The following is a 72,089-nucleotide window of genomic DNA, read 5'->3' on the forward strand; positions in this document are numbered from 1 at the left end:
ATTGATTATGGTCTAAACTAATTTTTATAGCACACATTCGATTTGTTTCGATTAGATTCTTTAATATCAAAGTATGTTTCTTTTTTCGTTTTTTTTTTTGTATACAAAATGAGTCAGATTTGTCTAATTTCAAATAGTATTTTTACTTGCTTACTTTGCAAAGTATTGTTTTGTTTTCTGTTTGAAAATCAAGCATTTCTATGCTTTCATTAAAATGGAAATTTTGTGCCCGGCAGGCAGGCAGTCAAGCTGTTGGCATATGCCAAAATGGACACAAACCGAGCGTAACATAGAAATTTCTTTGCTTTCATTTTCATGTTTGAATTTTCGTTTCTTCATTCTTTTTGCCATTTAGTAAATTATCAAATGTATGGCCATAAGAGAAAATATCATTCAATCACTGGGGGAAATGAAGATTTCTTTGGTTCTGTTTTATTCACTCACATTTTTATTAGGTCTTCCAGTAAGATTTATGCTTAGTTTTGTTTGATATACAATATGTGTGCGTGTTTTCTGTTCACTCAAGGTCACATACGCTATAGATTTTAGTTGATCACACTTTAAGCTGCTTTGTGTTTATTGTTCTTTAAAAATGATATATGTGAATGGCCTAGTTATAAAAAGAAGTAATTTTCCTTATAAATATATGACAGGAAAATCAAACTCTGAACCGATTAAAAATAATAGCCGCCATTCGAGTTTCAATTTGGTATCCGAAGAAAAATTCAACAAAAATTGGCATACTTCATTCAAGAAAATTGTGTATTTGGCAACATCTGAGAAATATTTTTGTCTAATACGTTAACCCTCTGTCGACTCTCTGAAGGGGTCTTTTCGGTCCTCTTTTCCAGAAATTATTAAAAACATATTTCAAACGGGATTGGTCAGAATATTCTATAAAAATGTTCGCCATAAAGTTTTACTATAAATCGCAGAATAGATCGCAACGTCAAAAATCTTATAAATATCAAAACCCCATTTTTTTAAGGATAAAACCGAACTATTTTCCGATTATGTACCATTTTCCCCCACAAGATGTCGTTTTAGGAGTGTGGTATAAAGGACAAAAACATTCTCCAACAAATATGTATGTGAAATTTGATGAATAACAATTAATTCATTGGCAACATTCTTCTTCGGCGAATATATGTGGGGAAGTTTCCAATTTATTTGGAAAAAGTGCGAAATTAGATCAAAATACAAAATTTTGTGTATATACTCATATTAAATATAATTATTTACAAATAAAATCCACGCCTTCTATAAGGCATTGAAAAAATATTCTCGAATATATCCGCGCCTTCTATAAGGCCTTGAAAAAATGAAAAAAATATTGTCTAAAAAATCCACGCCTGAAAAAATATTGTCTAAAAAATCCACGCCTGAAAAAATATTGTCTAAAAAATCCACGCCTGAAAAAATATTGTCTAAAAAATCCACGCCTGAAAAAATATTGTCTAAAAAATCCACGCCTGAAAAAATATTGTCTAAAAAATCCACGCCTGAAAAAACATTGTCTAAAAAATCCATGCCTGAAAAAATATTGTCTAAAAAATCCACGCCTGAAAAAATATTCTTTAAAAAAACCACGCCTTCTATAAGGCCTTGAAAAATATTCTTTAAAAAAACCACGCCTTCTATAAGGCCTTGAAAAATATTCTTTAAAAAAACCACGCCTTCTATAAGGCCGTGAAAAAATATTCTTTAAAAAAACCACGCCTTCTATAAGGCCTTGAAAAAATATTCTTTAAAAAAACCACGCCTTCTATAAGGCCTTGAAAAAATATTCTTTAAAAAACCACGCCTTATATAAGGTCTTGAAAAAATATTCTTTAAAAAAACCACGCCTTCTATAAGGCCTTGAAAAATATTCTTTAAAAAAACCACGCCTTCTATAAGGCCTTGAAAAAATATTTTTTAAAAAAACCACGCCTTCTATAAGAAAAAATATTCTTTAAAAAACCACGCCTTCTATAAGGCCTTGAAAAAATATTCTTTAAAAAAAACCACGCCTTCTATAAGGCCTTGAAAAAATATTCTTTAAAAAAACCACGCCTTCTATAAGGCCTTGAAAAAATATTCTTTAAAAAAACCACGCCTTCTATAAGGCCTTGAAAAAATATTCTTTAAAAAAACCACGCCTTCTATAAGGCCTTGAAAAAATATTCTTTAAAAAAACCACGCCTTCTATAAGGCCTTGAAAAAATATTCTTTAAAAAAACCACGCCTTCTATAAGGCCTTGAAAAAATATTCTTTAAAAAAACCACGCCTTCTATAACGCCTTGAAAAAATATTCTTTAAAAAAATCACGCCTTAAATAGGCCTTGAAAAAGTATTCTTTAAAAAAATCATGCATTAGATAGGCCTTGAAAAAATATTCTTTAAAAAAACCACGCCTTCTATAAGGCCTTGAAAAATATTCTTTAAAAAAACCACGCCTTCTATAAGGCCTTGAAAAAATATTTTTTAAAAAAACCACGCCTTCTATAAGGCCTTGAAAAAATATTCTTTAAAAAAACCACGCCTTCTATAAGGCCTTGAAAAAATATTCTTTAAAAAAAACCACGCCTTCTATAAGGCCTTGAAAAAATATTCTTTAAAAAAACCACGCCTTCTATAAGGCCTTGAAAAAATATTCTTTAAAAAAACCACGCCTTCTATAAGGCCTTGAAAAAATATTCTTTAAAAAAACCACGCCTTCTATAAGGCCTTGAAAAAATATTCTTTAAAAAAACCACGCCTTCTATAAGGCCTTGAAAAAATATTCTTTAAAAAAACCACGCCTTCTATAAGGCCTTGAAAAAATATTCTTTAAAAAAACCACGCCTTCTATAAGGCCTTGAAAAAATATTCTTTAAAAAAACCACGCCTTCTATAAGGCCTTGAAAAAAAATTCTTTAAAAAATCCACGCCGTGTCTAAGGCCTTGAAAAAATATTCTTTAAAAAATCCACGCCTTCTATAAGGTCTTGAAAAAATATTCTTTAAAAAACCACGCCTTATATAAGGTCTTGAAAAAATATTCTTTAAAAAAACCACGCCTTCTATAAGGCCTTGAAAAAATATTCTTTAAAAAAACCACGCCTTCTATAAGGCCTTGAAAAAATATTCTTTAAAAAACCACGCCTTATATAAGGTCTTGAAAAAATATTCTTTAAAAAAACCACGCCTTCTATAAGGCCTTGAAAAAAAATTCTTTAAAAAAACCACGCCTTCTATAAGGCCTTGAAAAAATATTCTTTAAAAAAACCACGCCTTCTATAAGGCCTTGAAAAAATATTCTTTAAAAAAACCACGCCTTCTATAAGGCCTTGAAAAAATATTCTTTAAAAAAACCACGCCTTCTATAAGGCCTTGAAAAAATATTCTTTAAAAAAACCACGCCTTCTATAAGGCCTTGAAAAAATATTCTTTAAAAAAACCACGCCTTCTATAAGGCCTTGAAAAAATATTCTTTAAAAAAACCACGCCTTCTATAAGGCCTTGAAAAAATATTCTTTAAAAAAACCACGCCTTCTATAAGGCCTTGAAAAAATATTCTTTAAAAAATCCACGCCTTGTGTAGGCCTTGTAAAAATAATTTTTAAAAAATCCACACCTTCTATAAGGCCTTGAAAAAATAATCTTTAAAAAATCCACGCTTTCTATAAGGCCTTGAAACAATATACTCTAAAAAATCCACGCCTTCTATAAGGCCTTGAAAAAATATTCTTTAAAAAATCAACGCCTTCTATAAGACCTCGAAAAACTATTCTTTAAAAAATCCACGCCTTCTATAAGGCCTTGAAAAAATATTCTTAAAAAATGACTAATACTACCAACCCCTCTGAAATCCCCAAATGTCCGATTGAAAAATGCATTTTTTTTCTTCTTGTATATCCTACAAAGCCTCCATCTTTAGCACATATCTGACAATTTTAATTGTTCCTAAAAAATCAAGCGTGGGACTTTTTTTGAATAGTCCTTCGTAGAATTTTCATATTTCTCTCAAAATGTTTATTGACATTTTCTAAACAAAAAACACTTCATGCACACAAAACACAAACACACACACAATGTCAAGAATGTAAAATATCTCACCTGTTATTTGGCCACAAAAATTAGGCTTTTCATGCGAAAAAACATAAACCGACCAAAAGTGAATCACAGAGGTGGCCATAAATTGTCTACGGTTTGTTTTGATAACGTCTTTTGCAAAACAAAACAATTTTGGATGAAAAGAGCGAGCGATAAAATTTTACACAAATTGATGAACACAATTTTTCATGGTGAAGAAAAATGCACTTTTGGTGGAAAATAAACATTGGTGTTTGTAGGCAGACAGGCAGGAAAAACAACAATTCTCAAGAAATGTTTTCACGTCTAAAATTTGGGGGATTTTTCGCGCGAATGGTTAATTTGGAAATTTTAATTGAGGGTGAAATTAATTGCAATCGATATGATAATTTTTTTCACCTGTAAAATAACAGAAACAAAGAGAATATTCAAATTCTCTTTCGAATCTGCAAGAGACCAGCCGAATTTTTAAGTTTCGCACAGTTTTCGAACAGTTCTCTCGTGCCGATTTTCTTCCATGAAAATTTGTTTATATTTGCGAAGGTTACGGATGTGAAGATTCTTCTATTGCTGGAAATTATTTTATAGAGCATCATTGTGTGTTCAGTATGAGAAGATCTTGTATACCTAACAGGTCGAATCTGTTCTGCTCTGCTCTTTGGCCTGTTCTTACCTTGTTCGTTGTCCAGTGTGTTTTCGATGCTTTCAGGCATTTAAATATTTACCTTGTTTCCAACAACGACTGCAGTCCACCGAGAAATCTTTGCACAGTAAAGACGTGCGTATCAAATCCGGCGGTAGTGACCATTCCTCCATACGGGCGGTTGTTCTTCTCCATCTTCATGTTCATCGTTACTGTGTGCGTTCGACATTTAGTAGCCTTGTTCCACATTCGGTTCTGATGTGAGATGTGACCGTTAATTAGACATTGGTGAAATTTATATGAATATTCATCCACCCATCCATCCGGTCATTCCATACGGGCGAATACATTTATTTATTACGCGCTCTAATGCCTGTTTTCGATTGTCGGCGGTCGTCTAATAGTGATTTGGACTACTACATTATTATTTTCAAATTCAAGTGTTGTTGTTCGGCATTTTATATATATAATTTACTCAAAATTGCACGTACATTGCATTCTGGCATTACATGTTAGAGAATTTTCAAAAGAAAAAAAATCTTGAAAAAGGAAATTACATTGTATAAGAAATTATGTCAGAAAAACGTTAGCTGTTTTCAAACGGATGCAAGCAACATCGATGCCAACACTATAGAATATGCAAATCTCGAATAAAAAAAATTGCAATTATTACATTCATTACTGAGGTTTTAATTAACCAGGTTGTTTAGAAAAAAATAGTGTATTTTTAAAATACCAAAAAATTGAGCCGAAAAATAGACAACATTGTGATTTTTTGTGTGTGAATACCCTAGAAAAATAATCTGTGATATCAAAGTGTAATACATTGTGAGTCATTGTGTTGTATACGGCGAAAAGTGTTAAATATCGATTTGCATAATTTTTTATTTTATAAAATTATTCAAAAAATATTATTGATGAATTAATTGTAAAAAAACCATAATCTGATGTGTCACTTAAAATTCATTTGAAACATTTTGTTTGTTTCACGAGAAGCATCTGCTAACTGTCATCATTTTTATTGGAAATGAAATTGTGATCTGCTTGTTAATTTGGAAATATTAAAAAAATACAATTTTGTTATTAAAGAAAGCAAGAAAGTGGCAACAAAAAATTAACTATAAAACTAAAGGCTTATCTTTATCTCGGATCAGTAGTATATTTTCACAAAATTGTGTTGCAAGTGTTTGAAAGTAAAGGATATTGTCGGAAAATAAATGTGAGTAAAAGTGAAAAGCAGGCTACGTCAAAAGTAAAAAATTTAATTTTAACATTTGAAATAAATTAAGAAAACAGCCTGAAATGATATGGCGAAAAATGTCACTTCAAGGCTATAAAATAAGTATGGGAATACATCCGAAAGTTCAAAATATTTTTTTTTTCTGGGAAGAAAAATATCTTTTTTTTGAGGAGTAGAAAGAAACATACCATCAAATATATTTTGTATACAAATATATATTTTATAAAAAAAAAAACAAATTGGAATTCAAACGGGGTTTACATATGCATATTTTTACCACTAGGTCTAGAAATGTTTGTTATATACCTACTTAACGAAAGCGACCCAATTTTACCAAAAAATATCAGTTTTTTTTTTGGCTCACTCCGTAAATCTAGTGTTAAAAAACTCTGCTGCTGATATTCACGAACCTCTTTTAAATTTCTTCCCCCTTGTCACTTCTCATATCTCTCCCTTCTAGGAACACGACAGGCCTGCTTATAAAAGTTGCATGTGTAAACCGCGAGTTAAGAGGTAATTGGAATACAAATCATATTTCTCAAAAACTTCTCCACACTGTGGTACAGGGTATTATGTCTTTGTGCATATGTTTGTAACAGACAAAAGGAAACGAGATAGACACATGGTTACTTTTGAGAATATGCATAGAATCACTTTTTAAGTCGATTTATGCATGTCCGTCCGTCTGTCTGTCCATGTTAAATTGTAAACAAAGTACAGGTCGAATTTATTATCCGAATTGGATGGAATTTGGCATACGTAACTTATTTGGCCCAAGGACGAACCCTATTGAAATTGGGAAAAATCCGTTCAGATTTAGATATAGCTCTCATATATTTTTTCGTCGGATTTAAGGAAAATGGTGTGCCAAAGTCCCTAAATATCTTTCGATTTGCACGAAATTTGGTAGAGCGTACTGAATAAAGTCTAGAATGATGTGTGTTAAGTTTCCTGAAAATCGGTCCAGATTTTGATATAGCTCCCATATATATTTTCGTCCGATTTAATGTAAATGGTGCATCAAAGTCCCCATATATCTTTCGAACTGAACTTAGTATAACCTAGAATTTAGATATAAATGCTGCACCGAATTCCCCAGGTGGGTACGATTGGCACAAAATTTTGCACAACTTATTGAAGTTATTATGATATAACATGTGGCAAGTTTTGTTAAAATTGGTTCAGATTTAGATATAGTTTCGTCAGATTTTAAGTAATATGTGCACCAAAGACCCAAAGTTATATAGTTTATATAACCTAGCATGTGAAAAGTTTTATTGAAATCGGTTTAATACCATAGACAGACGACAGCCTTAATTTGCATTAAAAATTTCTTAGTGGAACCCCACCCATTCTCGATTTTAATTTTTTAAGATTTTCAATGGGCTGGTAAATCAATACCAATGCTTCTTAAGGTTTGTAACTTTGCACATATATATTTGAAGATTTAAAAGAGAAGAAAAATAATTTACAAAAAATGTTGTTATTGTTTTGTTGTTGTTTTTTGTAATTAAAGAGAAGTCCTTATTTTTGATGGCGGGCATGATAACTCCTCACTGGAACATCGGAATCCGAAAATTCCAACGGTGTTAGAAAGAGTACATGTCTGGCTCTCGTATGAACTAGAATTTATTTTCGAAAGCATTGCCATATTGAAATTGCCTAATTCGGTATAAATTCAGTTGTATTTTGTGCATTAAAACACATAAAAATGAGGATAATGTACAAGTTAATTTGAATTAAGGCGGTTAATGCAAATTAATGCTGTCGTCTGTCTAGGCTATAAATTTGGATAGAGCTACCATACATATGTTATTCCAATTTTAACTAAATGGTGCACCAAGAACTCAAAATGTGGCCCATATTCCCTGACAAGTTTCGATGAAATCGGATTAGATTTCGATATAGTATAGGTTGCAGAAATATATGTTTATGGGTCCAATTTCATTTTACTGATCCTTCAAAAATGCCACGTCTGTTAAGATTCATCTGTTGAATATACCCAAAATGGTGAAGGGTATCATATAGTCTGCCCCGTCCGATTTTACTACTTTCCTTACTGGTTTAATATCCCTCAGTAGGGATGATTTTTAAAAAGAAATAATATTTTTAAATTACAGTCAATGAGTGGATTTTCAAAAAAAAAAAGATTAAAAGAAATTCCAGATCTCATAAGGCATGGTTACTAAAACTTAGTCTCAAATAAAAAAAATATTTGTAAATACAATATTTATTTAAAAAAAAATATCCCTAATTTGCGTGCATTCTGAAGAAGAATTTTCATATAATCGTACTCCTAAATTTTGGCCTTTTAAAATTCTGGTTAAATTGACCATCAAATATACATACAATTTAGAATTTCTGATGTCCATTTTTGCAAAATCCCTTTGGAAAAAGATACTGGTATAGGTCCAATGATCCCGATCGATTGTCATTGCTTCGTAAGGTTTAAACATACTTGCCAAGATCATTTCAAATAACTGTCCGTATCGACCCAATCGAACATAATGAGATTTTTTATTTCCACTTAATATGATGAAATTAAATTTAAATAAAAATCGAATCATTCGGATCAAACAATATTAGTATTGAAGATTGTTCTTCACAATATTTACAATATTATATATATTATGAGACATATTTCCGCATTAAAGCTTCGTTGACGCTAAAAGCATTCCTCAGTATGAACTTAACCAATAAAGACGACGACAAATTCCTACCAACAAAATTCTGACTTTGTCATAATAGTATTAATGAATGACAACGGATGTGTTACGTTTTGCCACCAACGTAGTAATTAAAACAAAAACACAAATAAACGACGTAACGAATTGACAAGTGAATCGCTTTTGTGGTCCAAAGTTAATTGACCACACAGAGAACGTGTCAACCATATAAGGGTTGTAATAGGTTTATGTGCTCGTCGGACGGACCCAAATAGTTGAAATATTTTCTGTTTTTATTAACCGCATTTTTGTGTGAGTGTGTTTTAATTAACAATTATGTTAACATTATGTCTGGCATGTAATTAAATTAAATGTTAACAGCAACCGGCTCATTTTTGTGCCAGGGCGTGTGTTTTACGCTTCAGTGATTTCTTATTTGGGTACTAAGTGGAATAGAAGCCTTAAATGGCTTTGTTGGCATACTAGCATTTTTGTTAATGCTTCGTTTTCATGGCAATTAAGTTTCGGGGGAGTTGTTGAATAAATAATTTTATTTTTTTATGTGAGACTATATTAACATAATTATGTGGGTTTATAATTGTATCCAATATAAGCAATACATGTTGAAAGATATAACAAATGTCTCAAAATAAAAGACCACATCTGCCCATGTATTCTGTAACTTTTTAACAACATTCGATATTGTCTATTTTACAACAATTTCATTTGTTTGCTTTATTGTTTTTACAATAGCAATAGAAATTTAAACAATATAGAATGTTGTTAAAAGTTACAGAATAGGCCTACTGGGTTCTATATATATATATATATATATATAAATTTCAAGTCATCCGGAGAAATACAATGTATGGGTTAGGAACTTGAACGTTATTCAAAACAAGGGCCGATAATTACAATTTCCTGTCAAGAAGTTTTTTTATTCAACAAAAATACAGAACGCCAAATTGCAGCCGAATCGGCGGGAAAATCTTTCTAAATCTTTCAAAATACCGTGGGAGGGACTTTTGCCATATGAGAGTATGCAACGAAATCGTTCGAAAATAAGGAGGTTATATGATGGCTATGCCAAAACTTTGGTCACTTTGGTGATAAAATTTGGTGGGGCCTTAATATGGGGACTATTTCAAAGCATGGACCTCTATTACAATGTTTCGAGATTTCAATAGTCAGGTTATCCCTTCTAGATATTGCCAGCGGAATGACAATTTTGATATACTCCTGCTCCCCCTTAAGTTGGGGGATATTAAAATACGCTAAATTGAACAGTGAGTGGACCTATATGTGTATTATCCAATACAATTTCATTTATTTCAGTTTCAGTGGGTCAAATCTTTATCAAGGATCGCAAAATAAAAACTATGCCATTTTTGTTTTTGCCAAATTCAAAACCATTTTCTGCAGATTCACAATATTGGTCACAACTTTAATGAATTCCACGAAAAACACACTAAAAAACTTCTTTCAAAGAAAACAATTCCAAATTGTTTGACGTAGATCAGATGGCCCGAACACACAGTTGAGTTTTTCAACATCTGATCAACGCTTTGGTAAATTCCCCTTAATAGGTCAACAGACACACAGCGACACATACCCACATACATATCGTGTAGTCCAAAACACAAAAGGCCATAATGCCAAAAATGTGATTTAAAACTGAATACATTATTAAGGCGGCATTTTTTATATCTTCTTCTTCTTTTTATTTCGTATAAATTATTCTTAAATCACAATAAAGAAATCCGTATACAAAAAAAATATTTCACCAAAAAATGCCATGAATAAATTTTGAAACACAACCACTTGGCAACAACAACAATCCGAAAAAATTCAAATTTAAATATTTTTTATTGTTAATATTACTATTATTTTTATGATTATGACTTGGATTAATTTGTGTGAAATTTATTGAAAATTGTGGCATGTGGACAAGTGGTCATTTACCAAAGAGTAACTATTTAGAAAAAAAAGAACTAAAGATACCGCAGATTCTAGAGTTCCATTTATCTCATCCGCACGAGTTTATTCATTAGCTTTCAAATTTAATACAACCATTCAAACTTATTTGGTCCCCCATACAAACCATTTAAACCTGTTCCACATCAAAGTTTTTTTTTTCACTGGTATCTTTTTGTTCGTTTTTTTCCTTACCTTACAAATTTATGTTAAAAATGTCAATATTTTATTTTTAATGCACAGATTTGGCTAATATTGTTAGAGCCATTGTTATCTAGTGGCAGTTGTTGTATTTGTTGTTGTTGCTGCTGCTATTTATTTAAGTCTTAAGCGAAATACAAACATTTGTTTTCATTGTTGATGTTGTTGTTGTTGCTGTTAAATATTTGTCTTAATACCAGAGTCGACAAACTGTCTGATGTGTTTCGTAGGCGAGCAAACGAGCAGCAATACATCGCAGTCAAAGATTTTTTGTGAATGGCGTTTTTTTTGGAATCTCGTGCAGCTGCCGTTACCTGAACAAAAAAAAACAGAAAAATAAAAAATCACTGAAATATACAACATTTTAACATCTTAACACACACAAAATCACTTACACATTTACAATGATACACTGTTCGACACTGTTCGCTATGAATTAAAAAAATAATTAATGTTGTAATATTCCCTAAGAAATGTAATTCTTTAACCACATATCTGACGGCAATTGAGACAATGAAATTCTAAATTTATGCATCAAATTTTAATTAACAAATTGTAATCAGCCTAACATTTATATGAGAGCTTTGCCAAAGTATGGATCTATATCAAAAAGTGTTCTGGATAAATAAATATTATATTCACACTCCAATAACCTGCAATGCCAAATTACTGTCACATCTCTTCGAAATGCGGCTAAAACATTCAATATACCAAAAAATGGGACATTTATATGCAAGCTATATCACACATGGACCTACATGGAAATTTTTCTAGAAAAATCTTTTTCGCCCTGCAATAACCCTCAAATACCTCAAATGATTGGAAAAGTCACCTAAAACCTTCCAAATATCGAAAATGGAGCGGAGATATGAGAGCCATGCCACAAAACATGGATATATATCAAACATTTTCTATACAAACATATTCACCTTCCAAGAACCCTTAATACCAAATGACACCCCTTTTCGTTCCAAAATTCCGCTGAAACTTTCAAAACAGCGAAAATGGGAGCTATTCTAAAACATTGACCTATATCGAAAATAAATGTTTTTCCTGCCAAAAACCCTGAATGCCGATTGAAAGTGGGACTAAACCTCAAAAATACAAGAAAGGTTGGGGCATTAAAAATACCAAAAAGGGATGTTTACAAAAAAGTAGGCCAGTAATAATAATTTTTTGGTAAGGGCATTTTTGACATTTTCCAATTCAATTTCGATTTTCGAATGAGTTTGTAGCCTGCAAACCCAAAATTGCACCATGTTCAAGCTTTCAGTACAAAGTTTCTACGCTTATCAACTATTCGAGAGATAACATGGGCCTGAAACTTTTACCGCCCTGTCTAAATTAAACGAATTTCAATGATGTTCCAACCTTATTTTCGTAAATTTCTCCGACTTTCCATAAACCGCACCAAACAGTAACACTATCGGGATTTCCTAGCCCCAGATGTGACAATTTTAAGTGTTGAAGTTGTCACTGAGGTAATAGTGACATGTTAATGCATTGAGGGACCCAATCGGCAAAAGCACAACGTTATTGGGGATCGGCTTCAGTATTTTATTCACTGCCCAATTCTAAAGAACGACGATAATTTTAGCTGATATGAAGCGACAAAACCTCCACAAACAATTACTGTATGACAGTCCGATTTTTTTCTCCCATTCCTTCTCTTCTACAAAACATCGCCAACTTACTCTATTAGTTTCGTTTATTATATCATTATTGCATTTACACCTAAGTAGGTGATTCATTACTGACTCCGATCCGAAGCCATGAGTCTGCCATCTATCGTGGCATACCAATAACGCCTCTTTGAATTGATGTGCAGTGGTTGGGGTCCTTGCTTATATCGTAAGGTCATTTTCCTCTGGCTGTCGCTATCTCCTGACACTTATTTCGTGGTACCCCCATGTGTTTATATTATTGCCGAGGTTGGCTATTAGAATGGTTGTCTTAAAAACGACGATATTCTCAATTGTTCTGGAGCGACAACAGCTAGAATTTATGTATGGTAGCCCGATTTTTTCTCTTAGGAGCATAGGGCTTCCACAAATCATCGCCAACTTACTCTATTTGGCATTGTGTTAATCTTGATAAAAATTCCTTTCATTAATTTCAGTAAGTATAAAGTCAGAAGCTAGCCTGTACTATGTCATGGGGATGCCATCTTTGTGCTGTGGTTAGGGTCTTTGCTTATTTGGTGTTGCCAATTTTTTTGAATGACATTCCTCTTTGGTGTTATCCGCTTGTGTTAAAGACGAGGTTGGTCATTCGAATGGCAGTCCGATTAGAAGTCCCGACATTTTTTAATTTTTCGAACTGTGTCTATTTACCATTTCTATATAAATATTTCTCATCGAAATATTGTTTTTAGACTCCAGTTCTAGTTCGAAGATGGGGAAAATCGGTAACTCATACCGGCGCCTCTCCCACAGAATGGTCCACATATTGCTGCAAATTAATTTAAATCCGATTTGAACAAAACTTTACAGAAACGAATATTTTAAACAAATTTATATATAAAATTGGTCCCATCGATCCACTCCTCCTGGTGCCTCGCTCCTACAATATTTAAAATTTTGAATATTTGTAAATTCAATATTAAGATAGTGGAGTGTCCGATTTGATCCAAAATATTTACATCGTAATATTTGTATCAAACCTAGATGAAGTCAGAAGAAAGGACCCATCAACCCATTCTTTCTGGTAACAATCCCACTAATGTAAATTTCACATGAAACGAGTGGATTATTCGATATGATTCAAACGAATTATTCAAAACCTACAAAAAATCCGAAGATATTTGTAAAATTGCACCGGGGCAAAACCAAAACCGAAAATCGCTTATATATTCAAGAGTTGTTGGGATTTTCACTTGAAATTTAGTAGGGACTTTTTTGAATTAGTTAGTTTCGAATTAAATAAAAATTAAATTTTTTGAAAAAGGGGTTATCTTAAATCTGAATTATTCTGCGAATATGTTACCCATTTTATAAAACAAATTGTTAACTAGTGTTCAAAATATTCGGTGGAGATTTTGTTTAATTGATAGCACACTGTATACCTGTCAAAGCTACAACCGAAAACAAAAAACAACTAGAGAAACATTCAAAAAATGTACTCAACACAATTTGCTGTTAAGATTTCTATCTGCAGCTGTAAATTCTTTACGACTTGTTGTTGTTTTTGCTGCTTTTGTGAAATCATAAAGTTGTAAAGTCAAAACATTGAACATTCCTTAGATATGTCTGGTAAATTGGGTACTCAAATAATTGCCTAACACTCAATAACATAATACGCTACAGTGGTCAGTAATAGAATAACATATGCTACTAATTTTTGAAAAAGAAAAAATATTTTAACTGCAAACCAAAAAATTCAGGGAAATTTTTTATATGAATTTTCCATATCAAGTCCGTAAAAAAATACTTTTAAAATTGTTCATAGGAAAACAAGTTTTTCTGTGTGTTTTCTTTCTTTCATCTAAAACCGGACTTTCTGACATTTTGTCTAATAGAGGTGTTCTTAATATTTGATATCTGCTTTCCTCATCCAATAACCATGTAGCTCCTTTGAAGAAATCCTAAAGCACCTAAACTCCTTTTAATGAAGATTATTCCCTCTCAAGTTCGTTCATTTTTTTATTTTGCAGTTATATAGGAGTAGGGCATATCGCAGTCTCTCCTGTAGGTTATGACCTTTTTTTCAACAAAAACAAATATTTCAGATTGTCATTTTTCAATATTTGAACAGAAATCCATTTTTTCCTCTCTACCATTTACCTACAAGCAAACATGTCAGGCCGGTAACTCATTCATTCATTAATTTAAGTTGCTCAAACGTGTGGCTGACTGTTGCTTTCTGTCCATCCAACCATCCATTTATTTTCTTTAAAACGCCCATCTGTCTATCGCTTTCTGTTGTTGTCTGTCCGTCCGTCCTTCCGTCTGTTTATTTATTTGTTTGTTTTCATTGTTAAGGTGTTAATTATTTTGTAATACTTAAATCTCTTTACGAGTCAAGTTTGTTTGTAATAGATTTGTGATTTTTATTTATTTTTTTATTTTTCTCATCCAAATAAAAATAGTAGCCTCCGGTGCACAGAGTAATCAGGGGTGGGGTAGATGGCAAATAAAAACATCACCAAAGCCCCAAGCAATTTTTCTATATTTTCGGTTGTATATTTTTGCAGTTCTCGTTTTCTGTAAATATAAGTTCATGATGCCATCGTTTTTATTTACAAACAAAATGTTTTGCATTTACATGCAATATTTCGTTAGAATATAAAGCAATTCTTGAGAATTTTAAACAAATATAAACATATTTATTTTAATTTTCCGATTATTTTTTGTGTGTTTTATATATATAAAACACACCACCACTGACTGAGATATTAATTACATTATTGCATCTGGATATTTATGGAAACGTGTTTGACGTTTTGTTTCATTTGATTTGCATTCACAAATTTGGTTTGGCAGTTTTTTTATTTGTGTGGGAGTTGTTCATCATTCGGTTACCATATTTATAAGTTGGCAATACCAAGGGGTATTTATATTTTTGCTCTCGATTTTTTTATTTTAATCCGAAATAAGCTCGTGATCAAGTGATCTACTTTATTTGGCATGTAATGACAGAATTTTTATGGATTCTGGGTTTAACGGTCAATACAATAGTGACGTTTGGCGTTGTTCTTATTATGTTCTGGGAAGTATGGATTTCCTGAAATTTGAAAATAAAGATTTTAACAAAGATTAACTGATAATTGTTAGGAATTACCATGATTCATATTGGTTCAATTCCATTGGCTTCAATTATTTATATTTAAGGTGTAGGTGCTACACCTCACAGTGTTACATGATATCTCATTTGTCCATTTGAATGTAAGATACGAATGAAAAAATTTCAACTTTCTGAGTCGATACTCGTCTGTATATATGCCCAGACCAAGTACAGGTCACATTTATTACACTGATGGAAAACTCCTATGTAAGACCTTGGTGACTCTATGAAAACCCCAGAAGGAAGAATTCGCCATAGGTCAATGTTTGAAGATATGGCGTGATCATTTTTATACCCTCCACCATTGTATGGAGGGCACATTAATTTTGTTTTTCCGTTCGAAATAATCATTTCCGACCATATAAAGTATATATCGCTCATTTGCTGCAAGACAGGCATAACTCCAAAAAAGTAATTTTCGTCTTAATGATGCACGATTAATTTCCTCTGTTCTATGTAATATCTTAAATTGTAGCCTCTAAACGAATTGAGATAGATCGCCAAAATTATCGGTCCACGTTTTGGCATAGCTCCCATATAAGGGTACCTCCCAATTATCGGTATTTTGGGGTTCTTGAGCTTTGTTTTTTTTCTTTCAACCAGCATAAATTTGGTACATTGTGTATCAAATTTCTCCAATAAAAATTATAAATATAGTTCCACATTTTCTGGTAGACCCCAAATAACGGTACCCCCAATTTTAAGTTTTTTTTTTTGGGGGGTGGTTTTGAACGCATTTGTCGCCCCAAATGGCTGTTATTTACTATTTTGAAAATCTCTCCACAAAAATTATAAATAGAGGTCAATTTTTCGTATAGCCCACATATAAGAATACCCCCAATTTTCGGTATTTTTGAGTTCTTGAGCGTGTTTTTCAGCCGAATTCGCATACATTTGTACATTGTGTTCTTATTGGAAAACAAATTTCTACACTAAAAATTATAAATATAGTTCCAATTTTTCTGGTAGACCGGTACCCCCAATTTTATGTTATTAAGGGGTGTTTTGAACGCATTTTCTGCCGAAATGGCTTTGCTTTAGTATTTTAAGTTCTTAGTAGGTACCAAATCTCTTCACAAAAATGTATAATTATAGGCCCATTATTTCGGATAGCCCCCATATAAGGATACCCTCCAATTTTCTGTATTTTGGGGTTCTTGAGCGCAGTTTTCAACCAAATTGGCTGTAATTTGGTATTTCGCAGTCATATTTGGTAACATATCTCCTTCCCAAAAATTATTAATTTTTATAATTAAAAAAATTATTAATTAAATAATTATTAAATAATTTTTATATTGAAAAAATTTATTTTTCTTAATTTGAATTAATATTTTTGCATTTACAAAACATTTTTTTGCTTCAAAACAATTGTTTGTCTGTGTGTTGAAAATTTCTTACATTTGTTTGTGATTACATCTTTAGGAAATAGATACATGACATAAAGGAGGAATAGCAACTATGATATTATCAAAACAGCTCCCAATTCAAAAAATGGTTGAAATTTGCCTTCATTTCTTATATTTATTTTCAAAAATATAAATAAATTTGACAAGAAACAATTAATTTTCGACAGCATTGCCATATTGAAATTGCCTAATTCAGTATAAATACAGTTTGATTTTGTGCATTAACAACACATAAAAATGAGGATAATGTACAAGTTAATTTGAATTAAGGCTGTTAATGCAAATTAAGGCTGTCGTCTGTCTAGGCTATAAGACGACTAGCCATCTATTGTTATCATTCTACCTTTGGAGGATATCGAGATAATAAACTAGAACGTCAGGTTTGAGAATGAACTATTTCGGCAGCATTTAGGCCTAGGCCCCATATTTTCGGGTTTTCGTGACAAGAAACGGGTAAAATGGAGAAAAGACCATTGAAACGTTAAAATATCGATCTCTAGTCGTTTAGGATACCACCAAAATTCTTATGAGCAACATTTTTATAGAATATTGCGAAGATGAAAAATTCCAACTTGTGATAATTTGAGTTCGCTTCGATAAATTAAGGACGAAAAAGACACAAAGAATCGATTTTGAAGGTCGGAATGTTATGCAAAAATTAGATATTCAGCTATATGTTCATGTATAATGGGGTAACCAGCAAAAAAATATGACCACGTTATATCTCTTTTTTTACCTATGTCGATTTTTTCCTTCCGGTGTTTTCATATACTTTCGTCCCCAATAGGAATTTTCTACCCCCCATAATCATGTCTCATAGTGTTATCCAATTGAGGTGAAATATGTGTAAAAATTGTAATTTATTATTTAATTATCCATTGCTAAGAATATTTTTGGCCAATAAAACCCTCAACATATTATCTATGTTCTAAAGTTCATTTTAAAATGTTTATTTTTTTTAAACAAAAAAAAATAAAAAAATAAAGAAAAATGCCTTTGATTACCAAAGCTGTTTATCTTAAAAGAAACAAAAGAAAAACAAATTCTTATCACACTTTCCAAATAATTATTTATGCAAAAAGAAAAATTCCGAAAAATTCTTTGAGGTTAATAAAATCATTTAACATAGTTTTAAGTATTTAAAATAAATTAAAATGTTTATCTAGGTGTCACTGAATAAATGTTTTCATTAAAACACACACACACAAAAACAAACACGCATTCCAAAACTATCACAAGTGGAATGGAAAATGTTGTTATGCCTCCCAGGCACCAGACATTTTTGTTTTCTGTTCTGATTCGAAGTGTGAAATTGCTGGCAAAAAATATTCCCAGGCAATTACAATTAAATTAAAATGTTGTTGTAGGTAGGCATGTGTTCGGCAGCTAGTCAAGTTGCGACCAACCCCACACTAAACTAGCTTTAATATTTAATAACAAAAATGTTTTCGTTGTTCTCGTTTTTGTTTTAATGTGTCTTTGACAACCAATTAAATGAACTCACGTCGAGTAATGAAACACAAAAACAACAACACTAATTATAAAACAAAGTATAACAAGAAAACATGGATGTTTTTATTATAACAAATCAAATAATAATTGCGGGTCTTAAGTTAAATAATTAAAAACTCATTTACAAGTTTACAGTGTGTAAACTATGTGTCAAAAGAACAAAAACAATAACAAATAAAATAGACGCCGAAAATAAGGGCTAACAATGGTAAATAATACACAAACTAATTAGCAGTGAAATAAAAACACACAACAACTATAAGAACAACAACAACAAAGGCATTGCCGAACATTTATAATTATGAACTGTAAAAGCAATTTGCAGGTTAATTTTCGAATATTGTTGAATATTAGCAGGTTGTTCAATTAACACCCTCCTGATTTCAAACAGAGCAAATGCATTCCAGAGTAGTTGTTGAGCTTTGCCATAATAGTGTGTGCTCTTGATAGCTATCGTTGTTTTTGTTTTTATAACTTTTAACAAGTAAACATGTCGTTATGATCAGGCGGGTCGTAGTTTTTATACCTCCTTCACCATGATGTGGATATTCAAAATACCTAAAATCTGTAACTAAAATTATGCCATGGTACATTTTTGGAAGGAAGACTTGACAACCAATAAGAACTCAAAATATTATATTCGAGCCAATTCGGTGGAAAAATGTATCCAAACTTGACAAAATGTCATTATTGGGGAGAACCGTTATATGGAAAATATCCTAAAAATTGGACGCAATATTGATAAATGTTTGGTATTGTATGATTTTCGCCTCAATAAGGATTCAAAAAAACCATAAACCCCCCAAAATATCGAAATTCAGGAAGTGGCCTTATTTGGAGGCTACCCTTAAAAGTAAACCAATATTTATGTATTTATTTTTGGTAGGAGGATTTGCTACCCCATGAGAATTCAAAATACTAAATTACAATCACGTTTGTTCAAAAAATGGCCAAAATCCTCAAAGTACCTTTCTAAGAGGCCTACCCCGAAACTTGAGTCAATATTGATATCTTTTGCTACGGAGATTTGCTACCAATGAAAACCCAAAATGCTCTGTTAGAAAATTTGTCCAAACTTCCCAATATGTCGAAATTGGAGAGTTATAGGTAGCAACCCAAAACAGTGGACTAATATTGAAATATTTTTGGTAGAAAAATTTGCTAACCAATTAGAATCCAAAATACTAAATTATTGCTATATTGATTGAATAAAAATTTTCAAATACGTAAAAAAATCGAGGGAAATAGAACCGGTTTTTTAAAAGGTTTCAAATTTATTAATATTTATTTTATTTTTATTTCCCCGAAATTGGCTTTTTGACGTATTTGGCATGTATATGTTTTTAGAAAATAATTCTGACGAATCAGTTGTACATTATAAGGCATTCCTTATACTGGATTTATTGGGTAAGGTTTTAGAACCGTGTTACGGGTAGAATTGAGAATAGATCATTAAAACGTTAAAATATCGATTTCTTGTCTTTGAGGACCTCACCTAAAATCTTGTGAGCAACATTTTTGTAAAATATTGCGAGGATGGCAAATCGCATGCTGTGCTAATTGAAGTCCAGTTCAATAAATTAAGCACGAAAAGGACAAACAAGGAAACGACTTAAAAGGTCGAAATGTTCTACAAAAAAATTCCTCATATGATTTTACTGCAAAAATGTGGCCCAAAAATGCATACGGTAGCTCCGAATGAAGATATGAAGCTATCTCTTCAAATATAATAGGGTCACCAGCAAAATGGCGAATTTTTCCTTCTGGGATTTTCATATACACACCAAGGCCCTTCATCTCCAATAGGATTTTTCAATAGTTAGAACGATCATCGGAATTCTTAATGGGATATATGGCAATCCTTCATATGGGAAATATGGACCTATATATTAAAAACTTTGTGCGAAGTAGTTGTTTACCCTTCAAGAAATTTCAAATTATATCCTCTTTGCTGGGGCAATGTGCAGAGGGTTACAAAACTAACTACAATGAAGCTGGCATCCATGTCAAAATATAGAAATGTTCTGCAAAAATATTACTTACTTTCCATTCACACAGAATGTTAAATTATAGTCCCTTCAGATGAAAAATCTGACTAAAACCTTAAAAATACCGAAAATAGGACTGTAGCTATGCGGTATCCAATAAATATTTAATTTTAATTTAATATACATGGAATCTTTTGGTGGAGGGAACAACAATTAAGTCTTTCATGAGACTTTTGTGAACACCGGTACAAAATACTAAACCTCTATTTTAAATACAAACAAGCGGACATTATTTACTCAACACCACACATTTCCACTAAAAACACGGTCTGTGGTTGGGCCCGGCAAATTAAAGCTTCGCCAAAAAGGAGACAAATTCATAGTTACAAAAAATAAATATTTATTTAAAAAAATTATTAAGCAATTCCGAATTTGTCGGTAAGTTATGTGAGGTCAATAAATATATAATCGATCATTAAATCGATTTTAATCAAACTATTCTAAAATCATTTTTGTGTCAATCCAAATGTGGACTTTTATGGTTATTATAAAAATATTATCAAAAACTTCCTCTTTCGCGTAGATAAGGAAGACGGCAAAAAATTTACTTCCTCCAACATGTGTTTTTATTCACACGACATATGTAAAATCAAACCTTATATGGAATCACCCATATATACAAATTATTGACACCTTGTTACAACTTTTAAATGTTCCAACATAAAAAAACCAAATGTGTCTAAGCATAATCCGTGCTTACTTCTATTGTCCGACATCACAGTTGAGCATAGTTAGGCATTAAACAAAAGAACAAGTTCGAAAAAAAACTTGAGCTGTCATTCTATTGTAGAATACTGGGTGAGTGAATGAGTTGAGTGCGTGAGCCATAGAATGATTTTACATGCGTTAACACGCACTTCGTTTAGTTTCGTGGTGTTAAAGAGACACATCACTTGGCTCATGTCCATGTTCCGCATTAAGTTTCATGTTATCAGGGTGATGTTTCTCACACGTTCCACTTGGGCATCAAACAAAAAAAGACAACTTCTAAAAGAGTTTGAGGTGTCGGCAGTCGGTCGGCGGCCCTTGACTACATTTCAATTTTTTTAGTTTTCTTCAGTTTTATGTGTTATAAATTATAATTACTTAAAAGTGATGTGAATATCAAATGAAGAGGATATGCTGAGGGGTAGCAGTGTATTGGTTAAAGGTGTGTGTTAGTATGTTAGAATAATATTTTTACAATTATCTAAAGTAATATTTTTAGTTTATTAGTTGACTTGGCATAGCAGGGTGTTTAGTGTGTCAAACAAAAAACTGGAAACCACAAGTTCTTTCCAGGCAAAAAAAAAAACATTTTTTTCGATAGTCAATAATTTCAAAAACAATTTGTTAATGTAAAAAATGCATCTAACAACACAAAATGTAACACAGAATTGAGTATCAAAAATATCAACCAAGAGAGAAAATTTTAGAATTTAAATTAAAGCGATATAATACTCTTAAAGAACCTACATAAAGGCAACAAGTACCAATACGCCCACATGACTAAGTTCGGTCATAAAGGACGATATGCTTAATTAAGACCATATCCAGCCGCCTATTTTTAATATTTCGTTTTCATTATATTTATTATTAAATTTTTTGTTTATTTAATTTTTTTATTTATTTTCTAATCTCAATTTTATTTGGTTTTTTTCTTTCATTATAGTTGGTCATCAAGAAAACCTGTGAATGGTGGTTCTACCGCAATAAATGCAGCAACATGTCGACCCATTGGAAACAAAATGCATTTCTCATACTCACCACCTGCCTATTTATACTCCTTGGTTTGATAATCTTTTTTTCACTGCCGGTCAAGGAGACAATCACCACCAGACCACCACCTCTACACACAAACACAATTAGTAACTGGTCAACAACAGCAACAACAATCACTAGTATAGCAATAACAAATCCCTCCCGAAGTGAGGAAATAACAACAACGACGACGAGGACAACACCGACCCATACGACGACGACAACGACGAAAACAATCACAACGATAGATACAGTAGGTGATGGAGGTGGCGGTGGTGGTGGTAGTAGTGATATCATTGTAAATGTTGACGATAAACTTTACGATATAACCGATATTACCTCGTATAATAATCAGACATTTGAAGGTGATGAAGAATCCTGGGGTATCGGTGATGGTAAGTATAGCTAAACAATTAAAAAATTGTAGTTTTTGTTGTTTAATTCTGTGTCTAAAATCCTGTCAATAAAATAAAATTTAAGCCCGAAGTGTGATGTTAGAAAGCTCGTGAAATTTATGAAAAACGTATACAACTATGTGCAGCATACATCATACTGGTGTACAGGCTATGATGCCTTGGGGCATTTTAATGTCTTACAACCTGTTTTTGTAAAATTCTAAACGAACGAATTCGAGTGACTCACGACCAAACTCCTTGTTTTTGAAAAATATGTCATTTATTTTTGTTTAGAATCAAAAAAATATTTTTTATATAAATAAAGGTTTGGTAGTAATTCGTTCGAATGGATTTTATTCGAATTTTACAAAAACAGGCTGTTATGCACAAGATAGACTTGTGAAATATTTTTTATAAACAAACTACCCGTTACAATTACGAAGAAATTGGTGATGATCGTATTTCGATATAGCACCCATATTTTGTATGCGATTGACATCAAAGGAACCGTTAAGATCTTATCAAGAAATGGACCGTTTACTTATTCCTCAATAGACCTTTTGTCCCATTTAAACAAATTCCCCTCGGATCAAAATCTAAAAGCCTCTGAAATGTATGGCCAACAGCTCCTGTTTAGACTTTCTTCGGTAAGAGGAAAAATTATTGGGACGAGCCAAAAGTTAGCTGGGGTCAAGTCAGGCATAATGGATGTAATTTTATAGTTCGGATAGAAAATATCCATTGGGTAGAAAATATCCAAACCGAAAACAGACCATATGATACCCTACACGATTGATCCATAACTGTGGCTTGTAGAATCATGAAAAAGCCATGCTTGTTCCTTTGTCAGATCCCTTGCTTCGTGTAAAATTTCGTTGTATTCGGGTCATAATTGTAGCCTCTAGAGCGACTAGAAAATGTATTTGACCCATATTATCCACTAAATTTTAACCGACCATTCCCAAAAATAATAGGGGTCTTCTTTGGCCAGAAATGGTCCTTCATGCAAAAGTTCATGACGATTGATCCATAACTGTGGCTTGTAGAATGTTTACATATTATAACGGGCAGACAAACGGACGGATGGATTAATATGTCTTGATCGATTGAGCTCAGTCGAGATATGATCGGTGTACTAAAAATTGGGTCTATAACCAACATTTGGCGTCGTTACAAACTCATGGGGCCACACAAAGCTATAATACCCTCACAACATAGTTGTATAGGGTATAATTATAGATATTGGCCTAAGTTTCCAGCTAAATCACATTCGGCATTTTTGGATTTTTGTCAATCGAAATTACTGTAATTTTATATTTTGGAATCTTCCTACAAAAATATTGGCCCACTTTTTAGGGTAGCCCCCGGTACCAGTTTTTTTTACAACCAAAATGAATTAATTTTCCCACCTGAGTGTCTGTTGTTTGGTATTTTCTCCTGGTAGCAATTTACCTATAAATAGATCTTCTATAGACCAAAATCCTCCTAAAATCCTACTATGAACAGAAGAAGAAACGTTTATATACAGAAGAAGTAAACTTAGATGCTTCCGATAAACATAATACACCCTGGAGTTCCTTCTAGAGATCTTTTGTACACAGAAGATAACTTAGAGATCATATATAATCAAAATATCTCCATGAGATCATCTTTATACAGAACAGCTTTTAGAGGTAGAATATAGAATATTTTCTTGAGGCTTCTATGGTCAGACGATATCCAAAGATCTGTTAGAGGCCTTCTATAGGCAGAATGAACTGATATTAGCTTAAGACATAAGACCGCCTGGATACCTTCTGTAGTCGCCTGTCTATCTTAATTTGTAGCCGTTTCACGTATTTTTGGAAATTACATTATTCTAACTCAATTCCTTGTATATCCTTGACATATGTAATCGTGTTTGTTTATTAGCTTTCTAATGGAATACATATAGGGTATTAAAACCGGTTTCATAATTTAGAAGCTATTTAAGGTATTTTAAATAAAGAAGGCAATTTAAAGTCTTCCATAAACAGAAGACATCTTAAACAAGAACTTTTTAGTAGACTAAAACCCACTTCAGTTATGGATTTTCTTTGATCAAAGACAGTTTGAAGTATATACTGCAAACTAGTAGAAAATTTCCATAACTCTGTTTTTATCAGATCTTTAATGGATCTTCTAAAGATGTCTTCAACAGGTATCCAAGTGACTGAACATACTCTATACCTCACCTATATCGAAGACCTTCTATAAATAAAAACAATTGTTTGTTGAGAATGTTTTTGTTTTTTAAATATACGAAGACCGACTATAACGCTTTTGGCATTATATGAGTCTTCAATTGAACAATACCTTCTATAAGTTTTCTATGAATTTTTTTATCTCTTGAGAGCATAGGATCTCTATTAAGCTAACCATCTTACTCAAATAGTCCTTGTATTAGTTTTGTTAATCATTTCCCCATATGATGGGGCTGCCATTTATTGTTGCCTAGAATCATCGCCTCCTTGAATTTTGTGCAGTGGTCTTTGTCCTTACTTATTTAGTATTGCCCTTTTCTTCTGGGCGGCGCTTTCTCCCGCCATTCTTATTATGTGTTATCTTTTTGTGTAGATGGCGAGATTGGTTATTAGAATGCCAGTCGACTTAAGATGCCTTCTATGAAAAGAATGGCACCTGAGAGGGAAGATATTTAGAAGTCTACTTAAGGAAGAGGACCTCTTAAGACCTTCAATAGACAGAAAATCTCTCTAGACAAAAGAATTTAACGATTTTGTTCTTTTTTTCAATGTCAAACCTTTTGTGAACAAATCTATTTTTTAACTAACAAATTAATTTATTTATTTTTAATTGTTTATTTATTTTTTGTTCTCTTTTCAGATTTATCAAATGATATAGAAAATGATATCGAAGATATTAACCATAGTATCCCTGATGAATATACCAGTGAATTTGTGACACCAATTAAATTTCACAATTTTACATTAAATGCCGAAGATTTGTTATACGAATCGAAACGCAATTTAGATAATAGCAATAATAATGGTAAATATATATAATTTTTTAAATTAAAATAATATTTTGAATTATAATATTTTCGATGAAAAAACTAACAACATTTTACGAAAAAAACTAAACTTCCAAATAGTTCAAATGAATTGATAATTTTGCCAACGTTTAATTACAGCTCTTCCCTCAATAACTTTAGTTTTTAATTGAATTGTTTTATTTTTATGTCTATGTCATTGCAGATTATTATTCCGCATTTAGTGGTACGGGTACATTTCGTAGTAAATCTAGTCAAATCTGGGATCCACATCCGGAATATATATTCAGTGCATTTGGACAACGTTTGCATTTGGTATTACATCAAGATACCTCATTTATCCCAGCCGAAACATTTAGGGTATGTGAAAAATAACAAAAAAACTACAACAACATAAATAATAAATAAAAATAATCCAAAACTGCGAAAATAAGATTTTTAATAAAGATTTGACAATTGGCTTGATTGTTGGATCTAAAGCAAATATATAAATGAAAAAAACCGCCTCTGTTACAGGCATAGTTCCTTTTAACTAATTCGTTCCGGAACGGCCCAACTCTGACGCATATGAGTACTGGTTATTATTGGATAAAATAAAATATATACTGATATATAGAAATGTTTGTCAATTTTTGTTGGCATAGAAGTAAAATACAAAAATAAACTTGAATACATTTCAATCATATATTTAAGAAGATAAATACACCATTTAATTCCCATTCAGTACTTAACGACCAAGCTATTAATTAAAATGTTTAAACAATTTAAAGATAGAAACCCATGACTAATTGCACAAAAGAAACTTATTTGCATTTAAGACAGCCAAGACAATCCCAACATTTTTTGAATAAAAAATGAAACCTAACACTTGCCTCAATGATAAATGAATAAGAAAAAACATAATGGGTATTCCATTAATGAATTTTGATTATTTCAATGAAACAACATTTTTTTATTAATTATAAAATTTTAAATTTATATATTTTTTCTATTTTCACATTTATTTTTCAACCCCTAGGTCATTAACATTTTAAATAATCGCAGCGAAGAAATTGATCTAGAAGAGGGACACTATTTGGGCTGCTACTACAAAGGTCATGTAGAAGGTGACGATCAGTCAGCGGTGTCTGTGTCACTCTGTCACGGCATGGTAAGTAGAAGCGAAGGGGAAACCTCCAGGAGTCTCTCGGTTTAAATTGTTTTAATTAAATTCAATTAAATTTGTTGTATGATAAACATGGTTCCAAGGAAGATATTCATAATTCTAGCCTCTAAATCAACGTAGTTGACCCATATCATTTTCTAAATATTAACCGACCATTCCCAAAAACAATAGGCGTCTGCATTGGCCAGAAAGGGTCCTTCATGCAAACGTTCGTGGCGACTGGTCTATAACTGTGGCCTGTAGAGTGTTTACATATTATAATGGACAGACGGATGGATATGACGATAGGTGTACTGCTTAGGACCAATATTACGCGGACCAACATTTCCCATAGGGCCACAGAAAGCTATTAAACCCATACATCATAGTTGTGTAGGGTATAATTACAAATATTAGCCTAAGTTTCGAGCTAAATCACATTCGCCATTTTAGAATTTTTGTCAACCGAAATGACTGTAAATTTATATTTTGGATTCTTCCTACAAAAATATTGGCCCACTTTTTAGGATAACCCCGGTACAATTATTTTGGGGGAATTGGGTACATTTTGCACAATAATGACTGTAATTTTGTGGGTTGAAGTCTCATTAGGTAAAGAGTTATAAATATTGGCATATACTTCGGGATAGCCCCTCTATAACAGTTCCCCTATTATTCGGTATTTTTGATACATTTTCTTACCGATATGTCAAATAATCCTACCAAAAATTATATATATCGTCTGTATTAGCTGTTATTTAGAATTCTGGGACGTTTGTGGATAAACAATTTTTTCACAGCACACTTTTCCAGGGAAAATATTCAATACAGCAAGTGGCTCCAAAGGGGTAGACAGGGGGAAATCTTCGATTAATTTTCAGAGTTATTTTCTTTTATATAAATAAATAATCTGATGTTGGTCTTCTATAGTAGAATAATATTGAAAATTTTTGTAATAAGATTTGCAACCCCAATTCAGTTGGTCCTAAATCATGAAAGTCCAAAAATTTAGGGATACGTTTATATGGGGGCTATACCTATAGTTCGACTAATAAATTTTAATATTTTGACAATATATAGTAGGGAGATTTCCCAATAATTATTTTGAATAAAACATTCAATATGGGTCTACGCCACACAGACCGGCGGATATGGAAATAGTCTTAGAATTGTCTTCCAATCAAGAATATATATGGTATAAAAATATTTTTCTTATTTTTCGAGCGGCCGATCCTAAAAAGTGATGTCTTTGTAGCCATATTCCTCTATAATTAAAGAGATTAATGTCAGAACTTGATGATATAAAAAAAGTATTAAAAATTATTAACATTTATATTCATATAGAGATATATTTTATTTTATTGTTTATTAATAACTAAGACCAGCTTTTAATTAACGCCTATAAGCAGAAAACACCGTTGCAAATTAAAAATTGTATTTCTCATAAATATTTGTTTATATTATTAATCGACGATCAAAATAACATTTTGTTTCTCTTCTTCTTCTCCATCTACTTCTTTTTTTCGTTCTTGTTCTTTTTTAATATTCTTAGACGGGTTATATTAAAACAAGTTTCGGTACTCTGCTCATACAACCGGAGAACAATCAAACATTTAACGATTCACATAGCCCCAATGCCTCCGCAGCTACATCTGAAATCGTACACAAAGTCTGGCGACATTCACGTCGCAATGCCAGACATACTGTCTCCGCTCTTGACATCGATTTAGGTGAAATCGACAAACAACAGAGCAGCGGCGGCAATATGCCCAAGTTGAAGCGCAAGAAACGCAATTACGAAGGCAATCAATATACCATTGAACTGTTGGTAGCCGTTGATCGGACGATGCGCGAGTTCCACAAAGAAGATCTGACGCCATACATTCTAACGCTGATCTCGATAGTGTCAAATGTTTTTGCCGATGCCAGTATCGGTAATCCCATCAAAATTTCGGTAGCCAATATTTTGGTACTAACCGATTTTAAGAAACGACGAAAATCCGGTTCATCGAATCAGACAGTTTTGGAGGCGTTCTGTTCACATGTAGCCACAAATGGTTATCACTATGATACAGCGATGCTAATAACAAGGTAAGTGAGAATCAAACATATATACTTACATAAAGACAGACAGACTGCCATAGAACGATGAAAATTATGACTAGATATGATTTGGTTTATTACAACAACCTTGAAGGGGCGAAGCAAAATATGAATTCTGTGTGCGGATTTCAGACATGTCTGCGGACATGTTGTTTATCTTTCGGTGTCAGGGTGACCGCTGGTAATTCGTATTTGATTTTTATGTTTCTGTTTTTTTTTTTCGTTGACCTTGCAGAGATAAGATTTGTCGCAAAGATCGAGAAACCAAATGTGATACATTGGGTTTGGCTGAACTTGGTACCGTTTGTCGTCGTAAATCCTGTTCCATTGTACAGGATAATGGTTTACCGGCCGCCTTTACCATTGCCCATGAATTGGGACATATGTAAGTGTTACGATTTTTTACTAATTAATTTTTATAAACATGTGTTTTTCTATTTTTTGTTTATTTATTTTTAGTTTAAATATGCCACATGACGATGATTATCGTTGCAAGCAATTCAACAAACCCGGCGTGAAAAGACGTCGCCACATCATGTCCAGTGTTATGGAACGTGATATTCATCCATGGTCATGGTCGGATTGCTCACGCCATTATGTCTCGGAATTTTTTGAGTAAGTTCAAGACTAATTTTAAGGGATGTACGAAATCGGAAACCTAAAATTTTATTCTATGAGACATTCTGTATATAAAGTGTTTAATGCACCATTTATATATAAGCTTTACCTAATTCTGAGTCGATCTCTATAAATTTTTCAAATGGGTCTATGTTTTGGCATTTGCCTCATACAAAGGCTCCGCCTTATTTCAGGAATTTAAATCGCTCTATGGTTATATCCGAACATCAGTAACTTTAAATTGGCATTCCGGGATATTTTTAATAGGAATTTTAATGGTCCATATTCCAGCCGAAGTGTTTGTAAACTTCTTAACAAAATTTGGGCCCATGCATTGACAAAGTCCTCATATAAAGGTTTAGGTATTTTCAAGGTCTTTGGGGAATTTTCTATACATACAGATTTTGACATAGCCTCCATGAAATAGTCCTGGCCAATTTATGGACTGTTTTTCCAGATGTTTATTGTTAATAAACTTCTTAACAAAAAGTTAAAATATGGGACCAAATTTCGACAAAGCTCCCAATATTGGTCCCCATCAATTGTTGATATTTTAATGATCCTTGGAGATTTTTTCTATATTTTGACAAAGTCTCCATGAAATATTCTGACCCATTTTAGGTATTTTGATAGGCCATATTCCAACTGTAAAAAAACGTCTTCCAAACATTTTCAAGTATGGGTCCATGTTATGACAAAGCCTACATGTAAGAGTCCCACACAATTTAAGAATTTTTATTTTCCCACCGAAATGGCTGTGGTTTGGTATTTAGGGTTCTTGGTAGGCACGTGGTCTCCATATAAAGGCCAAGGATATAGAACTAAATTTTTGAGCAGACTTATCACAAATTTTTGTAATTATGCCGCTTCCATTGAAATTTGCCAAATTTTGCTTTCATTTTAGATCGGAAAATCTCCCAATATCTATATTTGTTCACGTTAAGGTGTTGCCCCATACGGCACTCCAATTCCGCAATTTGTGATTTTATGAAAAAATTTCATTAATAGTTGCTGCAATTTGTCCAAACTTCCTTGGGAATCATTGTCAGTATAGGTGCACTATTTTAGAATATCCTCTTTATAATAATCCTAATCGGTTTTCAATATATCGGAAGTTCAACCAGTCTTTCCAACACCCTCCGCTGAAATCAAATAAATATCAGTATCCAATGGTAATACTGATACTTTGTTCTTGTCATTCTTTTCATATTATTTCTTCAATTGTAATCTCATGTTTTATCTCCTTCCCTCCCTCCCAACCACAGAAAAGAAGATACCACCTGCCTTGAAGACACACCCACAAAATATGTACCCAATTACAATACCCTACAACCGGGACAAATTTATTCCCTCGATCAGCAGTGTCAGCTAATACATGGCAACGAGTCAGTGTTTTGCCCCCACGAAGCCGATTGCAAACGTTTGTGGTGTAAATCCCACTATAGTCACACAAATTGCCGTTCTAGTCTACTACCCTGGGCCGATGGTACACCATGCAATGAAAATCGTTATTGGTGTATGAAAGGTGAATGTGTACCACGTGAAGGTTATCAACCGCAAGCAATTCATGGTGGTTGGGGTCCATGGAGTTCATGGTCACCGTGCAGTTTAACCTGTGGTGGTGGTGTACAAGAAAGTCAGCGCGAATGTAATAATCCACTACCGAAAAATGGTGGAAAATACTGCATAGGGGCAAGGAAAAAATATCGTTCATGCAACACACAAAATTGTCCACCGGGCACAATGGATGCTCGCGAACAGCAGTGTTATCAAATGAATGGTCGCCGTTTTGGTATTAAGGGTATTGCGCCGGATACGAAGTGGATACCGAAATATGGATGTAAGTAGTAGATTTTGAGCAATATTTGACGAAATGAACTGAATTGCGAATTTATATAAATAATAAAATGTGATTGTTCATTACATTGAAAATAATAATGAGTGGTGGTACAATACATACGCTTCGAAATAAAAATAGTAACTGAGATCAATCAAGTCAATATTTGACGAAACTAACTAAAATAAGAATTTACATTTGCAAATAATTATAAATGATTACACAGTACATTGGAAAAAATAATAAAACATGTTTGTACAGTACATAAGCTTCGAAATAAAAATTAAGCAACTTATCAAAAGGAAAGTGCAGAAGAGATCCGAGTCGCCTTATAACAATTCATTTTAATAATTGTATAGCCTCGGTCTTATATTCCCGATATGTACTGTACAATCACATATTAAAATTTTCCCAATAATATTTAATTCAAAATCCAATAGAATTTGTCATTCCCACTTATTTCATTTTCATTATTTCCTCCTCCTTTTATCCATTATTTTCTTTTCAGTATCATCCCACGATAAATGCAATTTATATTGCCGTGGTGAAAATCGCAATACCGGCTATTTCCGCCTGGCTGAGAAAGTCATCGATGGTACCACATGCTCCTTCGATACATTCGATAAATGCATCAATGGTGTTTGCCGGCCGGCTGGCTGTGACAACGAACTCAATTCCATAGCTAAATTGGGTGAGTAAAAAAAGAGAAAAACAACAAAATAAAGTGCAGCTAAAATTAGCATTTAGAACAAAAATCAAACAAACCATAAACATTCAGCACTGTACAAATGCCAACAACATTTCTATTCTCTAAATATACATTTAACAACCGACACATGAGGAAGATTAACCACCGCCACCATAGCAAATGATTCATGACGAACCAGTCGCATCATGGGGTGCTCATCTGTGCGACACCGGTGCTATTGCAAATATATATGTCAATGTCACTCATAATCATCATAACAAATAATGAAATGTCTCATCATTATTATCAGCCGCAGCAGCAACAGCACCACCACCAATTCAAACACCCTGGCTGGCGGGCTAGCTGTAGTAACAGCATAATTTTTGTGCAAACTATTCTGAATACGAGGGAGGGACTATAAATTGCTAGAAATAAATTATGGGTATACCCTCAGTGATAGTTTGGGGGTATTTTCGTAAATAACTATATCTATAATAAATATATTCTTAATGTGAAGCAAATTCCGCCCGTATATGGGAGTTGTATTAAATTCTTAACCGATTTAAGATAAACTTTACAACGAGACGTTTATATATGTATGTCGCCCAATTTTCATAAGGTGGATGGAGAGTGGAGAGTTTTTTTGAAGGTACCGCCCTATTTTAAGTATTTTAATTGTTTTAATGTCATTTTCCTAAAACATAAATTATCGGTTCGTGGTCTTAATTTCCAAAAACTTGTCACTATTGGTTAATATTTTGACATATCCTCCATTTTAAGGTCCGCCCATTTTATATATTTTGAAGAGTCCATGTTCTGACAAATCCAAAATTTGTTCCAATTTTATATAAGGATTTTAAAAAGTTTTCCAACCGAATTAATTTTACATTTTTGATTCTGAATTAATGGTGAATATCTCTAACTGTCCTAACATTTATCATCAAAAACGGTTTTATTGTTGTACAAATTATTCCCCTACATAGAAAATTTATTATTTAATCATATATTATATAAAGAGTGTTCAGAAAGTGTTGCCAATTTTCGGATTTTAGTACTTAATGAATTAAATTCATAAAACTTGTCAGAGAGGGTAAAAAACCCTTGGTAGTGTGTTTTAATGGTGTGTTTTTTTCATGGCACATAAACATTATGTAGTTTCGATTTTCCTCTTTTACATTTATCTCTTATTCTGCCTTTACTCGTTGTCTTTTAGACATCCATGTTCACATATTAAGTCACAATTCGAACAATTATCACATACAACAATGTTAATCCCTCTGACCTACCGTGTGCTCGTATCGAAATAATTTGGAAAATACATATGCGAATTTTGTAATAACAATGTAATGTCTGAAATAAGCAAACAATGAAGTGCTAAACTAACCTCAATCGAGTAAGTGGAGAGAAGGAGTTTCATAGCAAAGAGGAATAATAGCCATACACAACCACTATGTGAGGGGAGAGAAGGATTGTCTATGTCAGAACAAAACACAACCGAACAGTGAATGGCTTTTTTTCTTGGGAGTAATACATTCGAGAGAATAACAAATGAGCGCAAAAAGTCGTAAAGTAAGAAGAAGAAAGAAAGAAAGTTTTGGTATTAATGAAACTTTTAGATATTTTTGAAAAAAAAAATAGTAGCTTTACTCACGATTATAAGAAATTTTACTCGTATTTCTAAAAGAGTTACATGGACAATATGAGTCGTTTTTTCGAATTATATCCGAAGGTTCCAAGCAAACAAAGGTTGGTGTACCACTCAGTAGCTGATCATGCTTTCTAAAATAATTGGCTGCAATAGGGATACAAAGTCGAGCACAGAAGTCGGCTTTTAGATTTTTGCCACTGACCAAATTTTATACTTTTCGATTTTGGTCTATGACTAAAAGTCGACTTTTCAACCGGTTCAAAATCGACTTTAATTTCTAATACAAAATTGATTCTAATACAAATTATACCCTCAGCCTTACATATATTGATGGTGTATTTATTATATTACGGGGAATAAAATTAAATTAGCTTTCGAAAATGATAAAAATCAAAAAAATTGGTTCAAAAATGGATGCCTAGGCATATTCTCTAAAGGAAATATGGCTCTGTATCGTTTCCTGTTACAAACCGTTATGTTTGTAACAGGCAAACGAAACGAGAATAGACCCATAGTTCCTTTAGAAAATATTAGATCAATACAAAAATGTGTATAAATCATCCATTTTTGAACCGATTTTTTTTGATTTTTTATCATTTTCGAAAGCTAATTTAATTTTCTTCCCCGTAATATAATAAAACTTATATGGCTTATATGACTTATAATTTCATCGTACAGTCCGAAGAAAAATAAATTTTGTCATTTTATGCGTATTTTTTCACAATTCAACCGCTGTAACTCAGCCAATACTCTACCGATTTACCAAATATATATCTTGCTTGAAAGGAAAAATTGTACTCTTCGAAAGACAAAAAGAATAATATAAATCCGTTATAAAGTAAGTAAGTTATTCAAGTTTCAAATGGAAAATCCATGAAACCACGTTTTTCTCTATATTTACCGTTATAAAATTAATTTTCGAAGTGACCCAGAAAAACCAAAGGTATTTTCGTGATCCAGGGACTCCAACTAAACGGAATTGGTACATTAGAACGCCTGAAAAATTTTCGTGTCGCACAGTGTAATTTTTGGTAGGGAGATTTGTTACCATATACGACTACAAAATACCAAATTTCAGCAAATTCGGTTGATAAACTCGCTCAAGAACCCCAAAATACCGAAAATTGGGGGTACCCCTATATAGGGGCTATCCGAAGAAATGGATCTATATTCATAATTTTTTGTGGGGAGATTTGATACCTATTAAGAACTCAAAATACTAAACTACAGCTAATTCGGCAGAAAAATACGATCAAAACCCCCAAAATACTGAAAATTAGGAGGTACCGTTATATGGGGACTACCTTAAAAAGCGGACCTATATTCATAATTTTTGTGGAGAAATTTAGTACCCAATAGGAACCCAATGTAGTAAATTTCAGCGAATTCGGTTGAAAAACGCGCCCAAGAACCTCAAAATACCGAAAATTGAGGGTCGCCGTTATATGGGGGGTACCAGAAAAATTGACCTATATTTATAATTTTTAGTAGGTTGATTTGGTACCCAATAAGAACACAAAGTACCAAATTTCAGCGAATTCGGTTGAAAAACACGCTCGAGAACCTCGAAATACCAAAAATTGGGGGGTACCCTTATATGGGAGCTATGCCTAAACGTATAGCCCATCTTCGAACTTGACCTGCCTGCAGACAAAAGACGACTCTATGCAAAATTTGGGGGCTCTATCTCAATTTGGTTAGACGATAGACTGATTACAACAGACAGACGGACATGCATAAATCGTCTTAGAATTTTACGCTGATCAAGAATATATATACTTTATAGGGTCGGAAATGAGTATATCGATGCGTTACAAACGGAAAAACAAAACCAATATACTCTCCATACTATGGTGGAGGGTATAAAAAAAGAGGTATGTCCCCCTCATAAAGTTCGGACCGGTTGAACTTAACGACATTTTTAGTTGTTTTTACTCAAACTGTGCTCTAGATACGAAATAGAATAAGTGATATATTTTTCTTAAAGAAAACAACAACAAATTACCCATTGGAATCGGTTCCGCCTAATTTAGTTATTTCAAAGATTCCCCAATCTACATTCAGCTATATTTATTATACGTATTCATAATTTCTTATATTCATATTTTTTACTTATTTTTTCTTTTCCCTCTCTCTCTCTCTGTCTTTTTCAGATAAATGCGGTGTTTGTGAAGGACGCAATGACACATGTCAAGATATTGCCGGACGTTTTTATGTCTCTGATTTATTGAAAGTGCAAAAACCTAAATCATATTTCTATCATGTTACCACAATACCCAAAGGTGAGTTCTGATTCAAAAAAAAAAAAAACACACACACACACACGCATGCAAGCATTAATTACCTCATTGCAAGGAAGGTGTATGAGGGTGCGTGCGTATGGATTACGCACCTAGCTATTTTTAAGACCTCTTAATTGTTTTGTTTGTTTTAATTTAAGACGATTTGTAGCGCATTGTGTGAATGTGTCGGTGTGTATGTGCGTGTTTTTTATTTTATTTCATTACAACTCGTATTAATGATTAATGACTTGATTTGAGTCAATCAATGTTTTTCATCGCGCTAACATGTCATCGCCAATCATTGATATGCTGTCAGCAATGCCGGGAAATAAGACATCAGTTGCATTTTAAATGTAATTGGTTTTTAGTGCCCCTATGGAAATATAATCGACACAAAAACATAGTTTACATTACAAGTGTGTTATCATGACAAATATTGTATACAAATGCTAGCAAGGCGTGGGGTAAACGGGGTGAGTGGTGCATGGTGGAACTTTTGTGTGAAATGTCAGCAAAAATGATTTAATAGTTTACATGAGCCACGGGATGTGATTGACGTGCAAAGTTTTATTAATTAACTTTGATCTGAGGTGTTTATTTTTAACACTAGTCGATATTTTTTTGTAATAAAATTATTTACACTTTTAAAATAAATTAAGAAAACAATGATTTTCTAAAGAATATTAATTAACAGGCATGGTAAAAAATTATTGAAAATTGCTCCTCTAAGGAATATTGATTAGGGACATGGTAAAAATATATTATTGTTAATAAAGATATATTCTTAAGAGGGTCCCAATTTACGGTTTCAAAAAATCGAAAAACGTATTTTTGTCCCTTAAACGCCTCTTAAATAATTTCCTACCATTCCATAAAATAAATAATAAAATTCATGAAAAGTTCTTGTATTCCTAGTGATGACTCCCTGTGTTGAGTCCTATACATTCACAGATTTTTTCCAAGTGCATCTTCTCAATATTCCCCATGAGAAATAGCAACAGCAACGACAATTAAAATATAATTACATTTCTTCTTCATTGTCATGGGGGGTTGGAGGTGTTGTGAAATGTTCCAAGTGTTAAATTATTCAATACCCTCAAAGATTATCGGCATTAAACATTCTGTTCGACAACCGTTGTGTTGTTAACACTTTAATTCATTTGAGGTGTGTACTACACAATGCGTGATTGTCATTAGAAACACTGTTTTTTTTGTTTTTTAATTTTCATGAATAATAATAAAAATTCTATATCCCGGTACTGGGATATTATTGCAAAATCATTTATTAGCATCAATAAACAATTAGCCAAAGGCGAAGAATGTTAGAATGGCAAATAAATCTTCTATATTTTGGCGTGTGTACACATTAAAAATTAAACAATCAAAAAATAAAAAATTAACAATCCAAAAATAATAAAAAAATATATTAATAAATAATACTACGACTACTATAATATAAACCTATAGTACAAAAAAAAATATACAGCAAACCGATACACTACAATATACAACCATCAATATTATTAATATTCTTTTAGACCTTTGGTCTCTATACAGACCATTTGGCCCCTTAAGACTTGTGTTTTCTATACAGACAAATTAGCCTCTATAAAAACCTGTGGTTTCTATACTGGCCAATTGGCCTCTATAAAGACCTGTTGCTCCTATACTGGCCAATTGGCCACTATAAAGACCTGCTTTTTCTATACAGGCCAATTGGCTTCTATAAGAGACCTGTGGTCTCTATACTGGTCAATTGGCTTGTGCTCGCTATACTGGTCTATTGGCCTCTATACTGGCCAATTGGCCTCTATGAAGACCTGTGGTCTCTATACTGGCCAATTGGCCTCTATAAAGACCTGTGGTCTCTATACTGGCCAATTGGTCTCTATAAAGACCTGTGGTCTCTATACTGGCCAATTGGCCTCTATAAAGACCTGTGGTCTCTATACTGGCCAATTGGCCTCTATAAAGACCTGTGGTCTCTATACTGGCCAATTGGCCTCTATAAAGACCTGTGGTCTCTATACTGGCCAATTGGCCTCTATAAAGACCTGTGGTCTCTATACTGGCCAATTGGCCTCTATAAAGACCTGTGGTCTCTATACTGGCCAATTGGCCTCTATAAAGACCTGTGGTCTCTATACTGGCCAATTGGCCTCTATAAAGACCTGTGGTCTCTATACTGGCCAATTGGCCTCTATAAAGACCTGTGGTCTCTATACTGGCCAATTGGCCTCTATAAAGACCTGTGGTCTCTATACTGGCCAATTGGCCTCTATAAAGACCTGTGGTCTCTATACTGGCCAATTGGCCTCTATAAAGACCTGTGGTCTCTATACTGGCAAATTGGCCTCTATAAAGACCTGTGGGTCTTTATACTGGCCAATTAGCCTCTATAAAGACCTATAGTTACATGAGTATTTGTTCTATGGGAAAAATTACCCACCACACACAAAATGAGGAAATATTTCCTTTGCTCATGTAATTATTAATAACAACTACAAATTACCATATAATTAATATGGGTGCACCTATGTATGTATGTAAATTTAACCTTATAACCCTTCCATAAACAAGCATGCCGATTGAGTTCGTGAGATTACCTATTGTTAGTGTCGTTGCTGCCGTTTTCAAAATCGTAAAATATCAATTTAAATAATTAAGCAAAATTGTTCAGCGTTACATGCCGTTTGATTGACACAAACACACACAGTCTTTATCAGATTGAGTCCCCTCCAGCTATCAGAACGTGTAATAACTACTAAGAGGCGCCAATAAAACAAAACAAATCCCCCAGTAAAAAACAAATTAAACAATCTGACTATCACAGTAAAACAAATGATTTAGGCGCCATGCTAACAATTGCGGATGATAACGATGCCGATTATAGTGATATGACTACAGTATTTTGTCTGTCATATAATATTTGCTTTATGTTGAGCAGGGGGGGGGCTCTTCTATGTATTTGGGTATTTATAGTTTGTACGTTAATTAAAATTACTTGAATAACTAATCAGAGTATTCATAAATTAATTTCTGCTAAACATGGCATTCCGGGTTTTTGAAAGTTGACATGCAGAAAATTGTCAATATAGGTCCAGGTTTTGACATAGCCCTCATACAAATGACCAGTCTAAAAGGACTCTATTTCATCAATTCAAAGATTTTTTCTGTACCAAAAAATATTATATTTCCGTGCCTCGGTATTATCCCTGAGAACTATAGGTTTCCCTGGGATTGTCTTTTGCTCACCTGGAATTTTATAATTTTTTAATTATTATTAATATTTTTGATTTCAGGTGCCTCCAATATTGTTATCGAACAACCCGGCAATCATAATGAAAACTATATTGTATTGCGTGATGATCAGGGAAGATCCTTGATGAACGGTGATCAATTGTTGACGGCCTATCACAACATTAGCTATTATGCTGGAGTTGCCTACGAATATAATGGTTCGAATAGTACCATTGAGCGGGTCAATACCACATACACCAAGAAGCTGAAAAGGGATTTACGAGTTGAGGTGAATAATCTTAAAATACTAAATCGAAATATTTGTAACAAATAATAAATTTATTTTATGTTAGCTCCTCTCCCTAACCTCACACAATCAACGGGACAATGACACCCTACTCCTAACCTATTCCTATACGGTGGACAAATCCACAAACTATGTCGAACAAGATGTCGAAATCTATCGTTGGGAAATGCAGCAATGGAGCGTTTGTGATTCCCTGTGCCAGGGTACAATGCATCGGACACCAGTTTGCATGAGTACCAGCCAGGGCATACAGGTGGCACCAGAATTCTGTGATATTCAATCCAAACCGCCAACGGAATACCGGGCCTGCAATACAGATTGTGTTTTGACGTATGTAACATTATTGCTAAAAAAAATAGATTAAAAAATAACTGTTTTATGTTTCTCTTCCTTTCAGTTTAAATCTCACCGGCATTTCGGAATGTTCGGCCCAATGTGGCCAATTGGGTACACGTGAAAAGACCTACCATTGCATACAAACCTTTACGGATTTTGGTCGTTCAAATATTGTCGATTTGAAATATTGTTCGGCCATTTATGATATAAAAACACATGAAGAATGCCGCGAGGGCTGCTGGAAATATACGGACTGGATGCCGGTAAATTTTCTTACATGAGTTCTGTTTTCCCCCATTTTCCATTTATATAATTGTTTTCCATTCCCCCACCAGTGTTCACGTTCCTGTGGTTATGCCGTACGCACCCGTAGTGTATCCTGTTACTTTAATAACTCATTTGTGCATGATGGTTATTGTAATTCGAAAACCAAAGCAAATTTGCATGAAATCACCGCCATTTGTGACCTAGAACCATGTCCGACATATTCGGCACCTGTAAGTTTTACGGAGAAGCATTTTAGAAAAACCACGGTCCTGTTTTTTTTTCTATAAAAACACACCCCAGGTTCCTGTGGAATTATTTTCTTCAGAAAAAAACACACCTTTGAGTCCTAATAATGTTTTTCTATAAAAAAACACAACATAGGTTCTTGAGGAATTATTTTCTGTAAAAAACACACCTCAGGGTTCAGACGATTTTTTTTCTTTAGAAAAACTCACCTCAAGGTCCAGAGGCCCTCGGGGTCCTGAGGAACTTTTTTTCTACAGAAAAAACACATTTCAGACTCTTAAGTTTTTTTTTTTTTTTTTGAGAGAAAAACACACCCCAGCGTCCTGAGGAATTTTTTTTCTATAGAAAAAACATCTACGGTCCTGAGGGTTTTGTTTCTATAGAAAAAACACACCTCAGGTTCCTGAGGAATTTTATTCTGTAGGAAAACACACCTCATGGGCCTGAGGATTTCTTTCTATAGAAAAATACACCTCAGGGACCTAGGTGAAACAAACTGACTCTTGTTTCAATAATGAAAAAACTCCTAGGGCCTAAGGAACTATTTTCTATCAAAAAAAAAACAATAGGAGTCTAAGGGGTCTGGAGATTTTTTTCTCAGGGACCGCCAAATTTTTGGTGTAGAAACTAATATATCTATTTTGTTGTTGTTGTTATAATTCTAGAAAAACTCACATCTGCTGCTTAATAATTGGATTGCATCCGATTGGGGAGAATGCGATGACAAATGTGAAAAGAATCGCACAGTAACATGTCGACATCCTCAGGGTATCGGCTGCAGCAGTGACAAGAAACCCATTAACCGAAGAAAATGTTGCACCATCAAATATGTTTCCAATTGGTCAGCGGTAAGTATCCCCACCTACTAAAAACGTAATATATTCTCAAAAAAAGAAAATTAGAAGAATTACAACAACATGGTAACTATAACTACTAATCTTTATTTGCATCCCTATGTTTTGTTTCTCCTCTTCTTGTTTTCCATCATTTTTTCCATATCACTCATCGTCATTATCATTCTCTATCGATCTTTCAAATTTATTTGGAAAAAAACTCCCGTACAGTGTTCGGTACAATGTGGCAATGGGGTGCGGACAAAGGAAATGCATTGTGCCCGCGTCTATAAGCCAGAAATCAAGGGTGCGCCACGACGTCGTGAGTTTATCGATCCAAATTATTGTCGCCACCTACGCAAGCCCACACCCAAACGAAACCACAAACCATGTAAGGTTAGCTGTAAATGGTCCGTTTCCAATTGGTCCCAATGTCCGACCGATTGCAGTGAAGAGTATCAATCACGTTCGGTGTATTGCGAATCGATAGCTGGCAATCCGATAAATCACATGTACTGTGATGCTTCGAAGAAACCACCCGAAAAGAAGATCTGTAACAATTGTGTTAAACGGGAATACAATACCTTGTCAAAAGTAAGATATTATCTAAACACCTAACCTAGCCTACCGCTACCGATTCAATACCAAAGTTCAGTTTTGCCAGATTAAATGAATTAAAAAACGAAAAAGTAGGAATGGGCTTTTCTGGTCTGTCAAATATAAAATAAGAGTTCCAAGTGCGTTCCATCTTATGCATCTCATGGCATGTTCTTGTAGTCTGTAGTCCTCAGGCTGTTTATAAATTAGCTGAAATTAGAACTCCCAATGATTTTCTTGTTGTTTTTGTTATCTTGTAAATATTAATTTAGTTTGTTTAATTTTAGAGTTTCTAGAATATACTTTGTAGTGTTCTCTTAGCAATCTGGCAATACTGTAAATATTTTCCAAATTCCTCGCCAAATTCTTATAAAACTAATAACGATTTCCTTCTTTAATCTATTTTTGTAACCTCCCAACAGTGCAACTGTGAAGGCTATCGCAGAAAGCGTATCTTCTGTTATGATTCTCGACATCAACGGATACCCTGCCCCACCAAGGAAAAAGTCATCAAAGAGAAATGCCGACCACCATCCTACTGTTATCCATCGTCTTGTTACGACTTGCGGCGCTTCCATAATACCCATGAAGATGGCGAGTACACCATATATGTCCGATCGAAACCGAAACGTATCTATTGCCACGACATGGCATCGACATCACCCAAAGAATATGTAACGCTCAACTCAACCGAGAATTATTCAATTTATTACGATCGTAAAACACGAAATCCCGATCAATGTCCACCCGATTCTAGGCAGTGGGAATATTTGGAACGGTCATTACAATCGGGTCGTACATCATTCCGAAAGATTCGTATCGATATATTTAAGTTGCAGGTCATTGTGGATGATTTTACGTTTGCCGATTCGGTGGGCAATCCACAACCATACGGTTCGGCTGGTGATTGTTATAATCGTCGGAAACAATGTCCACAGGGTGATTTCTCGATAAATATTTCACAGACCGGTTTTCGAATACGACATGGTGTTATTTGGGAGGCATATGGTAACCATGTGAAAATAAAGGAGTCGCCATCGGTAAGTAAAAAAATTAGGTCACAGGAATTTATTTTCTATAGAATACTCCTTTCGTTCTGAGGATTATTTTTCTATAGAAAAACACTCCTCCTAAACATTGAGGGTGTTCCTTTCTATAGAAAAAACACATCTCAGTGGCTTGAGGAATTTTTTCTATAGAAAAATCACACCTCAGTGGCCTGAGTATTTTTTTCCATAGAAAAAAACACATCTCAGGATCCTGAGGAATTTTTTTTATAGAAAAAAAACACAACTCAGTGTCCTGAGGATTTTTTTTTTATAGAAAAATCAAACCTTAGGGGATTGAATAATTTTTTTCTATAGAAATAACACAACTCAATGGTCTGATGAATTTTATAGATAAACACACCTCAGGGACCTAAGGATTTTTTTCTATAGAAAAGACACACATCAGGAACCTGAGAAATTTTTTTTCTATAGAAAGAACACACCTCAGAGACTTGAGATTTTTTCTATAGAAAAAACACACCTCAGGGGCCTGAGGATTTTTTTCTATAGAAAAAACACACCTCAGAGTATTGAGTAACTTGTTTCTGTATAAAAAATACACCTCAGGTGCCTGAAGCATTTTTTCTATAAAAAAACACAACTCGGTGGTCTGAAGATTTTTTTTCTATAAAAAAACACATCTCATGGGCCTTAAGGTGTGTTTTTTCCTATAGAAAAAACACACCTTAGGGTCCTGAGGATTTTTTCCGTAGAAAAAGCACACCTCTGGGTCCTGAGGAATTTTTTTTCTAAACTCAGCCTATTTTCTAATCTCATTTTTTTTTCTTCCAGAATTCTATACATTCTCATCGAGCTTTGTGTGGCGGCTATTGTGGTGGTTGTCGAATTGCCGATGAAGCACCCCTCTTCCTTGATGTGTGATGCTGCGGTTGACAATGGGACAACTCAGCCCCCTTTCTTTTTTTGTGGGCAGTTTCACAAAACTGCAATTGTTTGGTGCTAAAAACAAAACACAACTGTTTTCGATTTGCTTCCAAATTGTGGACGCCACTGTCGCGTCCATGAGGTCCGAAACGAAAGAAATCGAAATTTGTATTTTTTTAATGCATTTATTCCTTGCTAAACAAAAAGTTCCTATTGGTCTTTTTTGAGGATTTTCTTTGCACTGAGACACAACACAAACCTCCAACGAATTTAACACAACACGAAAACTAAACAGGAAAATCCTTGGAAATAGCAACAGATTTTGGGGACTTTTTGGAGGATTTCAAACAACAAGAAAAAACCTAAACACAAACTAAAAAAAAAACAACTGAAAACAGAAAACAAATCCCAAATGATTTGTGAAGTGGTTGGGAGACCAGCTATATAGCAGTCATCATCTCAATCACCAGCGACAAGACTACCAATATGATGAATCCTTACCAAAAACAAAAAAAATCAAAACATAAACGAAAATTTATCCCCAATCCCATCCCATCCCAACCAAAAACAACAAAAACAAATGCCATCACATTAATCTATCCAAAAAAAATCAAATTCCTTCAAACAATCCTACTCCCCTCACCCACCCTAAAAAACGCTAAAACTTTCACATTTCACAAAACAAAAATTAGTCTCAACAACAAATTTTTTTCTCTTTCCGCAATCCTTTGTCTCTGGGAGACAAGGATATCCAAAACAAAGGAAGAGAGATAGAAAATCGAGTTTAGTTGTTTCCAAAAAAACTTAACGCTCACAGGTTGAGGTTAGTTTGAACAGCAAAACTCATTTTTGCACAAATTTAATTTATTTTTAATTTTTAATACCACTAAAGTTGAATTTTATCAGCTTTTATATATTTATATACAACATATATATGTAAATACTACTACTCTAATAATTATTATTACTTTTTTTTAGTTAGTTGAGGTTAGGTTGACCATACCCTAAACTTTAATTTAATTAAAACGAAAAAAATATCCCAATTTATAATTTTAAGTATAGTTAAAAACAAAAGGCATAATTAGGTGTTTATTTTGTAAAATAAAAAAAAAACACAACAAAAAATAAATCACAGGAATATAATTAAAGCCTTTTGGCTTTACAGGCAAGGTTTTTATATATTTGAGGTTAAGTCGATTTCTTTTTTCTGAAAATCCTCGCAACCTTGCCCCGGTTAATAGTATTAGAACTATAACAAAAAAAAAACTAAACAAAAATATTAATTCAAAAATAATTACGAATACTAACAAGTTTATTATATCTGTGTTCAAAAAAAAAGAAAAATCTAAATTATACAGGGTGCTCCAAAACGTGTAAGTTAAAATGAAAACAAATGCTCTGTTCCCGTACTTCAAGATCTTAATATTTTAATTTGCTTCGATATTATAAAGGAGAATTGGATATCGTAGTAACATTTTTTACACTCTCACAGGTTCTGGAACAGACTAAAAATTAATGAAAGTTTTTTTTTCAGGGAAATGTAAAACAGTGTAGCTCCATTTCTTTCCTTCTATTTCAATACAGTAAAACCTCATGTTAGTGGACACTGCCAATACCACATGACATGAGATTTTTGGTATTGAAATAGTTGATAGGAGTTAAAATTAATTTTGAAAGGTTTTCAGTCTTTGATTTTTGACTCCAGCTCACAAAATTGAGAACCCAGTTACCAAGTTTTTTTTTTGTACACTAAAGTAGTCCTTATGTCCCGAGAATTTAATCTCTTAAAATAGTCAGTCCTCGGGACATGATGATTTTTTTATAGAAAAAAATATAAGTCAGTGAGCAGAGGACTTTTATTTTGTATAGTTATAAAAAGAGCTGAAAAATTTTTAAATGGATTTTTTCTGTACAAAAATAGTCTTTTTATATAACTGAGCTAAGGATTTTTTATACCTGAGCTAAAGATTTTTTAATATAGAAAAATAGTCCTCTCCCAGCTGTCTTAAAATATTTTCTATAGAAAAGAAGAGGAAAAACATCCTCAGAAAAATGGTGATTTTATATAGTGAGGTAAGAATTTTTTTATGAAAAAATGGTCCTCTCATAGATTTCTTACTTTATTTTTTTACGTCAGAGATTTTTCTATAGAAGAACATACCACATAGGAAAATTTATTCTTAATTTCTGGAGAAAATCCAGTTCACAGGATAACTGAGAAACCGTTCCCAGTATTTTTCTACAGAAAAGTCTTAGTCTAAAAGTCTTGTTTTATTCTGTACTAAAATTAGTTCTATCTCAGTTTTTTCTTTTAACCGTCTCGGAATTGGAGAAAAAAATTAACTGAGATTTTTATCTCTCTGTATCAATTATTGTTACCTCTCTAGGAACTACAACCGTTTCCCGAATCCAAATCCACATTATTTTTTCTGCAATCACGTATTTTTCATTTTTATGCATACATTTTGGAACACCCTACATAATTTTAACAAAATATAGCATGTGCTTGAAAACAAAAAAGTATTTTATTTTGTAATTAGCCTCACCGCATGAATATGAATTTTTTTATTGGTATTTAAGAAAAAAATCTTAAGCCAAAATAGTTAATATTTTCTATATGGAAAAAAACAACTGCCATATTAAGAAAAAAGTACAATTTTCCTTTTAACTTCATTCAAAAAAAAAAACAAAAATTAAAAAAAAAACCATAATGGAAAATTTTAAATTACACACACAAAACAAATTGCCATAATTTTTTTAAGTTTAGTTTGTCAACATGTAACGGTATTTTAATGTAAAATTCTATAAAAAAACAAAAAACCTTAAAAGAATCATAGCTTGACATAGACACCACCATTTCCTTAACTAATATGTATGTATGTATTTCAAGAACCCTTAAACTGCCTATTATTAAATATGCCCTTGACCTATATCCCTGCCCCCCTGACTTTTATATAAACAATATGTATAAATTTCGAGCTATGTTTTGTTATATTAACATGAAAATCTCTTAAAAAAACTCGAAACTTATTTGCCCTGCCCTGTACTATAATACTCATAGTAATAAAGCAAACAAAAAGAAAACCTGCCCCCAAAATCTCAACACATAAATCCGGAATGGTGGTCCATTGAGTTTCTTCAACATAAGATGTCTATGTCAGTATAAGCATTAAAAAATTATCCCCCGCCTTTCCTTTTATTATCCCCCGCCTTTCTTTTATAAATAAAGAATTCATTGACATTACATTTCAAATTTTATTTTCTAAATAATTAACCTTTTTGTAATATAATAATAATTATAGTCTAATTTACAACGTATATAAACTTAATATAGAGAAAATCTTTTAAATGTATATTTATGTATTCGCTTTAGAAAACAAAAACTTACGAATAAAATAAAATGAATTACCAACAATGTCATTCTGTGTACATTTATAATTATTATACTTTTTAGTTAAACATCCACAAAAACAGCAACCCACACACAACTTACATCAACATACATATATTGTAACTATTCGATAAAGTTGTAATAAAACTGTTCAAATTTTTATTTGAATTGATAGAAAAAAATAGCCGAAATTGCCAATGATTATTTTTTGGGTGGTGGGGATTTAAAAAAGTGGAAAAAACAGACACTCAGATTTAAAAATTGAGCCTATAAACAAACACCTTGATCGAGGCGTGGTGACTATAGAAACCATTAACCCCGTAATTACCGAAGAATTACGGACGATTCTAAGGCTTAGGTACGGGAGACCCAATAGGATTACGGACACTACTTTGGAAAATGGAAAATATCACTATGATGCTGCGGATATGGCTTACTACTTGGCAATGGCAATGTTTGTTCACTTTTTGATCTTTTTCAAACCATCCCCTTCATTTAAACATGTTCAGAATCCACAAGATAAGCCTAGCAAATGAAAAATATTAAAATTAAACTGAATTCACGGCGTATGAAAAAATTTCCAAAAATTGGGTTATATGGGTACTGTGCCTTGCTTGACATGGACCGACCTAGCCAATTTTCGAACTTGACCTGATTGTACACCAAATATATTTGTATACTCAATTTTAGCAGCTTCCTATCGTTTGTAATATATCGTTTATAGCATGATTACAACAGTCGGCATGGTTAAAATTTTACCTTAGAATTTTACATTAAAAAAATTAACTGTTTCCACCCTATAAAGTATGATTGAAATGATTTTGGGAAATGATTTATTTCAATAAATGGCAAAATTAATGTACACTCTATATTAGGATAGATAATATAAAAACAATATTTTAAATAAACATTCCAGCAATGATATCATTTCATGGGGTGTATGAGAGAATGGTCCGTAAATCAATATCGGCAAATACAATATTATGAAATTCCATATTTAACTGTATGCAACAAGAAATTTTGTCTGTGTGGCTAATACTGTATAGAAAACACTGTACAAACTATTTCACACACATTTCAATCTAAGTGGTTCATTAGACCTAGAAATTATATACCCTCCACCGAAGTCGAAGAATATTAACCCATAACAGTACAATGCTGCAATAAACATTTGAGTGCAAAAATTTATCCAGTTCAAATTTGTTTATGCAATCCATATTTGGTTTTGCTCCATGACTGCAAGAATCTACTAATTTTTACTATTTTTTCAACAATATAAAGGAAATATTGTTCTCGTAGTAAACATTTGTGCATTATATCAGGTTCTGGAACAGACAAATTGTGTCAAATGTTCTTTATATTCTATAGTTGCATTCAATCTTTAGAAATAAAACCGACGCCAGACTATTTTACAATAACAAAATACAAAGTTTTATCCCAAATAACCCGCCAACAATACCGAAATATTTTTCTATTGTCCATACGATGTCATAGTGTGGAATGTGTATTAAGTTTCTTATAGGGGAGAGGGGAACACCTTTGAACAGTTTTTGCTTCCAAGCCCCATAAATGTTGTTATTTTATAATTATTGATTTTTTTTTTTAATTTTAACTGATAGGTACCGATGTAACCTTTACTGAATATACATACATAATATATGAAATAAAATACCTTAATTATGTTTGAAATGATTGTCGGAATGCGAAAAAAATGTTTAACAAAAGAACAAAAGAAATTGTTGAATTCTTTCTGCGCTTTTACAACAAAAACCAGTAAAGAAAGTAGTAAAGTCGGACGGGGCCGACTATATGATACCCTTCACCACTTTGGTTATATTCTATATATGTGTCCTAACAGAAGGAACATTGGCATGAAATTGAACGAACTTGAATATGTGATCTATATTTAAATTGTAACCGACTTAGGTCAATCCATAAACATGTCTTTCTATAAAACTGGGCTACAAAAAAAAACATTATTCTGTTTGTAGAGAAAAACGTGGTCTCATAGATTTTCAATTTGAAACTTATTTACTTTATAACCGATTTATATTATTCTTTTTTTCTTTCCATGAGACTACGTGTTTCTCTACATTTTCCGTTACTTATTTTCGAAGTGACCCAGAAAACCCAAAGGTATTTCCGTGGTCCATAGACTCAAACAAAGCAGAATTTGTACATTATAACCCTTGAATAATTTTCGTGTCACACAGTGTAATCATAGAGAAAATGAGACAAAAGTATGTAAATCGAATTAAAGCAAATCTCAATCGGACAGTCATTGAATATTTGAAAACCTGCATTCTACAAAAAGCAATTACGTCAGTCTATACAAAATTTTGTGTGTTGTTCAAAACTTCGCGTCAATCTGACAAAAATGAGGAGTTTGGGGCACCATTTACTTAAGATCTGACGAAAACATTAATGGAAGATATATCTATACCGATTTCAACGAAACTTGCCACATGTTAGTTTATACTAATTTCAGCTCGTTTTGTGCATATCGGCCATATTTTGGGTCCTAGGTGCATCATTTACTCAAAACCGGAGGAAACCATAATAGGAGCTATATCCACATCTGAACCGATTTGAACGAAACTTGCCACACGATAGGCCGTACTAACTTCACTGCGTTGTGCACAATTCTGTGTCTATCAGCCATATTTTGGGTCCTTGGTAAGATCTATATCTAAATCCGATTTCTATGAAACTTTCCTCACATTAGATTATACACGTTGTGCAAATATGAAGCTATATCCAAATCTTCTAGACTCAATTCATTACGCTATGCCAAATTTCGTGCAAATCGAAAGATATACAGGGACCTTAGTACACCATTTACATTAAATTGGACGAAAATATATATGGGAGCTATTTCTATATCTGAACCGATTTTCACGAAACATAACACACATTATTCCTGACCTAATTCATTATGCTTTGCCATATTTCGTGCAAATCGAACGATATTTAGGGACTTTGATACACCATTCACATTAAATTGGAGGAAAATATATATGGGAGCTATTTCTGAACCGATTTTTCTCAATTTCAATAGGGTTCGTTCTTCACCTAAACATATGAGGTGTGCCAAATTTCATCCAAATCTCATCATAAATGCGACTTGTACTTTGTTTACAATTTAACGTGGACAGATGGGCATGCAGAAATCGACTCAGAAAGTAATTCTACCCATATTACCAAAAGGAACCATGTAGCTATCTTGTTTCATTTTGCCTGTCACAAAAATTTGCCCAAAGACATAATAACATGTACTTTGTTATGAATGGCATAACAAAGTTATTTGAGAAGTAGTTTATCCACAAAGATCCTGGAATGCCACTTCCAATGCTAAAATATAATCACATCGATTGAAAGCGTGTCTGGCACTATGAAAATAACTATAAACGGGCCATTTCCAAAGATCGACCGATATTTTTAAATGGAAGATTTGCCCCCAATGAGTACAATAAATATTAAATTACTAGCGGGCCCGGCAAACGTTGTCTTGCATAACAATTATGTATAATTCACATAAAGATAGTCCAATATTAAGCTTGTTTTTTCTACCCTTCACTCCTAGGATATTTAGTTTTGAAAATGTTCTATTTAGGGTAGCCCCATGCAACGTCGCAATATGAGAAATTTTGACCATTTTTGCAAGTGAGCAGAAAGTGTCCGTAACAAATATTATCAATATTGGCACATGTTTCGGGGTACCGTCCATATATTGGTATCTCCAAAAATTCGGTATTTTGAAGATCTTGTGCACGGTTTTCAACAGAACTGCTTTTAATATAAAATAAGGAATACTTATTGAACAGAAAGACTCTCTACATTATCCATATTGACCCAAGTATCCGGGTAACCCCTAAATATTTGGTATTTGGCTGTAATTTTATATTTTGGATGCTCATTGATTAGAAAATGTTCTTAACAAAATTCGCCCAATCTTCTGAAAAGCCTCCATATAATGTCACTACACATTGGCATTGGATTTGGGCACGTTTTTCAACCTAATCAGCTGTAATTGGTTGTCTTATTTGGCAGCATGAATCCTACTAAAAATTGTCATTATTGGTCCACTATTCTGTATTTTTGGGAGTTTGGTCATTGTTTCAACCAAATTGGCTGTAATTATATATTTTAGATAATCAGTGAGTACAAAATCTCCTTACAAAGAATTATCAATATTGGTCCAAGATTGCGGGTAGCACCCATATAATGGTATCCCCCATGATTCCCCATGTGGTGTCAAATCTTCCAACCAAAAATTAATATATCTCCATTCCCATTGTAGTATTTAAAATATTTCATACCGGGATATTGGTGGTGAGATATATTATTATCTATTAGATTATTATCTAGATTATTATCTACTTAGGTCTAAGTTTTGATATAGCATCTACATACAGGTATCGCCCCATTTTCGGTATTATAAGGACATTGACCAAATTTTCTCATAGAGTTGGCTATAATTAGGCATAATGAATTCTATAGATTTTTGCAAAGAAAATATCTCATTTATTAGTTTTCTCTGTGATACACATTTTTGGTATCGGATATACGCGAGGTGTTCCGTTTATAAGTTCAAATATATTGAAAAACGATTAGTCATATAACCACCTTATTTCATATTTTCCGTTGCATAACAACATTTCAGGTACTTTAAGGAACAACATGTTCCTATTATTATTATTTTCAAACAAATTAATATAGGACATGGATCTTAAAATCAGAATACCCTGAATAGACACGAACTCGATTCAGAATGGCTTCTGATTTTCCATCCTTGCATTAGTCCCAAAATATACGTGCAATCTTTGAAAAACATGTACATACAATGATCGTGTGTACATTCAATGATATACATCTACAATCTAAAAAAAAATCAATACAATGTCAATCCAATTAAAAACACAAAATAAAATATTTTGAAAATTTTCAATAATTGACAAATAACGGCTTAAAGAATGATACGCTACCAATTATACCCTACACAACTATGTTGTCAGGGTATTATAGCTTTGTGCAGCCCCAAAAGTTTGTAACGCCGCGAAATATTGGTCCTAGACCCACCTTTAAGTATACCGATCGTCATATCTCGACTAGCTGAGTCGATCTACAACACATGTGTGTCCGTCCGTCCGTCTGTCCATTATAATTTGTAAACACGATACAGGCCACAGTTATGGACCAATCTTCACGAAATTTTGCATGTCGGTAGGGTTCGGCCCAATGAAGACCCCTATTGTTTTTGGAAAAGATCGGTTAATATTTAGGGGATGAAATGGACCAAAAACTTTATTTTTGTCGGTTTTTCTGGTCGCTCCAGAGACCGCAATTATAGCCCAAACACCGCGATTTTTTGCATGGAGAAGGGGATCGGGCCAAAGAATATGTATGCCTGTTTTGATAAAGATCGGTCAATATTTAGCGGGTCAAATGGACCCTAACTTTTGTGTGAAAAATGACGAAATTTGTATTCTACACCGTATATATTTACTCCTGAAGGACATAGACCCAAAATGTTGATAGTATATTAAAGAGGAGTGGTTGACCTTTAAATCGATACCAAATATATTGTCGTATGTACCCGGATTTTATTTATTTATGAGTAACTAATATTTACAGGTGGTTACGTATTCATATATTATTTAGTAACCCATTACCGCACTAAAGGGCGGAAATATAGAGCTGATCGCTTTGAAGTTTTCCATGAGGATCCAGGTATGGTCAAGGACAACGCCCATAATTTTCGGTGGTGATCAGATAGTAGTTTTAGGATAAAGTGGACGAAAACTTTTTTTTTGTGTAATTTGAAGTCGATCTATAGGCCACAATTGATAGCCGAACTTCACAACCCGAAGGATGAAGGGAATCTAGACAAGTAATTAGATAGGCTGTACTGAATATTAGTAATATTTGTTGACTTCTAGTCCGTCAATAGGGTGCAAATATCGCGAAATATTACCCAAACTCAGAACGTAAAACCACAGAAAATTAGACTTTCGTGGAAGTTGTGTAGGGTATCATATGGTCGGCCCAGTCCGACTATACTGCTTCGCTCACTGATTATATATATAAGATATAAGATAGATAGTCAACTCGATTGAAAAAAATGCCGAAATGCACAAAATACACCAAAACGTATATTTACCAAATGAGAACCCAAAATATAAAAATATAGAGCCAGTTCGTTCCCTAAATACCGAAATTTGGGAGGTAATGACATTCAACGCAAACCTAAATGCGGACCAATATTAATCATTTTTGGTTGAATGATTTAATACCCAAAGAGAAGCTAAAAAACCCCTGCCCAAATTTGGCTGTCTTCAAAACGTGGACCGACATATGTAATTTTCAATACCAGTAGTAGCAATGTATGTCCAAAATTTCAAATTGGTATCTCTATAATGATTTGGACCGACGAACATGAATCTTATTCTGCTTTATAGAGTCTCCGTTGAATATTTCTAGGTGTTACAAACGGACTGACAAATTTAATGCACATTTCACCATTTGGTAATCAATTTTTCCTGTGAGAAATCGCGATGGATATAATCTAGATTCGTAAAACAAAACCAAATGTTTTCCAAAATCAAAAAAAAAAAAAAAATAAAAAAAACTTTATCATTAACTAAATATTATGAATACGAACTCAGACCTTCAACCACCATAGCAATAAAAATTTTATTTTTATTTATTTCCACCAAACTTCCTCCTCCCCAATAGCAGAAATTAGAACAATTGACAATTGTCATTTAAATATTAATTTAATAGAAAAATAACATTTACAAAAACAAAAATTTTTTTTCACTTAAAACTAAATAATGGATTTAAGTTCATTGCAAGGAAAACAATAAAAATAATTATCGAAACAAAAAATTTGCCAATTGGAAGAAAGGAAGTTTCGCAGTAAAAAATAACATTTAATTTTTTTGTTATATATTTTTTTGAGGTTTTTGTTTGTTTCTTTTTTTTTCTTTAATAAAGCAATCACAATTTGCACTTGTTTTATGTCTTTTTTATTTTATTTATTTAGATTTTTATTTTATTTTTTGTTATTTCTCCAAAGATGATCTTCTTAAGTATTCAAAATATTTTATGAAAAAAAAATTAAAAACATGTAAAATCTTCTTAATTAAAATGAAACACTTTACAACTCATCCCCCGGGTGGGTTGGTGCAGCCAAGTGGGATGGGGTCAAGTCCAACTGCCAACACGCTGCCACTGACACTGGCACCACTTGAAAGGGGCGCCAGCCGTAGCTGAGTGCACCAGCTGCAGACGAGACCCTCTCCTAAACCTGAAGCCGTACCAACCGTGATGGGATTTTCATCATAAAAAAATTAAAACATTTTTGTGGTTAAAACTAAAAAATGTTAAATTTCATAAAAATTTGTAACTGATGTTGGTGCTTTGTTGTTGTTCTTGTTCTTGTTGTTGTTTTGGTTTTGATATTGGTATTTGGTTGTGGGTTACTTCCCATTAAAATAAAACTAAAAAAGATTAAGTGGATGTGTGCTGTTGTTGTTCTTTTTCTTCTTGTTGTTGTTGGTTTAGATGGTGGTTGAATGTTGTTGTTGGTGTTGTAGTTGTTACTGATGTTGTTGTTGTTATTATTCTTGATGTTATTGAAATATATAAATAATAATAATAATATTAATAGCGTATAAATAAACTTATTGAGGTTGTGGTCTTGGCTAGGCGAGCTTGTCGAAATCTTTTGCGGGCGAAAAGACTTAGAAGCACTTGCGGTGAACAATACCGGGGCCAGATTCATCGTATTCTTGCTTCGAGATCCACATCTGTTGGAAAGTGGACAATGAAGCCAAGATGGAACCACCGATCCAGACGGAGTACTTTCTTTCTGGTGGAGCAATGATCTTAATCTTAATGGTGGATGGAGCCAAGGCAGTGATTTCCTTTTGCATACGATCAGCAATACCGGGATACATGGTGGTACCACCGGACAATACAGAGTTGGCATACAAGTCCTTACGGATGTCGACATCGCACTTCATGATCGAGTTGTAGACAGTCTCGTGGATACCGCAAGATTCCATGCCCAAGAATGAGGGTTGGAAGAGGGCTTCGGGGCAGCGGAAACGTTCATTACCAATGGTGATGACCTGACCGTCGGGCAATTCATAAGACTTCTCCAAGGAGGTGGAGGCAGCAGCAGTGGCCATTTCCTGTTCAAAGTCCAAAGCGACATAGCACAACTTTTCCTTGATATCACGGACAATTTCACGCTCAGCAGTGGTGGTGAACGAGTAGCCACGTTCGGTCAAGATCTTCATCAAGTAGTCGGTCAAATCGCGACCAGCCAAATCCAAACGCAAAATGGCATGTGGCAAGGCGAAACCTTCATAGATGGGCACAGTGTGGGAGACACCATCACCAGAGTCCAAGACAATACCAGTGGTACGACCGGAAGCGTATAGAGACAACACGGCCTGGATGGCAACATACATGGCTGGCGAATTGAAGGTCTCAAACATAATTTGGGTCATCTTTTCGCGATTGGCCTTGGGATTTAATGGAGCCTCAGTCAACAATACTGGATGTTCTTCGGGGGCGACACGCAATTCATTGTAGAAGGTGTGATGCCAGATCTTTTCCATATCGTCCCAGTTGGTGATGATGCCGTGCTCGATGGGATATTTCAATGTGAGAATACCACGTTTGCTTTGAGCCTCATCACCGACATAGGAATCCTTTTGACCCATACCGACCATTACACCTTGATGGCGGGGACGGCCGACAATTGAGGGGAATACAGCACGGGGAGCATCATCACCGGCGAAGCCAGCTTTGCACATACCCGAACCGTTGTCAATGACCAAAGCACCAGCATCATCATCACACATTTTGGCAGTTTAGTTTTAGAGTGTCTGTGGCGTAGAGGATAAAGAGAGAGAGAGAGAGTGTGGGAGAAAGAATTATTATAATGAACATTTGTGGTGCTTTTGAGAGAGATTTTTTATGGTGTGGTGAAAAAGTTCGATTTTCCGGTGCCCTTTAAAGATTAAAACGGAGAATTTGGATCATACATCTTATCTCTCCCAAAAAAAAAGAAATTATTAATTTTACGATTCTAGGAAATAATCGTTATTTTGGAAATTTTTGTCGCGTTTTTCCACCGAATTCGATGTAATCTTGTATTTTGGATTTTCATTGGGTAGCAATATTAGTCCACTTTTTCGGATCGACCCATATAACGGTAACTTCCAATTTTCGATACTTTTGGGAGTTTGTACAAGCTTTTTCGACCGAATTGGCTGCAATATAGTATTTTGGATTCTTATTGGGTAGAAAATCTCCCTACCAAAATTAGCAAGTTTCAGGGTAGCTTACACCCCATTATTCGGTATTTCGAAAATTTTGACCACGTTGTACAATGGAAATGGCACTAATTTGATATTTTAGGTTCTCCTTCTGGTGATTTAGCACCCTGCCGATAATTTATCATGACATAGCACCCATATAAAAGTCCCCATCGTATTTAGGTATTTTTACTACCTCATAGTGCAGGGTATAAAATATTGGTTCGACCGAATTTTATGACGTAAAAACTCCAAAATGTGTATCGTTAAATTACCAATCATTCCAAAATGACGAATTATTTTTATCATTTATTTAATTAGATTTAATTTCGAAAATTAAAATTTTAATTAATTTGGAATTTTAATAGAAATATTTAATGTTTAGAATTACATAATTAATTATTTATAGGTTCAGTAATTTTTTTAAATAATTTATTTTAAGAAAAAGGTTTTTCTATTTCAAAATGTTCAATTTAATATGCCAAAACATCATATCCAGTTATTAAATGAAATTCAAAATTTTGATTCCTGATTTTTATATTTTCTAATTTAATAACGATTGAATTTCAAAATTCCAATTTATATATTTTTTATTATTTTTTTGGTAAATTGTATATTTTTTAATATTAATTTTACGCAATTAATTTTTAATATTCCAAATGAGACAATTTTTAGGATTTGAATATATTTTGTATAAATAATTTTATAAAACTCAATTCTGATTCTCTTATTTTTTTAATTAAATCATTTTGAATATTTTACTTTTATAAATATTTTAATATTCAAATATTCCAATCTCAAGAATATTTTATATATTTAAATAATTTTTACTTTAAAAGAATAGACTGCAATATGGAAAATTAAAAACGAACGTTTTCAATTAAATTGTTATCAAATAGTTAATGGTTTGAAAAACATTTAATTTATTTCAGTTTCAAATCAATCAAATGGTTTTAAATTAGCCATGGTTTGGTAGTAACTCACTGGAATATCTGGAATATTTTAAATATCTTCAAGATCTTCAAAAAATTGATCTAAATTTTGGAATTCGTTTAAAGTTGAAGATTTCCATTAAATTATAAAAGAATTTCATTCGAAATTTAATATTTTCTATATTTTAAATCCTTTCTGATTTTTTAAATAAATTATTTAATTTATTCATTCTTTATATTTTATTTTTGTTTAATTTTTTTATTTTTAAAACCTTGTCTTAGGTTATGTCATGGTTGCATAAGACACGTTCCATTTAAAATAAAATTAAGTAATTCGATACACATTTTGTTCAAAGTTCAAAAAATTTGGGGATAGCGCACGGAGGTTATACACTCAAATTGTCCCAAGCACTTTTTTAATTTTATATTTTTTTTTTTTTAATTTTTATTTATTTTTTTTCACTTTTTTCTATTTTAGTCCAGTTTTCTTCTTCTTCGTTTAATTTTTTGATATTATCCTTTTTCACCACACTCATATCCTTGTTATATGCTTTCTTTCAGTTCTTAATTAAAATAAAATATCCACCTTTTCGGCCAACAAAAAAGGAAATGTGAATTTGAAATTCAATGCTTCTGTTAGAATCGATAGTTGGAATAAGGATCCTTGTTGCCGTCTACACTCAACAACAAATAGATTCACTCTAAAGTTGTTTAGCCTTTATAAGAGCCGTTTTATTCTGGCCATTTACCTCTTACGCGCGCAATTAATTCTCAAAATAAACAATACATTCATTGTGGACACCAATACACGGACATCCGCTCAACACATATACACATTTGCACATACCTTTTGTTTTAATTAAAGAAAATGAAAATTTCTCATTTAAAATTTTGTCTTGATTAACACGGACACACATAAGCATTTTTCAGTGTACACATACACACAACCACATGACCATCATAGACAAACAATAGCCAAAAATCTCTACCCATCTCATTGTCGTCGTGGCCGTTGTATTCAAAGCAAAATTTTCATGTCGCTGTGTCTGTGTTAGTATTTTTAAAACGAAAATAATTGATTAAATTAGTTAACGCCAATAAGTACAACCGATCCAAATATGTTCAACATGCTAATGGGATAAAATGCAAAAGGTGTACCCTACAAGCTAAATAGTTCAATATTTAATTTTATGTTTTAATGAATACCGAAAATTTATAGAGCATCAAGTTTATTATAAATGTAGAAAGGAAAATGACGGTAAAGAATGAATTGGGATTCTAATGTCGAAGAAGTCCTTAGAGGCTTGGAAACCACTATCAGCTCTCTCACACATGTACTCATTGTTTTTGATCTGGAGAGTCCAGCTCGCAATGTTGGACTTGAGATTAATAGAAATTTTATCTAGGAAACACTGTAACAACAAGTTGTAGAGAAGAAACGGATGTAATCAAGAATTGCATTCGGACGACTGTATGGTGTATGTGAAACCTGACTTGTGTCTAATACCATCACGCAAAGGAATTTATAAACAAATAACTGAGAATTTATAAAGAAATAACCGAACGATCCAGAAAAAAATACAAAACAAATTAATATAAAGAAATGGATATGAAATGGTCACACCTTAATAAAAAAGCGTCCATAGCATAATAAAAATGGCACAAAAGTGGAATTCCAAGGATCACGAAATCGAGGTCGACCAAGAAATATGAATTTAATAGGCAAACTGGGGCTTTGGTGCATCAACGCGAAACCCAGAAAGTGATTGCGTGCATATTCTCAAGGTATATCTCATGACAACTTTTCTAATAAGCTGGTTAGATCGCCTTCCACATGGAAATTTGGGATGTTCGGCTTAAAATTGTGACGTCTAAAGCGACTAGAAAACAGGCAAAAACAAATTGCTCGGCCTTTTTCATCCCCAAAATATCAACTGATTATCATTGAAAATTACACCCGTCGTCCTTGATCGTAACCTGAACCTCATGCAAACTTTCCAGCGGTCAGTGCTACATTTCCGCTCTCTAGTGTGGTAATGACAACACTAAATAATATAAGAATGCATAGACCCCGGAAAAGTTTATGTATAACTCTCGCATCCAGGTACGTACATATGGTACATCACGTCAACGGTCAACCACTCCTCTCGAATATACTATCAACTTCTCGGGTCTATATTCTTCAGGCTTAAATCTATATGCCATAGAATACAAAACTTGTAGTTTTTCACGCAAAAGTCTGGATATATGACCCTAAATATTCACCAAAACAGTCATGCTTATTCCATGGTCAGACAATTTTCTCTGAGGAAAATTTCGTAATGTTCGGGTCATAATTATGACCTTGAGAAACAGACAAAAATAAGGTTTTTGGTCGAATATGGGTCTTTTTGGCCAGGTCGAAAATCAGGTCAAAGCTACGAAAAGAGTATACACTTACACGCACATTCAATCTTTTTTCTTGACTTGTGGTCAATAAAAGTCTATATAGTAAATATCTTAATTATACCCTTTACCACACTGTGGTACAGGGTATTATGTCTTTGTGCATATATTCGTAACAGGCAAAAATAATCGAGATAGACCCATGGTTCCTTTTGAGAATATGAGTCGATTATGCATGTCAGTCCATGTATTTTTGTTAACAAAGTACAAGTCGCATTTAGGGGTTTTGATCGCATTTTTCGACCGAATTCGCTGAAATTTGGTACTTTGAGTTCTTATTGGGTAACAAATCTCCCTACTAAAAATTACAAATAAAGGTCAATTTTTTCGGATAGCCCCCAGGTTTTGAGGTTCTTGAACCAAATTCGTTTTTCTGGTACAGGGTATTATGTCTTTGTGCATATGTTTGTAACAGGCAAAAGGAAACGAGACAGACACATGGTTCCTTTTGAGAATATGCATAGAATCACTTTTTGAGTCGATTTAAGCACGAAATTTGGCACAGCGCAACAAATTAGGTCTAGAATGACGTGTGTAAAGTTTCCTGAAAATCGGTTCAGATTTATATATAGCTCCGATTTAATGTAAATGGTGCACCTTTTATATATCTTTTTCGATTTAAGCACGAAATTTGGCACAGCGCAACAAATTAGGTCTAGAATGACGTGTGTAAAGTTTCCTGAAATCGGTTCAGATTTAGATATAGCTTCTATATCTGACCAAATGAACAATTTAGTATCGTTTGCAGATTTCATTTTACTGGTCTTTTAAAAATGCGACGTCTGTTAGGATTCATCTGTTGAATATACTCAAAGTGGTGAAGTGTATCATATAGTAGGCCCGTCCGACTTTACTACTTTCCTTACTGGTTTTTTGATTCGCATTGTTCTCAAAAATAGCTACAGGTATTACAACTTACATTTATAGGTTATATAGGCAGGGAACTTCAAAATATTAAACAATAATTATTTGGTAATTTTTGCCGCTGAATACAAGTTGTGCGTAGATATCGAAAGAAGGATATTCTCATTCAACTTTGAAAGCTGAATGTTGTCAAAAGTAGAATTATGAAAAATTTGGAATCATATGTTTGAATGAGACTATCTTTTATATATACCATGCGTTATATTATTCGGGTCTTCTTTCTTTAATTCTTTGTTCTTGACTTTTCCTTCACATCCTGATTTCTGTAGTTCAACATTGTGAACATGAAAAGTTAAGTTATACTTAACTCCGAGGTGCAACGCGATAACAAATAATTCAGCGGATGGTTTATGGCTTTAGTTTGAAACACGTTAAAGTTTTTAATTCTGTATTTATTTAACATAAATTTGCCACACATAATTTACTGGGGACGGAAATTCCCTTATCACAAACCCTAGTGTCTACTCAAAATAGCTCCACTTCACAGCCGTGGTTTATACATAGTTTTATTAATAACCTTTTTATACCCTACACAACTATGTTGTCAGGGTATTATAGCTTTGTGCAGCCCCAAAAGTTTGTAACGCCGCGAAATATTGGTCCTAGACCCACCTTTAAGTATACCGATCGTCATATTTCGACTAGCTGAGTCGATCTAGACATGTGTGTCCGTCCGTCCGTCCGTCTGTCCATTGTAATTTGTAAACACGATACAGGCCACAGTTATGGACCAATCTTCACGAAATTTTGCATGTAGGATGGGTTCTGGCCAATGAAGACCCCTATTGTTTTTGGGAAAGATCGGTTAATATTTAGGGGATGAAATGGACCAAATACTAAATTTTTGTCGGTTTTTCTGGTCGCTCCACAGGCCGCAATAATGACCCGAACATCGTGAAATTTTGCATGGAGAAGGGGGTCGGGCCAAAGAATAAGCATGCCTGTTTTGATAAAGATCGGTCAATATTTAGCGGGTCAAATGGACCCTGACTTTTGTGTGAAAAATGACAAAATTTGTATTCTTTAGCGTATATATTTACCCCTGAAGGACATAGACCCGAAAAATTGAAATTATATCCAAGAGGAGTGGTTGACCTTTAAATTAAGACCAATTATATTGTCGCATGTGCTCTGATGTGGGAGTTACACCTAAATATTTACAGGTATCTCCGTATTTGTATGTTATTTAGTAACCCATTATCACTCTAGAGAGCCGAACATAGCGCTGATCGCTTTGAAATGTTTCATGAGGTTCCAGTTATGGTCAAGGACAACGCCTTTAATTTTCGGTGATGATCAGATAATAATTTTGGAATGAAGTGGACCGAAAACTTAATTTTTTTGTGTTATTTTCGAGTCGATCTACAACAACACAACCCACGGTGAAGGGAATCTGGACAATAACTGTACTGAATACTCGTAATATTCGGAAAATATGTCAGTGTGTGGAAGAGGTGCTGTTTACCTCTAATCGGGCAAGAGTGTGCAAATATCACGAAATATTGCCCAGGCTCGGAATACACATCCGTAGAAAATTTGAGTTCAGTGGTAGTTGTGTAGGGTATCGTATGGTCGGCCCCGTCCGACTATACTGCTCCGCTCACTGGTTTTATATGGACATCCTATTTAAAAATTCATATACCTTTTCTTGAAATTGTAAACAATTTAATTTTACCACATTACTCATAATATGTCTAGCGTTCTCCAAAAAACAATTTGAATGAATCCCAGATATAAAATTAACTTAACTATTCATTGAAATAAATACATCAGATTGGTTGCTACGGTAGGGTAATTTGTCAAAACAATCAATACTTTTTTTCAATTTCACTGATAACAAAGTAAATAGCACTTCGTAATCGAAGAGACGGAGAGTAATTGGAACATCTAAATGAGAGCACCAATGAAATAAATCATTGATCTGATCATCAATACATTGACATTTTTCGTTTGCTAAATTGAAAAATAAAAATGTTTTAAAATCGAATCGATCAAAAAGATTACAACAGAAATTGAGCAGAACTGTGGAGGACACTTTTGCACATTTTCTCTCTTTCTGTTCCTTCATGAACTCTCTGGTTCGTTAAAATACGATCTCATGTTCGGTGAATTTTTCCGAAGTAATGCAATATTTGTGATTTCTTACCGAAAACGACACAAAAAAACTATTACCCGAAAGTTTGGCCAATGTAATGGCGAAATGAAGAAGAACAAGATGTGGCGAAAACAAAAATTCCTCAAATACAAAATTCAAATGCGCTTTAAATAGAAACGAACCTTAGAAGGACCGATTTGCACTTGATGTTGTCGTTTTTTGTATTGCATCGCCACACAGTGCGAACAATTGAAATTTTGTTGTTCATTTGCCGCTGGCTGCTACTGCCAGTGGGATGCAGTTCTTGTAGTTGTTGCTGCTGCTGGTGCTACTGCTGTTGATGTTGTTCTTGCTTTCTGGCTGTTTTATTTTAGAGTTGACAACACGCAACGAACACGAAGATTGTTGCCATTCAAACAGCAGCAACAATAACAATGGACACTTGTGGCATTCTGTTGCTGTTGTTGTTCGATTTTACACACTTATGGATGTTTTATTCGAATAGGATTACGAAGCCTTCGAAATAGAAATAAATTTACTAATAGGGTTGCCATCAACGACGTACATGTTGTCAATTAAAAGAAAATGAATAAAGTTAGAAATATTTGAGGTGTTCAAACTGTAGATCAGTTCTGGTATGTACATAGCTCTCATATATAATTGTGTCCAATATGATGTAAATTATATGCATAGCGTCCCACATACAATCACATTAATTATGTGCCAAGTTTGTTTGAATTCGATTCAGATATAGGCATAGACCCCATATATAGTTTCCCTAGATATCATATATTAAATTAAGCACAAACGAAGTAATTGACTATTGACAATTAGGGGCCCCTCGTATTGCTAAAACTTCTGGTATTGTAAATTCGATTCTAGCCATATTTTCAACCGGGGTAGAAAATCTGTCTACAAAAAACCTCAATATTGGCAAATTTTTTAAAGTAGCTTCCATATAATGGTACTTCTCAAATTTCAGAAACACATGGCGAATGGAAAACTAAGGCAAAAAAACTTACATAGGACCAATGGGTCTTATCTTCGAACTTGATCTAGGCTGGGTAAAAATAATTACTTATTCGATGTTAGGGTCAAATCATATAGTCCGATCGGATGATTTTATACAATTTTGACCATTTTATTGGAGTGGTGCCAGAAGGGGTGCACTCATATTACCCATCTTCCAATTTGAACTAAGTTTGGTAGAAATATTACGATGTGCAAAGTTTGGATAAAATATGTTATTCCCTTCGAGAGTTATCGTGCCCACCACCGGCCGACAGACAGATGGACGGACATTTGTAAACAGACTCCAAATTGTCTGAAGCAGATTTGGTCCAAGAAACATGGGGTCTGAAACTAATATTTCGATGACGCACATTTTTGCCGTAGCAATGTGTATATATCCTCATTAGGCATAAGGCTGAACAGTAAGTCACGATATCACACCCCACACAAATACCACAGAACTTAAAATTCCTGCGAAGCTAAATTTCGAGTCTTGTCAACATGTACACATTCTTCCTTCCTGGGTGGCGAAGGGGATGATATATACCAAGTAACCGCTCTGGTTGGCTTTAACATGTGGACACCGACCTTTCCGCGGTGTCACCTGGGGTAGCTATTTTCATCACTTGTTGAAATAGTGTGCTGAGTTCAAACATAAGAACTATAAGAAAAATTGGTTGATGCGTCAGATTAGTTACCCACACTAAGGAGAAAACTACTACTATGCATAGAATCACTTTCTGAGTCGATTTATGCATGTCAGTCAGTCCGTCCGTCCGCCCGTCTGTGGTTTCGCCCGATTTTAGGAAAATGGTGCACCAAAGTCCTTGAAAATCATTCGATTTGCACGAAATTTGGTACAGTGTACTGAAGTAAGTCTAGAATGGCGTGTGCTAAGTTTCGTGAAAATCGGTTCAGATTTAGATATAGCTTCCATATATAGTTTCGCCCGATTTTTGGTAAATGGTGCACCAAAGTCCCTGAAAATCATTTGATTTCCACGAAATTTGGTACAGCGTACTGAGTTAAGGGAACGCCCCCCCCCCCCCCCCCTTTAACCATTTTTTATGTTTAAGATTTTAAATGGGCTGGTAAATGAATACCAATGCTTGTTAAGGTTTGTAACTTTGCACATATACATTTGAAGATTTAAAAAAGAAGAAAAATAATTTACAAAAAATTTTTTGTTGTCTTGTTGTTGTTTTTTTGTGATTAAAGAAAGGTCCTTATTTTTGATGGCGGGCATGATAACTCCTCACTGGAACATCGGAATCCGAAAATTCCAACGGTGTTAGAAAGGGTAAACGTCTGGCGCCGTATGAACTAGGATTATTGACTTCGCTCTAAAATTAACAAAATGGCAGACCTTAAAAAAAATATTTTTGGAAAATCGCCGATTTTTTTACCAAAATCCAAGTTAAAAAATAAGAAAGATCTTCACCGATTGGCTTTATCCTAGTTCATACGATAGCTATACACTCACAGAGAAACGTGTAAAAATTTGGAATCGATTGGGTTATTAGTTATTAGTTTAGTTATCGTGCCCGCCATTCGCAAAAGAGAAAAACGCGTTTAAAGTTTGAGAAGCCCTTTAGCCGTCACTTGAGGCTGACACAATAAATCGGCTATATCTTCAAGAGTTCTTGACATTTTCACTTGAAATTTTGTAGGGACATTCTTGAATTAGTGTAAATTCGAATTAAATAAAAAAAAATTGTCCCCGAGAATGGGGGGTCCCCTTAAGTCTAGAATGTGCTAAGTTTCGCGAAAATCAATTCAGATTTAGATATAGCTTCCATATATAGTTTCGCCCGATTTAATGTAAATGGTTCACCAAAGCCCCTATATTTCATACGATTTCCACGAAATTGGGCATAGCGTAATGAATTTGGTCTAGAATGATGTGTGTAAAATTTCTTGAAAATCGGTTCAGATTTAGACATAGGTCCCATAAATATGTTCGACCGATTCAATATAAATGGTGTACCAACGTCCTTATATATCCTTCGATTTGCACCAAATTTGGCGTATCGTACTGAATTCAGTATAGAATGATGTGTGTAAAATTGCCTGAAAATCGGTTCAGATTTACACAAAATTTTGCACAACGTACTTAAGATAGTTTAGCCAAACATGTGTCAAGTTTTGTTGGAATCCGCCCAGATTTAGATATATCCCCCATGTGGTGTCGTCCGATTTTAAGCAGGACCCACAATATGTCTATTAGGAACAAAACGTGCATAAATTAGTCTAACCTATACTGTGACAAGTATCGTTAAAGTCCGTTCATATTTGGATATAGCTTTCATATCTATTTGCATCCGATTTTATGTAAATGTTGCACCATACTCTTCATGTTTTTTTCAGAATAGAATGACGTAGTTGCGTGTGGTAGTACAGATGTATCCCATATATATATATATATATATATATAGAACCGACTTCGTGTTCCAAGTATTCAACGCGTTCACATTTGATATTTGCTTTTAATCGATTTACATAATTTTGTCCCATTGTAACAATGGACGGCATGTTTATGGTTTGATGTATGTCCATACACATTTAGATAAAAGTCACATATTTTACTTCACCCACTTTCAAGTTAATGGCCCTTCTGTTAAGTGCATCTTTTAAATATACCCATAGTGGTGAAGGGTATCATATAGTCGGCCCCGTCCGACTTTACTACTTTCCGTACTGGTTTTTATATTCAAATTATTGTTAATTGGTTTGTTCCACGTTTTGGTCGAATATTAATACTTTTTGGAAGGGAGATTTGCTAATGAGAACCCATTGTACCAAATTTCAGCTATTCGGTTGTAAAATGGGCTCAAGAACGCCAAAATACTCCGTTGCTTGTATGGTGTGTGCCATGATGTGTTTTCCTCCGAAATATCAAATTAGTGGCACATCGATTAAGAAATCGACCTTCAGAAAACCCGAAATTGGGAATGTCGTTATATGGGGCTGTACCAAAACGCGGATCATTTAAATATCAAAACAAACCGACATTTCAAAGCACTTCTTAAATATTGTGTTTTCATTTACTCAAGAATACTCCACGAAGTCTCTGACGAATATTTCAAGATGTAAACAGAATGACAAATTTTATATTAACCCAAAAAATATGCTCATGGCTATAAAATAGCTGACGAGTGCTTATAATAAAATATTTTAAACAATAAACATAAAAATCAGCAGAAGAAATAATTTTTTTAAATTCCAAAATATTGGCAACTCTAAAATAAATCATATTTCATTACAATGTGGTTTTGTATGCGTGTGAGTGTGTTTCTGTTCTGTTTGTTGCGAAAGGAATAATTTGTTGAGTTGTTAATAAATCAACAACAAGGTTGGCCTATTCCGCATGATAATGATGGATATCATCACTGATGTATCACCTCTTCAGTTTGTTTTTTTCTGCAGATAATTCTGTTGTGTCGCATAAATGTGTCGGACCTGTGTGTTCGCAGTGACTCTCTCTCCCGTTGTCACTGCGAATATGACAAATTGTTGCACAAAGTAGTTGCGAAACTTGAATGCCTGCCTGCCTAGCTGATGATGGGAGGCCTTCTGCTCATTGTGTTGTGTGGTTGGTTGCTTGGATGGCGGGCTAGTCCATGCCACATGTTGCATTTGCTAGCCATTTATTTCAGAACAAATTTCGACTAGCAAATGTCTTGACGCAGTGCCTTTGTAAATGTCTTCTTTGCGGCTTTTGTAATCTGACGTTTTTTTATTATTTTTCTGTTCTGTTCTTTGTGTTAATCTCAATTGTTTAATTTCATTGCGGTGATTTTTGTTGTTCTTGTTGATTTTTTTTCTTGTCACCGTGCAGCAGAAGCGCAACAGCGCCGAGCACTATCTTTTGTTACAAAATTTTACCTTTTTTGTTCAATTGATTATTTGTCTTTGGGGGGAATTTAATTTTAGCACCGCATTCACAGCATTCCTCGGTGGATGTAATGATTTTTTGAATGTTCGTCGCCCGTTTTAAAAATAGTCGAGTGAATCGTTTTTTTTTCCTCATATCGGAAGTGATTAATTTAGAAGGGGGTCTAGTGCCATAAGAATGCCATTTGTACATTGGACTGAAGAAAAATAGAAATTTAGCATTTGTTGTTGTTCGTATCGGTATTATTGACATTTTTCTCTTATGTATTGATTTTGAGTTCCATTGTCAAGCATTTGTTTGCTGTTAAAACAAAAGACAAATGGTTTTTAATAAAAATTTGTTATAAAATACGCTATTTTTATTTTTAAATGTTTAAAATATAACAATAGGAAATGTTTGTAATCCACCCGCTAATGCTAATTCATTAGCATACCATATAATTTACATTCGATGTTGTCTTTAACTTAAAAAAAAATAATACAACTTCTTGGTTAATTAAAAGAAAAATCGAAATCGATCCAAGGAATCTTTGTTTTATGTATCCGAGGATACAACAATTTTGATATGAAACTAATAATATAGATTTTTAAACAAATTTCAGGTTCTATCGTTTAAAAAATATACCATCACACTATGGGCCAGGTATCCAATTTTTTGTCAAAAAGTCCATTTCAGGTAGAAAGGAAAAAGCGTTATATATTTCAAATATGGGGACTTAGAATTTTATATCAAAATTTCATATTTTTGTGAATATTATTTCTATTTGAAAAATTTTATATGATATTGACACGTGTCAAAATATTAACATAAAATTAATAGTAATTTTAAGATTATCATAAAACATTTTTTATTTAAAACTCATAAGTATAATTTTTTCCAGCAGTGCTAGAGGATATATTAAGGGTTATACCACCAATCGACGCCTTGATATGTGCTCTGTCCGTCTACGACCGTTCATAAACATAAGAGTTATTGTCAAAAATGAAAATAATCGTTCAAAGCTGCCTTTAAAATTTTATTAATGGGTAACAAATCTTCCTACCAAAAATTATAAATTTTGGTTCAATTTTAATGGCAAGAGTAGATTATTTAAAAAGTTTAAAAAACACAATACATTGTTAAATTATACTAATTATTCTAAAGCTAGACATAAATACAATACAGAGAATTTAAAATGCTATTCAAATCATCTGACCAAAATGAGACAAAACCTTCTGTTAAATCCCAAAAGCTTTTATGCATTTGTTAATTCTAAAAGAAAAGTTAGAGAATTTCCTAGTAGTATGAAGTATGGTAGTAAAGATTCCGCTGATACGGTTGAAATAGCAGACATGTTTGCAGATTTCTTTCAAAGTACATACTCTACATCCACATTCAACTCAAAGTATGATTTTAATATTGATAAAATAAACAATTTCCCTAATTTTCTTCTAACAGAAGATGAAGTGTTGAATGGTTTAGTTTCAATAAAGTATTGTTGCTCCCCAGGTCCTGATGGAGTGCCTGCAAATATATTGAAAACTTGTGCTTATGAACTGTATAAGCCCCTGACTGCTATTTTTAATCTTTCGCTGTCTACAGGGTACTTTCCTCTGTCCTGGAGATCTGGCTTCATTATCCCCTTACATAAGTCTGGTAGCAGAAATGTTATTGAAAATTATAGGGGTATTGCAAATTTAAGCACCATTCCAAAACTTTTCGAACTTCTAGTATCACGTAGAATAATTCATTTCGTTTCGCCAATAATTTCACCTTGTCAACATGGTTTTATAAAAGGGAGATCGACTTTAACTAATCTGATGGAATTAACATGCCATACACACCATGGATTTTCTACAAAGCAACAAACAGATGTAATTTGCACTGATTTTAGTAAAGCATTTGATACGGTGTTACACAAACTTTTATTATTTAAATTGGACGCCATGGGTTTTCCATTCAAAATTTTGACTTGGATTTCATCCTACTTGCAAAACCGCACTCAAAGCGCATCTTATAATAATATTTTCTCTAGAAATATTGATGTTCATTCTGGAGTTCCTCAAGGTAGCCATTTAGGTCCACTATTATTTGTGTTATACCTTAATGATCTTCCATCAGTGATTCAATTTTCTAAAGTGTTAATGTTTGCTGATGATGTAAAACTTTTCAGAAATTTAGACTCACTAAATCAAGCCCTTAATCTACAAAATGATTTGCACTCTCTTGAATACTGAATCTTAAAAAATGTAAAAAATTATGCCTTTCTAAATGTCGTTCAATTCCTACCAATTATTTTATAGGCTCTTACAAATTAGACAATGTTGATTCCTTTGTTGATCTTGGCGTTATCTTAGATGATAAATTGCGATTTAATTTGCATATTGAGTCATGCGTAAATAAAGCCAAATCTTTACCAGGATTCATAAAACGATGGTCTAAAGAGTTTGACGACCCTTATGTGACTAAACGTTTATTTGTTAGTCTGGTTCGGCCTACATTAGAATGTGGAGGTGTATTGTGGAGCCCGTTTTACAGTTGTTATTCTAAAAAAATTGAATCTGTCCAAACACAATTTCTCTTATTTGGAGTACAGTTGAAGGATTCCCTCCTTATGAAAATCGTTTAAAACTTATTAATCTTCCAACACTAGAACGAAGACGTTTAATGCTGAGATCTATATTTTTAATAAAATTTTACGCGGTCAAATTGACTCGAAATTTTTAATCGGTGAAATCAATTTTAATGTACCTTCACGTCTTACTCGTAATAATATACCGCTTTATCTTCCTTTAGTGAGATCTAATTATGAGTTATGTAATCTTTTTAGATCACTATGTGAAATATATAACAACCTGTATAATCGCATCTCTTTATCTGATCCAATACATGTAATTAAAAATTCTATTCTAAATTTAGAACTGTAGAGTGCAAGCAGTTGCCAGATGTTTATGTTTTGTGTTTGTCTTTTTTGTTGTGTTTAATTAATTAACTTTAAATTATTTAACCGGCTGATGTTTACTGTAGCCGGTGTTTCCCAACATTACTAACCCCCATAATCCGGATTATGGGGTGTACGTTCTCCCTACGTTATGGGGAGGAGGCCCCCTCGGTCGGCAGGGGCGGGTAAGAGTGGCGTGAGAACGATCGAAAAAATAAAAATAAAAAACCCCTATATTAACAGTACACCCAAATTGCGATATTTTCGTTTTTCAAAGAAATTAAATTCTCATTGGGCCTGAAATTTTCGTACCAAAAGCTATTAAGATTGACATACGTTTCGGGGTAGGTCCAGTATTCGTATTTATCCATTTATTTATTTTATTTATTTATTTTTTTTTTTTTTTTTTTGAGTTTTTGAGCACATTTTCAACTGATCGAAAATTGACCGCCATTTTCGATCCACCGCATTGAATTTAATTAAACTTATATGTGATGTTTATTTCTTTCACTGAATTAATTTTTTTCTAATTATGGCAAAAAAATGGGATCTCTGGTCGGTAGATAAAAATGCTGCTAAAGTCTTCAAAATTAATGATAGCAAATTCGGTTGAAAATCATGCCCAAACGCACCAAAATACCGAATAGTGGGTGTATCAATAGATAGACGCTACCGGAAAACTTGGGCCATTATTGATCATTTTTTGGTAGGGAGGTTTTCTACACAATGAGAATCCAAAATATAGAATTGGTCCCAAATTGGTTGAATCACGTGATTAAGCACCCCAATATACTTATAACTTGGGAGTAGTGTTATATGGGTAGACCAATATTGATAATGTTTAGTAGGAAGATTATGGTAGTAAATCTTCCTACCACAACCGAAAATAACAAATTACAACCAATTAGAAAGAAACAAGTGCCCATAACTATCAAAGTACCGTTATATTGGGACTAAACCGAAACATCAGCCCATATAGATAATTTTTCGTGAGCAGATATTTAATTTTACAAACTCCAGGCGGACACTCATAAATCGACATAGAATTTTATTCTGATCAAGAATATATATACTTTATGGGATCTCCCGTGAATATTTCGATGTGTTGCGAGCTCTATCGTGATTTCAATCGCTGGTGCTAAATCGAGTAAAAATAAGTAAAAACGACCGAACATGTTATACACTTCTCCATGAGGATGACAATTAAAAATATCTAAAATTAATAGGGCTCATATGAGAAAACTCATGTTATGATAAAACCAGTAAGAAAAGTAGTAAAGTCGGGCTGGGCCGACTATATTATACCCTTCACCACTTTGGGTATATTGTATATATGTATCCTTACAATTGTATGTCAATGTTCCCTCGAAGGA

General features: G+C 33.4%; 2 protein-coding genes across 2 annotated transcripts; one reads left to right on the plus strand and one right to left on the minus strand.

Moving 5' to 3' along the window:
* Window positions 1–22,180: 22,180 nt before the first annotated feature.
* LOC133329460 (A disintegrin and metalloproteinase with thrombospondin motifs 9) lies at window positions 22,181–43,873 on the plus strand. The gene is made up of 18 exons (XM_061537933.1): window positions 22,181–22,663; window positions 25,526–25,690; window positions 25,897–26,051; window positions 26,710–26,841; window positions 28,388–28,926; window positions 29,174–29,323; window positions 29,398–29,553; window positions 30,822–31,396; window positions 31,902–32,084; window positions 35,883–36,011; window positions 39,314–39,540; window positions 39,605–39,888; window positions 39,956–40,157; window positions 40,230–40,391; window positions 41,073–41,255; window positions 41,472–41,834; window positions 42,260–42,877; window positions 43,679–43,873. The coding sequence occupies exons 1-18, from the start codon at window positions 22,234–22,236 to the stop codon at window positions 43,766–43,768; spliced, it is 4,743 nt and encodes a 1,580-aa protein (XP_061393917.1). The 5' UTR covers window positions 22,181–22,233; the 3' UTR covers window positions 43,769–43,873.
* Window positions 43,874–54,677: 10,804 nt separating this feature from the next.
* On the minus strand, window positions 54,678–56,058 carry LOC133329459 (actin, indirect flight muscle). Its single transcript, XM_061537932.1, has one exon. It carries the CDS (start codon window positions 56,036–56,038, stop codon window positions 54,908–54,910), a length of 1,131 nt encoding a protein of 376 aa, XP_061393916.1. The 5' UTR covers window positions 56,039–56,058; the 3' UTR covers window positions 54,678–54,907.
* Window positions 56,059–72,089: the final 16,031 nt, after the last annotated feature.

This window comes from Musca vetustissima, unplaced genomic scaffold (assembly GCF_032173495.1).
Source record: "Musca vetustissima isolate MV318-11 ecotype Yass unplaced genomic scaffold, APGP_CSIRO_Mvet_v1 utg15939, whole genome shotgun sequence".
Classification (NCBI taxonomy): Eukaryota; Metazoa; Arthropoda; class Insecta; order Diptera; family Muscidae; genus Musca; species Musca vetustissima.

Coding starts and splice junctions, on each gene's coding strand:
- LOC133329460 (XM_061537933.1), top strand. CDS start 22,234: ATGTCGACCCATTGGAAACAAAATGCATTTCTCATACTCACCACCTGC. Junction 29,324..29,397: donor GCCCATGAATTGGGACATAT/GTAAGTGTTACG, acceptor ATTTATTTTTAG/TTTAAATATGCCACATGACG. Junction 39,541..39,604: donor AAAGGGATTTACGAGTTGAG/GTGAATAATCTT, acceptor ATTTTATGTTAG/CTCCTCTCCCTAACCTCACA.
- LOC133329459 (XM_061537932.1), bottom strand. CDS start 56,038: ATGTGTGATGATGATGCTGGTGCTTTGGTCATTGACAACGGTTCGGGT.